Genomic DNA, 72,089 nt, shown 5'->3' on the forward strand with positions numbered 1-72,089 from the left:
TGCAAAAGATAGCGGACAACGCTTGGATGGTGGCAGATGACGTCGTGGAAGACATCCGGACAACAAAAGGGAAAGTACTGAAAGAATCGACCACAACCAACCATCGAGCATTCCAGAATGGACCAGCAAAATCTATGTGCAAGCGTTGCCAAGGGGAAGTGGCTTTTGGCCATGCAAAGAAGTTCCGCGGCGGTGCGGATTGTTGTTCGGCACACGCCATGCAAGAAGAGCACATATTCGTAATCGCAGCATCGATTCCGAACCAAGTACAGTGCTAACGAGCAAGTTGTTTCGTTCGCACTATACCCCAATGTCCTTGGTGGAGAAGCCGTAAGACAGAGGACTGCAACGAACGTGGGACCACGACTCTGGACTGATGATTATCAGAACGCAACAACAAAACACCACATCGTACAAAAAGTCTCTCCTTGTGAGCAAAAAATCGGCGAACCAATGGATCCTCGATCCGTGACTTTGACAAGGGCCATTGCGTAGCAACAAAACGCAAAACGGTAGCAAGGACAGGGTCAGCAGCTGTGGCTGTAGCGACACGACGAAAATCAGTCGGAAACGATTCGACCACGTCATCGGTTTCCGAATCAATGAACATGCAAGCTAGTTCGGAGAAATCGAATGCTCTATCCTCGGCAACAGGCAAACGGGACAACGCATCGGCTTTTCGTGCTTAGCAGTGGACCGATACAAGATATCGTAGCGGTACTGCGAGAGGAATATAGACCAGCGAATGAATTTCTGCGCTGTACGTGGAGGTACAGGCTTGTTCGGGTGAAAAAGCGACGTCATAGGTTTGTGGTCTGTGATGATGGTAAAGTGACGACCATACAAGAAATCATGGAACTTAGTAACACCAAATACGAGAGCCAAAGCTTCTTTCTCCGTCTGTGAATAATTTCTTTGCGCTGACGAGAGCAATTTGGATGCAAAGGCAATAGGGCGATCGTGTGAACCATCTTTGTGCGCAAGCACAGCACCGATCCCGAAATCCGATGCATCTACCATCAACAAAAGGGGTTTCCGGGGATCGAATGGCGTAAGGCAAGTATGAGAAAGCAATGCCGATTTCAACTGCCGAAAGGCGCGTTCGCATTCCGTCGTCCAGACGAACGGAATACCTGTACGGCGTAAGCGATGAAGCGGAGCTGAAATAGAAGAGGCATTGCGCACATTCAATCACACCTTGTGATTCCAAATCGTGTAATGTTTTTGCGACCTCATCACGCAATGCGCGGGGAACATTGCGCGCTCTGAAAAATGTCGGTTGTGCGTTTACTTTCAGTTCCAAATGTGCTTTATAGTTCTGAGCGCAACCAAGGCCCGGTGCAAAAATGTCTGCAAATTCTTCACATAGACTAGAAACACTGGCTGAAGGCACAGTGTGGTTCACTGAGAGGACCTGATTTACTATAGACAAGTTAAACAACTGAAATAAATCTAAACCAAACAAGTTCACTGCAGAAGAAGAACGAAGAACGTAAAATGACACAAGTTTTGTTTGTCCCTTGTATGTTGCAAGAAGGCTGCACTGTACTAACACAGGGATATTCTGACCTGAATATGGATTTAACATTTGCGGCACGCAACGGAGGTGTGCCCAGTTGTTTGTACGTGTCTTTATTGAGCAATGAAACTGCAGCTCCGGTATCGAGCTGGAATGGTATGACCTTGCCATTAAAGTCCAAATCTACAAAAAGTTTATTGTCCTGCTGACAACAAGGGCGACTGTTTTGTGCAATGTGAACAGACACTGGTACAGAATCACTCGCGACTTGACGTGATTTCCGTCGATGTCGACGCACACTTTTTGTGGGACGAACACAGTCACTGTTAGAGAGAGTGGCACTGGGCGGAGTGGAATTAACTACATGAATTTCCATGGGCGAAGGTCCACGAGCCTGAGTATTCTTGGTTCGATTCCGGCGCGAAGCAAAGGGCCTGGAATGGTTTTTAGTGTCCGATCTGAGCTTTTTCTGGCAAACACTCTGAACATGTCCTTTTTTATTACAGAAAAAGCAAATAGCTTGGCGTGACGGGCAATTCTCACGCGAATGTCTAGTAGCACACCGCGGGCATGATTTCATTGCATTTGCATGCTGGCGCGGGACACGTGGTTGCGCGGACGTGCGTGAGGGCTGTTTACAGTTCCGTGCAGCTCGCCCGGCGGGCCGGTTAATGTGACACACAGCTGGCGAAGTTTCAAACGATTCCTGAGCAAAGTCAAGTGTGTCTTGCCTATCCAATATGTCTATCACTTGTTGAAGGGAGGGATTGACTAGTTTCAAAATCTGTTCCCGTATACGAACATCAGAAACGTTCTGTGCAATTGCATCACGCACCATAGTATCCGAATAAGGGAGTCCACATTCACACTCAAAAGCACAATCCCTAGTAAGGCCTTGCAAAGTTGCAACCCACTCCCTATTAGTTTGACCGGCCGTACGTTTTGTATGAAAGAACGTATACCGTTTTGCAACTACATTAACTGATTCCTTGAAATAGGCATCTAAAGCAGACAAAATTTCTTCGTCGCGTCGGGGAAACAATTTCACTATCACACGGTACGTTTGCACCCCTACACACGCCAATAAATGAGGCTGCCGCTCGTTACCTTGAATTCTATAGGCGGCGAGATGGAATCCAAATTGGCGTGACCACTCCGTCCAGGTTTCCATCGCCGCATCGAAGTGTCGAAACGGTGGTGCAACTGCATGTTGTGGGTGCGGTAGCGGTTGAGCGGCGGCTGCCGCATCGTTTTGCAGTGCACGTTGACCCTGGACGAGCTGTCCAAGGGCATCCAATAACGCCTGCGTCTGCTGATTCTGCAAGCGATAAAATTCGGACAGTACATCTGGAGATTGTGGCGAAGCCATGACACAAGTAAATGAGAGCAATACGAACGCGAAATCCTCTTTTAAGCCTCGTCGCCACTTGTTATATTGCTAGAGAAGGCCGAAATGCACGCTATAAGCTCACGCAGGATGGCCTGAGGTCTGAAACAGGATACGTAATGAATGCTATAAAGAAAAGTACGTAGCTTCTGGAATACTTAACTTTAATCCATCATTTGTATACATCGTTCTTGATGAGACATGCTTCATACGATAACTATCAATTGCTATGGCGCCTTGCTAGGTCGTAGCCATTGACTTAGCTGAAGGCTATTCTAACTATCTTCTCTGCAAATAAACGAGGCTTCGTCAGTGTTGCATCGCTAGCTAAGTCGTCCGTAGAACTGAGGCGAGTGCTAGTAAGTATCTCGAGACCTGCCGTGTGGTGGCGCTCGGTCTGCGATCACTGACAGTGGTGACACGCGGGTCCGACATGTACTAATGGACCGCGGCCGATTTAAAGCTACCACCTAGCAAGTGTGGTGTCTGGCGGTGACACCACATAGTCATTCTTACTAGTTCTGACGAACAATCATTTCTTGCTTCTGTAACAACAAACTGTATAATACAATAACACGTTTCATTCTGACCATACTGTGTACAACTTTTGAACTGCTGTAGACAGATCTGAATGTAAGTGTAACTTTAATTAATATTGATGGCACCACTCTCTTTAAAGGTGGATGCTCCTACAAATTTCATCTAAGGAAAAAAAAAAGACGCACCACGAAGGAATTAACCGGATGGATTCGAAATCGGTAGATGCTTGGCAGCCTGGAGTCTCACTGAATGGAGAAGAGTCCCGCTTGGAACTGAGCTCCGACTAGCAGCGAATTCCTGGCTGGAGACGCCCCGGGCAGCAGGGGCATGCCACACTGACTGTCGCCCGCCGCACGGCTCAAAAACCACTTGTGAAGGCCTGCGGTGCATTTCTTTTCATACGACGACACTTTTGGTCGTCATCCGCGGAGCCGTTACAGCACAGCGATACGTCGACGATATTCTACACCCCGTTTTGTTGCCCTTCATGAAAATCCATCCTGGAGCTACATTTCAGCAAGATAATGCCTGCCCGCACACGGTGATGGTTTGTACTGCTTGTCTTTCGTGCTTACCAAATCTTACCGTGGCCAGCAATTGAGAACGTTTGGAGCATTATGGGCAGGGCCCTACATCCAGCTTGGGATTTTGACGGTCTAACGTGCCAGTTGGACATAATCTGACACGGCATCTCTCAGGGGGACATTCAACAACCCTATTAATCAATGGTAAACCAAATAAATACTTCAATTAGGGGAAGAGAGGAAGAACGCGTTACTGACTTGCATAATTTCTGAAGATCTTTCTCTTAAACGAATCATTCAGTTTTTAATGAACATGTAATCTCTCTCTCTCTTTCTCTCTCTCTATCCCACTCCTGAACACACACACACACACACACACACACACACACACACACACACACACACACACACACACACAAACAAACAAACCAAACACCACAGATGCCAAATACACTTCAAACTCGCGCGCCTCACCCAGCCAAACGCGCTACGAAACAAATGAACACCACACAGCCACAACAACACGTAATGGCGGCGAAAACTATGCCTATGTTTTGAAAAAATCGGTGAAAGTGCAGTGTGAAGCGACCATAGGCCACGAAATCTGCCTATTCACATCGCCAGCGACATATAAGAAAGCACCACAATATCAGAACCGTAAGTTACATGCGAAAAACGTGATATATATTCATTTCCGATTGAAAGTGCATAATAAACAGAAAAATAAAAATTAAGTTTTGCTGTTCTGCAGATGAGAAATTGTAACTTGCATAGCAGAATAGCTACCAAAATAAGTGTCCAACAGTATCATGTAAGGTATGTAAACTAATGCATACGTCCACTCTTTTGCCAATTAGCTATAAACAGAACTTTGACATAATGTTATAAACAACACATAGTGCATCAGGTCGTTAATAAATCTCAACTGTGAACTATGAACAAATGGTGTATAATATTTTACAACAATTATTGATTCACAATTGTAAATATTATGTACCAAAAGTTTCGCTAAATGTTAATTTTTAACAACAATTTTACAGTTAAAAAATAAAAAAAGAACCCACGGAAGATAGCACAAAATGTGCTAAAACATTTCTGGGTGAAAAAAAAACAAAAAAAGAGAAAAAAGGTGTCTTGCATAAGGCGGAATTCCTCTTCCCAAAGCACAAAAAGTTCGATAGTATGGTCGCTAGTCACTGGGGATGTAATCCCTAAGCCGATTGAATTCATCGATATTGTAGTGGCGACTGGTATGTAGGATCTTTTATCCTTGGTACTGCAGACTGTGACTAAACGATGCAAACTTTTATTCTAATTGCTATTGTAGGGACAGGGAAGGCACAAATGTTGATCCTCGTCACCATTGTGTTGTGGGTCAAGGAGGAATCAAAGGTTGGTCTTCATTGTAGTCTTGGACAAGGAGGGAGCAAATAGTGATCCTCATGAGTCCTGTTGTCGGTGAGGAGGGAGCAAACGTTGACATTGCAGTGTGGGACTGGGAGGGAGCAAATGGTGTTCCTCTTCACCATTGCAGAGGTTAGGGAGGGGGCAAACAGTGGTCCTCATAGCCACTGTAATGTTCATGGCTGAGGGAACAACAATTCATGTGCGCAGGTAGCCCATAACAATCGAACTTTTTTGTGTTTAATGAACGTAGTACAATAACTGTTTTTTGGAATGTTAGTCTGCGATTCTTGTCTTAGTACGATAGTTAATCACAGAGTCACTAGAGTGTCCCAGTAAGTAATCACTGACGTTGTGCTGGAATGTCCTAGCAGGTAACTACTGAGGTTTCAAGGCGATGTTCGTCTGTAGAGGAAGTACATGGCGATAGTTTTCTGTGAGACAATGAGCCTGGGAGACGAGTCACAGACAAAGGTCGTGTAGCTGTGAGCTGCGCTGACTGCGACCGGTGGACCACTAGACGCGTCTGGCGTAGAGCACGGAATGTAGAGGGCACTCTGTGGAAACAAAGAGTGACGGACCGCCAGGTTCTGCCGGTGTAGAGCACAGAGCGTAGAGAGCGCGCGACGATAGGACTCCAGTTAAGGAAGCGCTAAGGTGCAGTTGTGCACACTGAGGTATGAAATGGCTATCGAGTGTCGGGCGACAACCTAAATACGGGTGAATGCACGAGACTCGTGGGAGAGTGGTAGGTACGCCGCGGTGTGGCTGATATCTGTCTGTGGTGGCAGCGCTGGACCGTGCCGGCTGCTGGAGGTTCCGGCGTAAACAACCTGGCGTATTTACTGTGTGTTGCTGCGAACTGTTTTCGTCTGAGCTCCAGAGCATGTGTCGTTAGCGGACCGGGGCTGCGTCAGCACTTGGTACAGAACTACACGGTTGGTGGCTGTGTCGTTATAGGATGCAGCACTTGAAAACCTTTAGTATGAGGGTGCCAGCACGGTAGCTCAGCGTGTTCGGTCAGAGGGTTAGCTACTGTCTGTAACCAAAAAACTGAGTGAATGGATCAACGTAGAACGTAAACGAGTGTCATCGGACGGCCGCCCCGAACAAATTCAACGAACAATATACACTCCTGGAAATTGAAATAAGAACACCGTGAATTCATTGTCCCAGGAAGGGGAAACTTTATTGACACATTCCTGGCGTCAGCTACATCACATGATCACACTGACAGAACCACAGGCACATAGACACAGGCAACAGAGCATGCACAATGTCGGCACTAGTACAGTGTATATCCACCTTTCGCAGCAATGCAGGCTGCTATTCTCCCATGGAGACGATCGTAGAGATGATGGATGTAGTCCTGTGGAACGGCTTGCCATGCCATTTCCACCTGGCGCCTCAGTTGGACCAGCGTTCGTGCTGGACGTGCAGACCGCGTGAGACGACGCTTCATCCAGTCCCAAACATGCTCAATGAGGGACAGATCCGGAGATCTTGCTGGCCAGGGTAGTTGACCTACACCTTCTAGAGCACGTTGGGTGGCACGGGATACATGCGGACGTGCATTGTCCTGTTGGAACAGCAAGTTCCCTTGCCGGTCTAGGAATGGTAGAACGATGGGTTCGATGACGGTTTGGATGTACCGTGCACTATTCAGTGTCCCCTCGACGATCACCAGTGGTGTACGGCCAGTGTAGGAGATCGCTCCCCACTCCATGATGCCGGGTGTTGGCCCTGTGTGCCTTGGTCGTATGCAGTCCTGATTGTGGCGCTCACCTGCACGGCGCCAAACACGCATACGACCATCATTGGCACCAAGGTAGAAGCGACTCCCATCGCTGAAGACGACACGTCTCCATTCGTCCCTCCATTCACGCCTGTCTGGACACCACTGGAGGCGGGCTGCACGATGTTGGGGCGTGAGCGGAAGACGGCCTAACGGTGTGCGGGACCGTAGCCCAGCTTCATGGAGACGGTTGCGAATGGTCCTCGCCGATACCCCAGGAGCAACAGTGTCCCTAATTTGCTGGGAAGTGGCGGTGCGGTCCCCTACGGCACTGCGTAGGATGCTACGGACTTGGCGTGCATCCGTGCGTCGCTGCGGTCCGGTCCCAGGTCGACGGGCACGTGCACCTTCCGCCGACCACTGGCGACAACATCGATGTACTGTGGAGACCTCACGCCCCACGTGTTGAGCAATTCGGCGGTACGTCCACCCGGCCTCCCGCATGCCCACTATACGCCCTCGCTCAAAGTCCGTCAACTGCACATACGGTTCACGTCCACACTGTCGCGGCATGCTACCAGTGTTAAAGACTGCGATGGAGCTCCGTATGCCACGGCAAACTGGCTGACAGTGACGGCGGCGGTGCACAAATGCTGCGCAGCTAGCGCCATTCGACGGCCAACACCGCGGTTCCTGGTGTGTCCGCTGTGCCGTGCGTGTGATCATTGCTTGTACAGCCCTCTCGCAGTGTCCGGAGCAAGTATGGTGGGTCTGACACACCGGTGTCAATGTGTTCTTTTTTCCATTTCCAGGAGTGTAGATGAAGAAAATGAGATTAAAGAAAAGGGGGTAGCGTCTTTGTTACACAATCAAACCGTCTTCGGTCCCGGGTTCGAATCCTGCAGCTGTTTAAATTTTGATAAATGATCAGCATTGGCGGCCGAAGAAAAAAAAAAAATGGTTCAAATGGCTGTGAGCACTATGGGACTTAACTTCTGAGGTCATCAGTCCCCTAGAACTTAGAACTACTTAAACCTAACTAACCTAAGGACATCACACACATCCATGCCCGAGGCAGGATTCGAACCAGTGACCGTAGCGGACGCGCGGTTCCAGACTATAGCGCCTAGAACCGCTCGGCCACTCCGGCCGGCGCGGCCGAAGACTTCCGGCATAACAAGTCACCTCTATTCTACCAAAGGTCTTGACAAAGAGGGCGGAGGCAGCGGACGGAGGTTCAGGGCACTCTCTAGCCCTAGGGGTGGGCTGTCCCTAAAGGCGGAAGAATCAGCAATGATCAACCGCATGAGGATGCAGAAGGCAATAGAAACCACTGCATTAAAGACACGTCACGTGTATCCACAGGACATGTGGCCTGTAATTGAAGAAGTGTCATGATGATGTCTCCATTGGCAAAAAGATTCCGGAGTAGTCCCCCATTCGGATCCCGTGAGGTTACCATGAGAAAAAGACTGAATAATCAACGGAAGGATAACGCTCTACGAGTCGGAGAGTGGAATGTCAGAAGCTTGAACGTGGTTGGGAAACTAGAAAATCTGAAAGGGGAAGTGCAAAGTCTCAATCTAGTAGGAGTCAGTGAAGTGAAGTGGAAAGAAGACAATGATTTCTGGTCAGATGAATATAGGGTAATATCAACAACAGCAGAAAATGGTATATCAGGAGTAAGATTCGTTCTGAACAGGAAGGTAGGACAGAGAATGTGTTACTGTGAACAGTTGTAAGTAGGCTGTTTAGGTTTTTATATTGGTAACGCCACGTAGCGCTCTGTATGAAAATCACTGGCTGTGCTGTGTGCAGTCTGTGGCTGGTTTGCAGTGTTGTAATATTCGCTATTGTAGTCTTGGGCAGTTGGATGTGAACAGCGCGTAGCGTTGCGCTTGTTGGAGGTGAGCCGCCAGAAGTGGTGGATGTGGGGAGAGAGATGGCGGAGTTTTGAGAGCGGATGATCTGGACGTGTGCCCATCACAGACAGTACATTCGTAAGACTGGATGTCATGAACTTATATATATACACTCTTGGAAATGGAAAAAAGAACACATTGACACCGGTGTGTCAGACCCACCATACTTGCTCCGGACATTGCGAGAGAGCTGTACAAGCAATGATCACACGCACGGCACAGCGGACACACCAGGAGCCGCGGTGTTGGCCGTCGAATGGCGCTAGCTGCGCAGCATTTGTGCACCGCCGCCGTCAGTGTCAGCCAGTTTGCCGTGGCATACGGAGCTCCATCGCAGTCTTTAACACTGGTAGCATGCCGCGACAGCGTGGACGTGAACCGTATGTGCAGTTGACGGACTTTGAGCGAGGGCGTATAGTGGGCATGCGGGAGGCCGGGTGGACGTACCGCCGAATTGCTCAACACGTGGGGCGTGAGGTCTCCACAGTACATCGATGTTGTCGCCAGTGGTCGGCGGAAGGTGCACGTGCCCGTCGACCTGGGACCGGACCGCAGCGACGCACGGATGCACGCCAAGACCGTAGGATCCTACGCAGTGCCGTAGGGGACCGCACCGCCACTTCCCAGCAAATTAGGGACACTGTTGCTCCTGGGGTATCGGCGAGGACCATTCGCAACCGTCTCCATGAAGCTGGGCTACGGTCCCACACACCGTTAGGCCGTCTTCCGCTCGCGCCCCAACATCGTGCAGCCCGCCTCCAGTGGTGTCGCGACAGGCGCGAATGGAGGGACGAATGGAGACGTGTCGTCTTCAGCGATGAGAGTCGCTTCTGCCTTGGTGCCAATGATGGTCGTATGCGTGTTTTGCGCCGTGCAGGTGAGCGCCACAATCAGGACTGCATACGACCGAGGCACACAGGGCCAACACCCGGCATCATGGTGTGGGGAGCGATCTCCTACACTGGCCGTACACCACTGGTGATCGTCGAGGGGACACTGAATAGTGCACGGTACATCCAAACCGTCATCGAACCCATCGTTCTACCATTCCAAGACCGGCAAGGGAACTTGCTGTTCCAACAGGACAATTTACGTCCGCATGTATCCCGTGCCACCCAACGTGCTCTAGAAGGTGTGAGTCAACTACCCTGGCCAGCAAGATCTCCGGATCTGTCCCCCATTGAGCATGTTTGGGACTGGATGAAGCGTCGTCTCACGCGGTCTGCACGTCCAGCACGAACGCTGGTCCAACTGAGGCGCCAGGTGGAAATGGCATGGCAAGCCGTTCCACAGGACTACATCCAGCATCTCTACGATCGTCTCCATGGGAGAATAGCAGCCTGCATTGCTGCGAAAGGTGGATATACACTGTACTAGTGCCGACATTGTGCATGCTCTGTTGCCTGTGTCTATGTGCCTGTGGTTCTGTCAGTGTGATCATGTGATGTATCTGACCCCAGGAATGTGTCAATATATATATATATATATATATATATATATATATATATATAATGACTTTTGAACACTATTAAGGTAAATACATTGTTTGTTCTCTACCAAAATCTTTCATTTGTTAACTATGCCTATCAGTAGTTAGTGGCTTCAGTAGTTAGAATCTTTTATTTAGCTGGCAGTATTGGCGCTCGCTGTATTGCAGTAGTTCGACTAACGAAGATTTTTGTGAGGTAAGTGATTCATGAAAGGTACAGGCTATTGTCAGTAAGGCCCATTCTTTTCTAGGGATTGTTGAAAGTCAGACTGCGTTGCGCTAAAAATATTGTGCGTCAGTTTAGTGTTGATCAGAATAAGTAAAGAGCGAAATGTCTGAGTACGTTCAGTTCTGCTCAGCTGTTTGAAAATAAAATAACGTAAGGGGTTTATCAGCACAATCATTCATCAATTAGCCGATGATACCTCACTGGAATCTTCTGATTTTTTCTTGTAGTTAGTGTAATTAGTGAAGCTTTTGTTTATTGCTAGCGCGTAATTGTAGAGAGAATCTCCTTTGTAGTAGTAGTCTTTCATTGTTGTACAGTAAAACAGTTGTAGCATGCATGTAGATTTGCACCAAGTACTTCGCAGCTACGCTTGCGATTAACTAGGTATTATTTTCAGTGCTATGTTAATGTTTCTTATTTTTGCTCTTCAAATTGTGTTTTTCTTGTTATCGTTTGAAATACGTGATAATTATGGCGTGTGAAAAACGTAACACTAGGCTCCAAAGTAAATTGAGAAATGATAGTGACGACGAGCGTAGCTTATCAGCACCACCGTGTAATGAATTAACAGACGTTCAAAGTAATAATTTGGTAATTGTCCATAGGGAAATGGACCAGGCGGCAAATAATGGTGTAGACAGTGAAACAATTAGTGAACAGGGAAACATTGTCGATCGATCGGTCGGCAACAGCTCGCCTCAGGAATCCGAAATGAGAGGACAAAATTTTGCAAATACTGCGTATTCAGGTTTTGCGTCATTACCCATTTCTCAATCAAGTCAAGACACATTTTCTGCCTTTCAAAATGCGAATGTTGCCTGTTATGCACTGCCGATATGCACAAAGGAACAAGTTCTAGACACTAATACATTGTTATTGCAATTCATGCAACGAATGGAACAAAATCAGGAACGAACACAGCAACAGCTACACAAGTTAGACACAATGGAACAAAATCTTCAAAAGTTAAACACAATTGACCAATCGCTTGAACAAACTCGTAAAGATTTAATTGCTGAGTTACTAAAAATTGAATCGAAAAGTCAAAAAGTCTGTAATGACGTAAAAACACAAATTTGTGAGCATTTTCAACCTATTTTTTCGCGTCATGAAAATGCATTACAGAATCGCGAAGCTGCCATAAAAGAACTGCAAACTATTGTTCATGAAAATCACGACATCTTGCAAGCTAAAATTGACTCAGTTGCATCTACCGATTCGGTTACGCAGCTTGCAAAAACTCAACGTAACTTAAAGGACATAGTAGATACGTTATCAACACAAACAGACACTCAGAAACTTGGTTCAGAAAACACTGAGGAAATCAGTTCATTATCGGAGAAAGTAGCCGAACTTTCGGGTCAGTTCACTAACTTATCTACAAAGGTAGATGATGATCTGAATGACACAAGACCCGTAGCCTTCACTGACACAGAAGAGTATGAACAAATTATGAAATCCAAACAAAATCAGAATCAAATTAATACGCAACACAAAAGAGAAATCCGGGAAGTGCAAGAGCAGTTGGCACAAGTAATGCAAGAATTACATATTTCAGAGGAGGCTCGCGCTCCAACACGGGAAGAGGGACTTAGAAATACGGAAAAGCCACAAAATAATAACACAGGGCATTTCGGAAATTATGAAAGAAATTGGCAAGGTGCACCGAATTTAGAGATGGAACCGCCGACACGACGTAACAATGACCGACATGCGATTCGCTGACATGATGATTTTGACTATAAGCTGTTTATTACTACACGTAAATTCAAAACATTTAAGAAATCCAGCAACGACATTCATCCACAAGCGTGGCTTCATCAATTCTCTCATTGTTTTCCTCCCAACTGGTCATTAGAACAGAGATTAGAATTTATGTATGGCTATTTAGAGAATGAACCAGCTGTAAGAATGCGATCGGTCATTCACGATTGCCACAGTGAAGGAGAATTTTATCATGCCTTCCTCTCAGCATATTGGTCTCAAGCTACACAAGACCGAGTAAAACATAGCATCATAATGATGAAACATTTCGAACAATCTGAATTTTCCAGTCTTGTGAAATATTTTGAAGACATGTTGCACAAGAATCAGTACCTGTCAAACCCATACAGCCCCTCAGAACTCATCCGCATTTGCTTAATCAAATTGCCTGAACATTTACGACATATTATTTTGGCAGGACGTTGCAAAGACGACATTGAAGCATTTCAGGGACTCTTACAAGAATTGGAAATCGACACTGACAATCGTGGGACGCGAAAAAGGGAATACAACAATTACAGGTCACATCCGTCACAATTCCGCGATGACAGAAATAATAACTGGACACGACAAGGGTATTCTTACAACGTATATCGTGACCAAAACAGACGCCAACCGTATGACAACCGTTGGGAGAGTAGTAATAATTACAGAGAAAGATCACCTCTCCATGGTAATGACTATCACAGAGACAATCAGAGAAACAGACAATATGGGAACCAAAATAATTATTATCAATGGAGACAGAACAATTTCAAACACAACGGTCCACCGCGCAGTTACGATTTCGGGAGAAATTCTCCACCACATGACAGACAAAAAAGGAACCATGGAAATTACTGACATAACGACAGACCTGAATTTCATTAGAACTGGCGGGATTCAAACAGGGCAGGGCCCTCTCGACAAGGTGAATTTGTAGAAGTTAGATCTCCAAATCCCAATAACGACTCGCGCCAACAAAGAGACAATAGGCAATGACTCACACCTCTGGCAGCCACAAAACGTTCTCATGAAGCTTACGACGTAGCTGCGGTGGCTAGTAATTACGTAAAAGTGGAAGACATTAGGGACATCTTACTCCAGGAACACGACGTAAAACATAACAATATTGCATATCCTGTAATTCACATTACAGTAAATGACGTAAATTTTACGGCAGTACTTGACTCTGGCAGTCCCATTTCAGTAATTAGTGAAACAGCCTTTAGCAAATGCATCAAATCGAACGATTGCCCCACACTTCCGTTACGTAAGATTAAATTACAAGGTGCAATCGTTGGAGAAAGTGTAGATGTGCGCCAACCAGCCACAGACTGTACACAGCACAGCCAGTGATTTTCATACAGAGAGCTACGTGGCGTTGCCAATATATTAACCTAAACAGCCTACTTACATAGAACAATGTATTTAACTTAATAGTGTTCAAAAGTCATAATATATAGGCCTATATCAGTTCATGACATCCAGTCTTACAAACTTACCGTATCTTATGGACACAGGTCCAGATCATCCGTTCTCAAAACTCCGCCATCTCTCTCCCCACATCCACCACTTCTGGCGGCTCACCTCCAACTGCGCAATGCTACACGCTGTTCACATCCAACTGCCCAACACTACAATAGCGAATATTACAACAATGCCAACCAGGCACAGACTGCACACAGCACAGCCAGTGATTTTCATACAGAGCGCTACGTGTCGTTACCAATATAAAAACCTAAACAGCCTACAGCCTACTTACACAGTTCAGTGACAGGGCTGTTCTTATCAGAATAGACAGCAAACCAACACTGACAACGATAGTTCAGGTGTACGTGCCGACATCACAACTCAAGATGAAGAGTTAGAGAAAGTGTATGAAGATATTGAATGGGTAATGAGGTGGAGATGAAAATCTAATAGTCATGGGGGACTGGAATGCCGTTGTAGGGAGAAGAGCAGAGGAAATGGTGACAGGAGAATGTGGGCTTGGGACAAGGAATGAGAGAGAAGAAAGACTAACTGAGTTCTGTAACAAGTTTCAGCTAATAATAGCGAATACCCTGTTCAAGAATCACAAGAGGAGGAGGTATACTAGGAAATGACCGGGAGGTACGGGAAGATTTCAGTTAGATTACATCATGGTCAGACAGAGATTCCGAAATCATATGCTGGATTGTAAGGCGTACCCAGGAGCAGATATAGCCTCAGATCGCAAAATAGCAGTGATGAAGAGCAGGTTGAAATTTAAGACATTAGTCAGGAAGAATTAATACACAAAGAACTGGGATACGGAAGTACTAAGGAATGACGAGATACGCTTGAAGTTGTCTAAGGTTGTAGATACAGCAATAAGAAAGAGCTCAGTAAGCAGTACAGTTTAAGAGGAAAGGACTTCTCCAAAAAGGGCCATCACAGAAGTTGGGAAGGAAACATAGGTACAAAGAAGGTAATGGCGAAGAAACCATGGGTAACAGAAGAAATACTTCAATTGATCGGTGAAAGGAGGAAGTTCAAAAATGTTCCTGGAAACTCAGGAATACAGAAATACAAGCCGCTGAGGAATTAAACAAACAGGATGTGCAGGGAAGCTAAGACGAAATGGCTGCAGGAAAAATGTGAAGACATCGAAAAAGAAATGATTGTCGGAAGGACAGACTCAGCATACAGGAAAGTTGAAACAACCTTCGGTGACATTAAAAGGAAGGGTGGTAACATTAAGTGTGCAAAGGGAATTCCATTGTTAAATGCAGAGGAGAGAGCAGGTGGGTGGAAAGAATACATTGAAAGCCTCTATGAGGGGTAAGATTTGTCTGATGTGATAGAAGAAGAAACAGGAGTCGATTTAGAAGAGATAGGGGATGCAGTATTTGAATCAGAATTCAAAAGAGCTATGGAGGACCTAAGGTCAAATAAGGCAGAAGGGATACATAATATTCTATCAGAATTTCTAAAATCATGGGAGGAAGTGGCAACAAAACGACTATTCACGTTGGTGTGTAGAATATCTGAGGCTGGTGACATACCATCTGACTTTCGGAAAAGCATCATCCACACAATTCCGAAGACGGCAAGAGCTGACAAGTGCGAGAATTATCGCACAATCAGCTTAACAGCTCATGCATCTAAGTTGCTTACAAGAATAATATACAGAATAATGGAAAAGAAAATTGAGGATGCGCTAGACGGCGATCAGTGTGGCTTTAGGAAAAGTAAAGACACGAGAGAGGTAATTCTGACGTTGCGGTTAATAATGAGAGCAAGACTAAAGAAAAATCAAGACACGTTCATAAGATTAGTCGACCTGGAAAAAGCGTTCGACAATACAAAATGGTGCAAGATGTTCGAAATTCTGAAAAAAGTAGGGGTAAGCTATAGGGAGAGTCGGATCATATACATTATGTACAACAACCAAGACAGAATAATAAGAGTGGACGATCAAGAACGAATTACTCGTATTAAAAAAGGTGTAAGACAAGGATGTAGCCTTTCGCCCCTACTGTTCAGTCTGTACATAGAGGAAGCAATGATGGAAATAAAAGAAAGGATCAGGAGTGGAATAAAAATTCAAGGTGAAAGGATATCAGTGATACGATTCGCTGATGACATTGCTATCCTGAATGAAAGTGAAGAAGAAACGCATGATCTGCTGAACGGAATGGACAGTATAATGAGTACACAGTATGGATTGAGAGTAAATCGAAGAAAGACGAAGGTAATGAGAAGTAGTAGAAATGAGAACAGCGAGACACTTAACATCAGGACTGATGGTCACGAAGTCGACGAAGTTAAGGAATTCTGCAGTAAAAAACCAATGACGGATAGAGAAGGTTCTACGCAGAATTGGAGAGGAAAGAAATACGTGGAAAACATTGATAAGGAGAAGGGACAGGATGATAGGACATCTGTTAAGACATGAGGGAATGGCTTCCATGGTACTAGAGGGAGCTGTAGAGGGCAAAGACGGTAGAGGAAGACAGAGGTTGGAATACATCCGGAAAATAATGGAGGATGTAGGTTGCAAGTGCTGCTCTGAGATGAAGAGGTTGGCACAGGAGAGGAATTCGTGGCGGGCCGCATCGAACCAGTCAGAAGACTGATGACAAGAGAGAGAGAGAGAGAGAGAGAGAGAGAGAGAAATGAGAGAACCGAATTTGATTGTTTCTTGGCTTCAGTGCGTGATCTGCTACTGCCGCGTCATTCGTGTTCCCCAGACAACAATTGTTCCTGTGTTCTTTAAGCAGGGTGTTGATGCTATTTTTGCTACCTAGTGGTAGTGAAAGTACGCTTGACAGTGTGTGCTATCAATAAACTGTTTGGCAGTTGCAGCTAGTTTAACAAGTTTGCCTTTGAAAATTAACCAACTACGTTTTTATAGCCCTTTAGAATGTCCCCTGCAACAAGGGACGAAACTTGAGGCACAGGAACCTGCCTCAAACCGCGGCCTAAGGCCCATAAAGACAATTTCGCCCTGGTTATAAAAATCGGGCGTGGAAGCCTGCAGCGTGTGACCTCTGCGAGTAACGGGCTGTCGCTTGGCATCAGCTGGCAGACAGAGAATCATCGCATGTTTACAAACAAAATGAAAGGATTCTTGTACGATTTGTCACAATATTTGGACTCCGGGATGTGAATTCCACTTTAACGTTAAACGTGCTATCTTGCCAGTATTCAAATAGCGGAGAGCGGCTTGTGAATGTTACGTAAGTGAACTGCTTGTTACATAAATGAAATATTAAATAAAAGTAACTGTCGAGTAATGTAAGACGAGGAGCACTAGCTACTTTCAAAGTAGCTGTTTTCTCGTAATAAGCGCACATAAAGTAAGTAGAGTTAGTTCTGGCCGGCCACGAGCTCCACAGTTTAGGAAGCTCGAGAACGTGGCAGGTAATCGCTCTACCTGATTTCAGGTATATTTCAACCATAATCTGCGTAAATCCGTCGAACAAAAAACTCTGCCCATTGGTTGGAAGAAAGCACATGTCTCACCCGTCCACGAGAAGTGCAGCAGAAAGTATCTAGATAATTACCGTCCAATATCTTCGACTCCCCTCTGCTGAAGGTTCTTAGAGCATATTATTTGCCCAAGCGCAATGAAATATCTCGAAAAATACCCCCTCCATAGTAGTTGGCACGGATTATTATATCATCTGTGTGCTTTAATAGTTTAGTTTCTTGAGTTTCTGCGTGTTAATTCAATATTAATAGCTACAGTTCTCGTCTCGCCTTTTTGTTTGCGTCGGAAAGTAAACCGATTTTGACATATTACAAGTTCCTAATAAGGGGGGTATTATTTGGTTTCACTGTAGTGCTTCGGTAGTTAAGTTTTTGAATCTCTGTGTATTAATCTAATGTATTAGATACAGTTCCTGCGTTTTCGTCAGTGTCTACAGTAGAGTTGCACAGCATGTGCCGATAGTCCATTTATCTGAATATTTAGTTTTCAACGGTCTTTAGTATGGATAGGGACTGTGACTGTTGTGTTTGTATGGGACCCGAGTTGATGACACTTCGCCCTCTGCTCCAGGCTGTTATGACCACGGTTACACAGCCTGAGGCTGCAGTGGATGGACACCACTGTAGTTGGCCGGCCGTAGGGTTCCAACGGACGTCCAGCACGTCCGAGTCCTCCGATCGGTCCTCACCAGTGGACAGCCCAGTTACTGCTCGCAGTCAGGTTGACCCCTCACCTGTGGTCGAGTGGGAGGTCGCTGCGGGGCGTAGTAGGAGTCGAAAGACTTCCCAGACGGCCACAGGTAAGGCCTCCTCGGGTTGTCTGACAAACAGGTTCCAGGTGCTGTCTGTGGCATACATTGTCGCTGAGCCAGATGCTATCGCCTGTCCTGTTTCAGAGGAATCCTCTCAGCCTGCAAGATCTGGACAATCACAGACTGGGATTATTGGTAGTTGAGAGCTCCAACGTCAGGTGCGTTATGGGGCCCCTTAGGGACATGGCTGCCAAGAAGGGTAAGAAAACCAATGTGCACTCCATGTGCACACCAGACGTGAAACAGGTCCTCCCGGATGCCATGAAGAGCACAAGGTGCAGCCAACTGCAGCTGGTGGTTCACGTCGGTACCAAATATGTGTGACACTTTGGATCAGAAGAGATTCTCTCTGGATTCGAGCGGCTAACAGAAGTGGTAAAGCCTACCAGTCTTGCTTGCAAGATGAAATCAGATCTGGCCATTTTCAGCATAGTCGACAGGACTGATTGCGGACCTCTGGTACAGAGCCGAGTGGAGGGTCTGAATCAGAGGCTCAGACGGTTCTGTGACCGGGTAGGCTGCAGATTCCTCGACTTGCGCCAAAGGGTGGTTGGGTTTCGGGTACCGCTGAATAGGTCAGTTGTCCACTATACGCAGGAGGCGGCTACACGGGTAGCAGGGGCTGTGTGGCGTGGACTGGGAGGTTTTTTTTAGGTAATAGGGTCTCGGGAAAACACAAGAAGGGCTTGTCACAAAGGGTGTAGGCCGAACACAGTAAGAAAGTAGATACAGGAACCATCGGTAAACAGTTGTAAATTGTCGTAGCTGTGTTGGTAAAGTATCAGGGCTCCAAGCGCTAATAGAAAGCACTGATGCTCAAATCGTTATAGGCACTGAAAGCTGGCTAAAGCCGGAGATAAGCTCAGCCAAAATTTTTGCGAAGAACCTAACGGTGTTCCGAAAGGATAGGCTAAACACGGTTGGCGGTGGCGTGATTGTTGCTGTTAGAAGAAGTTGAAAAAGAAGTTCCTGTGAGCTAGTATGGGAAGAGGTCATTGTTGGCAATCAAAATAAAACAATAATTGGATCCTTTTACCGACTGTTGCTGAAAGGTTCAAAGAAAACTTGAGTTTGATTTCAAACACGTACCTGACTCGTACGATTATAGTTGTTAGTGACTAATTTACACTCGATATGTTGGCGAAAATAGGTGATTAATTCCGGAAGCACGCATAAAAAATCATCCGAAATTGTGCTAAACGCGTTCTCTGAAAATTATTTCGAGCAGCTAGTTCATGAGCCCAAGCGAATAGTAAGCAGTTGTGGAAACACACTTGGCCTCTTAACAACAAACAATCCTGAGTTAATAACAAGCATCAAAACGGATACAGGGATTAGTGAACACAGGATTGTCGTAGCGAGACTGAATATTGTAACCCCCAAATCCTCCAAAAATAAACGAAAAATATACCTATTCAAAAATCAGATAAAAATTCACTTGACGCCTTCCTGAGAGACTATCTGCACTTCTTCCAAAGTGTAGACCAGAAATGGCTTGAATTCAAAGAAATAGTATCGGCAGCAATTGAGAGATTTATACCAAATAAATTAACAAACAACGGAGCTGATCCTCCTTGGTACACAAAACGGGTTAGAACACTGTTGCAGAAACAACGAATCAAAAATGTCAACTTTAAACAGACGAGAAACCCTCAAGAGTGGCGATCTTTTACAGAAGCTCGAAATTTAGCGCGGACTTCAATGCGAGATGCTTATGATACTTTCCATAACAAAACTTTGTCTCGAAACCTGGCAGAAAACCCAAAGAGATTATGGTCGTGTGTGAAGTATCTTAGCGGCAAGAAACAATCAATGTCTTCTTTGCGCGATAGCAATGGAGATACTATCTAAGACAGAGCTGCCAAAGCAGAGTTACTAAACACAGCCTTCAGAAATGCCTTCACAAAAGAAGACGAAGCAAACATCCAGAATTCGAGTCAAGAACAGCTGCCATCATGAGTAACGTAGAAGTAAATATCCTCGGAGTAGTGAAGCAACTTAAATTACTTAATAAAAGCAAGTCTTCTGGTCCAGACCGTATACCAATTAGATTCCTTTCACAGTGTGCAGATGCATTTGTTCCATACTTGACAATCATATACAACCGTTCGCTCGACGAAAGATCGGTACCCAAAGACTGGGTAGTTGCACAGGTCGCACCAATTTTCAAGAAAGGTAGAAGGAGCAACCCACTAAATTACAGGCCGATATCATTAACATCGTTATGTAGCAGGATTTTGGAATATATATTGTGTTCTAACATTTTGAATTAACCCGAAGAAAACGGTCTATTGACATGCAGTCAATATGGATGTAGAAAACATCGTTCTTGCGAAACACAACTAACTCTTTATTCGTATGAAGTGCTGAGTGCTATTGATAAGGGATTTCAGATTGATTCCGTATTTCTGGACTTCTGGATTTCCTGGGAGCTTTTGACACTGTACCACACAAGCGGCTTGTACTGAAATTGTGTGCCTATGGACTATCGCCTTAGTTATGTGACTGAATTTGTGATTTCCTGTCTGAGAGGTCATGGTTCGTAGTAATTGACGGAAAGTCATCGAGTACAACAGAAGTGATTTCGGGCGTTCCCCAAGATAGTGTTATAGGCCCTTTGCTGTTCCTTATCTATACAAACGATTTGGGAGACTATTTGAGCAGCCGTCTTAGGTTGCGTGAAAATGACGCTGTCGTTTATTGACTAATAAAGTCATCAGAAGATCAAAACAAATTGCAAAACGATTTAGAAAAGATATCTGGATGCTGCGAAAATTGGCAGTTGACCCCAAATAACGAAAAATATGAGGTCATCCACATCAGTGCTAAAAGGAATCCGTTAAACTTCGGTTACATGATAAATCAGTCAACTCTAACGGCCGTAAATTCAATTAAATACCTAGGAATTACAATAACAACAACTTAAATTGTAAGGAACACATATAATATGTTGTAGGGAAGGCTAACCAAAGACTGCTTTTTGTTGGCAGGACACTTAGAAAATGTAACAGATCTACAAAGGAGACTGCTTACACTACGCTTGTCCGTCCTCATTTTAGAATATTGCTGCGCGGTATGGGATCCTTACCAGATAGGATTGAAGGAGGACATCGAAAAAGGTCAAAGAAGGGGCAAGTTTTGTACTATCGCGAAATATGGGGAGAGGGTCACAGAAATGATACAGGATCTGGGCTGGACATCATTAAACGAAAGGCGTTTTTCCTTGCGACGGAATCTTCTCACGAAATTCCAGTCACCAACTTTCTTCTTCGAATGCGAAAGTATTCATTTTGACACCGAACTAAATAGGGAGAAACGATCACCACTATAAAATAAGGGAAATCAGAGCTTGTACGGAAAGATGTAGATGTTCGTTCTTTCCGAGCGCTATACGAGATTGGAATAATAGAGAATTGTGAAGGTGGTGCCAAGCAGGTAAATGTTATTTGCAGAGTATCCATGTAGATGTAGATGCAGATTCCGGAAATGTAGATGATGTGAACCCACCACGCTCTTCACTTCCGTCACCTGACATCCTGAAAGCCGTGGGTCAAGGCAATCAGGCGAATGCAGCATTTATAGAGTTTGAAAAGTATTTGACTCGATACCATACCACGTTTATTAACAGAAGCCCAGTCATAAGGATATCAAACAAAATTTGGGACTGGACTGAGGATTTGTTAATAGGAAGAACGCAACATATTATCTTGGATAGAGAGTCATCGACTGATGTAGAAATGACTCCAGGCGTGTCGGCGGGAAATGAATTGGGCCTCTTGTTGTTCATCTTTTATATTAATGACCTGGGACCGTATTAACAGGAGCCTCCGAAATTTTGTGGATGATGTCGTTGTCTGTATTGTAACGCTTTCCGAAGGAAACTGCGCAAATATCCAGTCAGATCTTGATAGGATTTCAAATTGGAGCAAAGACTGGCACATTGCCTGAAATGTACAGAAATGTAACATGGTGCACTTGACAAAAAGCAAAAACCTGCACTGCTGGCGTTTAAATCTGCAACACAAGGAAGGACGACAAGCAACGAAATTTTACATACTGTGCGTCTACGGTACAGCAAGCCTACAGTACATGTGGTTAAATTTTCAGATGGCTTGAGGATGTGCACGGCAAGACATTTTCGTTTCCAGTTGACACCGAGCTCAACCAGGCCTGCAAGATGGATACAGGTGCACTATTCACCACAGTGTATTTCAACCTGACGGAATGGATTGCGGGCACACTTACAAAGATATCTTTCTGAAATGTAGCCAAATTATTCCTCCGGCGTGTCCGCAAGGAGTAATAGGATAATTCTCTTATTTTAATTTATTCATTAGTTATTGCAAAAAACGTGACCCAAAACACACGACAAAACTACGTCTTTATTCCAAACGTCCGACATTTTATTATTTTGTCAGATTTCAAAAACTGTGCTATTTCACCGTGCGCAATGTCGTATAGATTAAGAGAGTTGTCTGTTTCTTATGGTTCGTGCCCCAGGCTGTAAAAACGGAAGCCTTACAGGATCGCTTTTTTGTGGGTCTGTATGACTGACTGTTAAAAACTCAGGAACCGGTAGACGTATGAAGTTGAAATTTATGTCACATACTAAGGTCGATGGTCCCTTAGTGGCGTAAAAATTGTAAGTTTCTAAGTCAATACAATCAGAAGATACGGCCTTTTATGTCACATATTTCGATACTCGAAAGCTCATTCATCGAAACGTAAAAATTGTAAGCTTCTAAGTCAATACAATCAAAAGATACGGCCTTTTATGTCACATATTTCGATACTCGAAAGCTCATTCATCAAAACGTATAGGGTACTTCCCGTTGACCTAGAATCATGAAATTTGGCAAGAGGCAAGGTTTCACAGTATAAGTAGAGCAAAAAAATCTGAAAATCGTTAATTTGTAATTATATCACATAAAAATATCTTTTTGCCACTGTATTCATCATCCGTCAGAAGCATAATAGGCGAACATTACTGAGTACAAACATAAAATTTAAGTTGTAGTCATGTTTCAGTAACTAAATAAAAGGACATCGTATTAAATCTCCTGTATATACATATATAAACAAACTGAAGTCCACTGCTCGCTTCTTTTTGCATGTCCGGGCTACTCTGAGGAACTACTGTAGGGATTCTGATACGACCTTGGAATTCCCGGGACAAGAACCTTACCAGTCTCAATATCGAAAACAGGCAAAAATCTTTGAGATTTTCGTTTCCCAGGATGGGTGAACTACATACATATATATATATATGTGATTAAGTTTGCACTGAACCCGCAGTGGGCGAATGCTACTCGCACGCCGACAAATTTTGATTTCAGACAAGATTCGCAGAGTGGAGTATTTCCGTCATGGTCACACACTTCATTTTGGACAGAGCAACTTTAATTCCTCGGATGGGGAGAGGGCTTAATGGCGATTGAATTTCTGTAAAAAACAAGAAAATTTTGTCCGAGAATCAGTAATGATGATGATGATGATGAGGTCCCATATGCCACGACAGAGCGTAGGGGACGATGCGGGAGACCCGCACCGCCGTACTAGGTAAGATGCTAGCGGAGGTGGTTTGCCATTGCCTTCCTCCGACCTAAGGGGGATAAATGGTGATGGTAAAGACGATACAACAAGACTCAGTCATCTCGAGGCAGGTGAAAAGCCCTGACCCCGCCGGGAATCGAACCCGAGGTCCCGTGCTCGGGAGCTGCGGACTGAATTACTAAACAATGCGCAAAAAGAGTTACGTCGACTGATTCATTTATTTTTTTCCAAAAAAAAATATTAAAATTCTTTTGTTTTATAGACTGACTGAGGAGAATGGACCTTTAAAACATCTAAAGTCAGCACTCCGTCTCCACCACAGTCCACCTGTTAGGTTTACCTTTAGCAGACGAAGAGGAACAACAGATCTTGGAGACACTTTGTAGATCTTCCATGGTTTGATGCGAGAAACCGAATTACTGTTGGATGCTAAGGAAACCTGGCAAGGTAAGCAATAAGAGCACACATTCTTACTTTTATAACTTTTTTTGGACTCATCAGTCTTCTGACCGGTTTGACGCAGCCCGCTCATCTGCTAGTAGCACTTGCACCCTATGTCCTCAATCAGTTGTTGGTTGTTCTCCAATCTCTGTCTTCGTCTGCAGTTTTTACTCTCTGAAGCTCCTTCTAGTACCGCGTAGGTTATTCCCTGATGTTTTAACACATGTCCTGCTATCCTTTCCCTACTTCTTGCCAATGCCATACGTATGTTTCTTTATACACCGACTCTGTGGAGACATTACTCATTTCTTACCTTATCAGTACACCTAATTTTCAACATTCATCTACAGCACCACGTCACAAACGGTTCGATTGTCTACTGTTCCGGTTTTCCCACACTCCACGATTGACTACTATACGAATCTGTGCTTCAAACGTACACTCTCAGAAATTTCTTCCTCAAATTGAAGCCTAAGGCCTATGTTTGATACCAGTAGACTTCTTTGGGCCAGGAATGTCCTCTTTGTCCGTGATAGTCTGCTTTTCACGTCTTGAATTATTGTGTTTCCAAAGTAGCAGAATTTCTTAACTTCCTCTACTTCGTGATCACCAATTCTGATTTTTATTACTTATCATTAGTATCCTCTTTCATCTGTTTAATCTTAGTCCGTATTCTGTACCTATTAGACTGATCAGTCCATTGAATAGATTTTGTAATTTTTATTTCACCCCACTATGGATAGCAGTGTCATCAGCGAATCTTTACATTGATACCCTTTCACCGTGGATTCTGATCCCACTCTTGAACTTTTCTTTTATTTCCGTCATTGCTTCTTCTATGTATAGTGTGGACAGTTGGGGCGAAAGGCTGCATCCTTGTCTTAAACGCTTTTTAATCCGAGCACTTCGTTCTTAGTCTTGCAGGCTTATTGTTCCCTCTTGGTTCTTGTATATTACCCGTCTCTCCCTATAGCTTACCCCTGTTTTTCTCAGAATTTCGAACATCTTGTACCATTGACAGTGTCGAACGCTTTTCCAGGTCGACAAATCCTGTGAACGTCTCTCGATTTTTCTTCAGTCTTGCCTCCATTATCAAACACAACATCAGGACTGCCTTTCTAGCGCCTCCCCCTTTCCTAAAGCCAAACAGATCGTCGTCTAACAGTTGCTCGGTTTTCTTTTCTTCCCTTCTTCTTACACGAGTCATTATATGATCTTCTCACTGACGAGCATTCAAATGCGATTTCTGAACGAGACACGCACTGCATAATCTCTCCTTATAGCAGAATGTAGGCGGCGTTACTCGATCCACTTTGAGCGGTTGCGCTGAAATGCTCAACGTTTGCGTATCCAGTTTGACGTTTGGTACATGCCTCCTCCACGGTTTTGCAAGTTTAAAGTTGAGCAATGTACAGCACATTCTGTGCGTTTCAATAAAAAGGAGAGTAATGTTGTCTGGGTACCTCAGAGATATCAGACTGAAACGTGAAATGAAAATGATCAAACGATAGCTATATCTTTATGAATGCAGAGTCTCGCGACGATAACATTGAATAAAATGTTCTCGGGTTTCCAACCGCGTCAATTGCTTAAAACTCAACGAGCTTTCGGCCAAGCACTCCTTGGCCATTGTCAAGTGGTTTGACTGCACGTGGACTGTTGGTGCGCTCTTATCGGCGTTCGGCGTTCGATGTGCCCTCTTCAACCGCGCGATCGCTGGATCCCACACAGCTCTGAGCTGCAAGACACCGTCTCTATTCAGGGTGTTTGCGGTAATTCTTATTTCAATAGATTCCTTTATTAAACTGCAGAATTTATCAGCTGAATCAACCGTCTGCGCCTTAGTGATGATGATATTATGGTCCGTTTTGATGTAGTGGCGCTGTTTACGAATGTGCCTATCAAAGACGCTTCGGACCTAATTTCCGAGTACTTTGTAAATGACGTGGTCGAGCTATTTAGGCACACTCTTACGTCATCCTATTTCGTGTAGAACGGCCAGTATTACGATCAGACAGACGGCATAGCAATGGGTAGCCCGTTGGCTCCAGCTATTGCAAACCTCTTCATGGAAAATTTTGAGGATGTTGCCATAGATACTGCGCCATTGAAGCCGAAGTGTTTCTTTCGATACGTTGACGATACGTTCGTCATCTGGCCACACGGACGCGAGAAACTAGACGAGTTTTTGGAATACGTCAATAGCATCAACAGTAACATCCAGTCACCATGGGGGTGAAAAAAGATAATCCATTGCACTTCCTCGACGTCCTTGTCCACCGTAAACGAAATGGGTGCCTTGGCCACAGCGTCTACAGAAAACCCACCCACACAGACCTGTACCTGCACGCCACCAGCCATCATCATCCAGCACAGAAGCGAATAGTATTACAAACATTGGTGCATCGTGCAAGAGTAATATCAGACGACGATAACCTGCCCCATGAACTGAGACACCTACGCAAGGTTTTCAGGAATAACGACTACAGCGCCCATCAAGTGAAAGAAGTGATTTCTGGGAAATATCAGAATAAGACCATCGACGAAGAGCAGGAAAAGAAACTTGCTTTGCTGCCATTCTGTGGCTCTGTGTCGGGCAAGATAAGCCTCCTGTTGAAAAGACGCAAGATCAAATCAATCTTCAGGCCTCCAACGAAAATTACTGAGACCAGTTAAAGACGCAGTAGGTCTCAGAACACCTGGAGTCTATGAAATACCTTGTGACTGAGGCCAGAAGTACATCGGACAAACAGAGCGCACTGTGGAACAACGCAGGAAAGAACATGAGAGGTATTATCGCCTACGCTATCCAGAGAAATCTGCGTTAGCTGAGCATGCGTTAGAAAACGGTCACTACATAAAATTTGACGATACCTCTGTCGTGGCTCGCACTAACAGCTTCTGGGACAGTTAATAAAGGAAGCTACTGAAATAAAAATTACCGCAAACACCCTGAATAGAGACGATGGCTTGCAGCTCAGCGCTGCGTGGGCTCCAGCGATCGCGCGGTTGAAGAGGGCACATCGAACGCCGACTCAAAACATGCCCATATATGACAATGTCACGGGCACCAGTGAAGTCACAGCCGGCAGCTAGCGTATGTAAGGGCGCACCAACATTCCACTGGCAGTCATACCACTTGACAATGGCCAAGGAGTGCTTGTCCGAAAGCTAGTGTAGTTTTAAGCAATTGACGCGGTTGGAAACCCGAGAACATTTTCTGCGGTATCTGTATTTACTTGTGCCGTTGCTCTGTTAAACGTGTCGTCGTTGAGAGTAGTCCTCAGAGGCGATGGTTAAACGCGTAACAGTTGAAAACGCAGCCGCAGGGAAGACACGCATCTGCTCAGAGGACAGAGCGGCGGGCAGTGCACCGACTGTCTACTCGTACAACCAACACCGACTCAAAGGAAGCCCTCGGCGCTTGTTGATGACGTCACGTCAGCTAGACAAGGCGAACGCCAGTTCTGTTGCAGGCAGAAACGCCTGGGCGTGCTTATCACTATAAATCTCTTATTTTTGGACAAAATGTTTGGTATTGTTTTGGATTCTGCAGTTTTATTTAGATGAAAGATTTTCTTACTATCGTAAAGCTGCAAATGAAGATCATAGTTCTATATGAATGAATCCTGTCGAAACAAACGTAGATCAATATGAGGAGATGCTTTGCCCCATTGCAAGCTTCGGAAATTTTACATTCAAGAAACTATATTTACTTGTTCCATTTTGTTATCGAAACTTACCCCAATCCCCTTACAATGAACTCGTTTCTTTTATTTATTTATTTATTTTCGTTTGACATCGTCACTGGAAATGTGAACTAATTTACATGTGTAAATGTCCAACTGTTGCCAGTCATTAGATTACAGTCGTTTTCAACGAAAGGAATTCCAAACAGGAAACAAAATAGTTTCATACATCGAAAATACTGCAGAGCTTAAACTTTTTTAAACATGCACATTAGAAAAGATAAATATTCCCCTCTTGCAACTGAAAGGAGAAACTTCATAAGATAAAAAAAAATTATTTGATAGAACAAGTGTCTCTCTTTTGCCTCTTCTTCTGTCCCCCACCCCCTCCCCCAACGTGTACAATCGCAAGATATTTCATTAACATTCAGTGCGCCTCACCCCATAGTCAACCAAGATACCTAAAGAAGAGCACCAATATGTTCACAGTTTCTTGTAAAAGCAACCCAGTACAAACGTAACTTCCTCAGATTTACAAATAAGGTAAAGAAGCACGAATTCTGTTGCTGCTGGACCATGAAGTTGTTTTTGTATGTCAATCCTTAAAACAGGTGGAAATTTAAGTTCAGGAATACACAGTTTGTTAAGAAGTGTAATGAATTGCACAATTAATTGATTGCACAAATCTCTCAGAATAATGTGTGTTGGTCAATTACCGCCAATAGTTTCACATTTTCCTGTGTCAGAGAGGGAGACACCACCATTATGAGTATGCCTGCAACAGACCTGGCGTTCGCCGTGCCTAGCTGACGTGACGTCACGAACAAGCGCCGAGGCCTTCCTCTGAGTCGGTGCTGCTACAACGCCTCTGAGGACGTGCGCCGTGTTCGCAAACTGGCAGTGTTTGGCGGTCGCTTAACCGCAGTCCGTGGTACGCTCTTCGTACAAACCTGCAGATATCGTAGTGTGAAAACGTGGCAAAATAATCGTGGCATTTCGCCGACTAATCGTTGTGGGTAAGTGGCGTTCGCGTTTGCATTGCGCTGCTCTGCACGACGTGCGACCTCTGAGTTAGGAACGTTTCCATAAACAGCTGCACGGTCGGCAAGGCATTACTGCAGCTCGGGCGGGCGCCTTGCGCAACAGCCAACGGTGAGAGCGAACCGAGTATTCCGGGAGCTTCATTCACAAACTTCGCGCGAACCGCGTGTGACGTCACGCCTGGGCCGCCGCCGTTAGCTGGCAGCGGGCGTGCTGAGGCGGACGAGCCGCGGCTGCTTCACTGTGTGGCGAAATCGCAACTCAGTTGCGGCGTCGATAACGGGACGTTCGTGCACATCTGTACTCTCCGTACCAGTGTACAGTGGCTGGCAAGGGCATTTTTTTTTATTTTATCACAAGTTTCTTCCTGTTGTACTCACAAATGAAACTTTTATTTACTTATTAGGGCACGGAATTTCCGTCATATCACATACTCATACGAGGGTAATCACAAAAGTAAGGTCTCCTATTTTCTTATAAGTACATAGACCTGTTTATTTCTACAATGCCGGCCAAGGTGGCCGAGCGGTTCTAGGCGCTTCAGTCGGGAACTGCGCGACTGCTACGGTCGCAGGTTCGAATCCTGCCTCGGGCATGGATGTTGTGATGTCCTTAGGTTAGTTAGGGGACTGATGACCTCAGATGTTAAGTCCCTCAGTGCTCAGAGCCATTTATTTCTACAATGGTTTACATCAGTTTACAGCTTGAACATTTAGCTATTCTTCGACATAATCACCATTCCTGCCGATGCATTTTTGTAGACGCTGTGGCAGTTTATGTATGCTCATGTCATACCAGCTCACCGCCAGCTGCGCGGCTTTGTCGAAGAAGGATGCCGCCACTGACGTGACTGTAGCTTGGTGTCAGGTGTAAAGTGGTATGCCCAGGTTTCGTCACCCGTGACAATTGAGTCCATAAAGTTGTCCTGTTCGGCTGCAAGGCGGTGAAGAAATGCGCGGGAAGCATCGACTCGTTGCCGCATGTGGTCCTCAGTCAGAATGCGTGGCACCCATCTTGCGCACACCTTCCGGTAGTTCAATGTTTCCGTTAAAATTCTGTGAGCGGTGGTTCGGGAAACCTCAGGAACCAACGTGCAGAGATCATCCAGGGTGATCCGCCGATCTTCACGCATGCTTTGCTCAACCTTCAACATTGTCCCCTCAGAAACTGACGGTCTCCGCTCCTTTGTTCGTCGTGAATTTCGGTCCGACCAGCTGCAAACTCTCTACACCACTTACGAACATTTTTGGCATCCATGCACGACTCACCATACACTTCCGTCAATTGGCGATGGATTTCTTTCAGCGCAGTGCCCTTTGCGTTAAAAAACCCAATAACTGCGCGCAATTCGCACTTGGCGGTAACATGCAACGGGAGCTCCATTCTCAACGGCTGCCAAACCAATACTGAGTGCCTCAGTGTGGCGTGCACATGTTTACACACAGCGAGTGAAGCACTCTTCATAACAGTGTGACCAACTGCCACACAGAGTTCTGTATTTATAAAAATATAGGAGACCGTACTTTTGGGATTACCCTCGTACTGTGATCCAAGATAGTGGTTCAAATGGCTCTGAGCACTATGGGACTCAACTGCTGTGGTCATAAGTCCCCTAGAACTTAGAACTACTTAAACCTAACTAACCTAAGGACAGCACACAACACCCAGCCATCACGAGGCAGAGAAAATCCCTGACCCCGCCGGGAATCGAACCCGGGAACCCGGGCGTCGGAAGCGAGAACGCTACCGCACGACCACGAGATCCAAGATAGTCAAGTAGATGAAGCATTTCTGGATTCCCGAAAAGCGTTAGACTCACCCATGATTATTATCAAAAGTACTGTAGTATGGGGTATCAAGGACAGGATTTTTTGTTAGAGAGGGCTCAAGTATTTATCTTGGATGAAGAGTCAACGACAGAAGTAACTTGGGTCGTTCAGCAAGTAAGAGTGTTCGTATTCTTACTGTTCCTACAGTATATTGATCACCTCACAGACAATATTAATGGAAATGGAAATGTAGTGTGGCTAGGGCCTCCCGTCGGGTAGACCGTTCGCCTGGTGCAGGTCTTTCGATTTGACGCCACTTCGGCGACCTGCGCGTCGATGGGAATGAAATGATGATGATTAGGATAACACAACACCCAGTCCCTGAGCGGAGAAAATCTCCGACCCAGCCGGGAATCGAACCCGGGCCCTTAGGATTGGCAGTCTGTCACGCTGACCACTCAGCTACCGGGGCGGACACAATATTAATAGTAACCTCAGACTTTTCGTTGATGATGCAGTTAGCAATAGTGAAATACTGTCTGCAAGAAGGAGCAGTTGATAAGATATCAACGTGGTGAAAAGATTATATAACTTTAAATTTCAGAAATGTTAGACTGTGCATTTCACAAAACGAAATCGTAGAGCCCTATAAATACTAATATCAGTCAGTAACAGTTGGAAACGTCAACTAATACAAATATCTGGTTGTAACAAACTGCAGGGATATGAACTGGAACGGTCAAATAGTCTCAGTCATAGGTACAGCTGCTCGCACACAGTGGTTCACTGGTAGAATACTAGGCAAATGTATTCAATGTACAAAGAAGAGTGCATACAAAACACTGGTGCAACCCATCCTAGAATATTCCTCAAGTGTGTAGGACCCATACGAAATAGCATTAAAAGACGATATTGAACGTATGCAGAGAAGGCCAGAACGCACGGTCAAAGGTTTGTCTGATCCATGAGAGAGTGTCACGAAAATGCTGAAAGAGCTGAACTGACTCACGCTTTGATATAGACAGGCACTGTCCCATGAAAACCTACTTAGAAAGATTTCAGAATTAACTTTAAGTGATGAGTCAAGGAATATATTACAGCTCCCTTATGTACCGTTCCCCTAGGAGACACGAAGGGAAGATCAAACTAATTTTAAGAAACCGTTCTTCCAGTGTTCCATAGATGATTGGAACGGCAAAAAGCACTGCTAATCTATACGACAGGATTGCAGACTCTGCCACGCATTTCACAACTGTGAGCAGGGTGCGGGTGTAGATGTAGATGCCGCGTTGCTTCCGTAGCAGAGATCAGTGACGCACGTTTGCGCACTGGCGATCGTCTCGGGAGTTGCCAGTTCGCAACCTGACGGCAGAAGAAATTTTCAACACTGGTATTGGCCAGCAAGAGGAGGAGAGGTTCACGATAACTAGACTTTGCAGCCATATTCTAGACAAAATCCCAAGCATTTCTGTAGTGTCTAATGGAACGAGACCTCATGGTCTTGTTGACTTCCATGTTAGTCGGCTGGGGATGCTGAATTAGACGGCTACCTGAGGCAAGTGACCTATGGACTGACACTGGGATTAACCTCTCCCTCCATTAAATCGATAGACACAAATACAGGACAACACACGACTGTACATTACTCATCACCGTCAGCCACACGACCCATATACACTTCTCTTGCAGTGCAAGTAATTAACTGGGTGCAGCTGGGTAGGGCTAATGCAAGGGGCTAGATAAACAGGTCAGACCAGTGCTGACCGGATGTTATTGCATTGGGGATTGCTGCTGATAGAAGAGGAACTGCGCCATTAGGACAGGCAGTTACTATATCGCACATTGCAGCAGGAGTGGAAATATCACTGATATAGTGGGAAGGCAGAGATGATAGCCCGGTTACTTCACGTCCGAGGCACAGACATGTTGTGGCCTGCTTGATACAAACTGACATTGTAGCAAAACAAGAATGGAGCTGAGACGACATAAACACTCGTCATTTTTAATCAAAGGTATCACAGTCTGCCAGCCCCCAATCCTGAGGAGGGACGTACATCAGTCCACAGTTCTACAAGTCTATAAGTCTGTGCGGCTGAGCCTGTCTCCCTCGCCATACTTTGCTCCTGCCAGCTGCAGTGCTGGAGCCAATGACATTGACTTAGCAGCCTCTAACTGGCAGGCCAGTCTGGGGACCCACTTTGCCTGCTGCCTGTCTCTACCCTGGATGTCTCTTGGCTCTAGTCCGAGGCTGTGAGGCAGCTCATGTGCCGTCTCTTGGGCAGGCAAACTCCTGTCTGGCAGCCTGTGCAGATACCGCTTTGGGGAGCTGCCCCTCCTACACTGCAGTCTGGTTCACCGCTGCGTGTCTCGTCAGGAATGGGCTGCTGTGCCGCCTGCAGGCAGAGCGGCTGCCACTGAAGTGAGGCTACACCTCACTGGCGTCCAACACCTGCTGGTATGCTGGAAAGAATTGCCTTGGCTCGCTGTTGGCATCATCGCTTCCTCACCTACAGGACACCATGGAGCCGCGTGCTGACCACAGCACCTTCCCCACTGGCTGTGCACAGCTTACATCCCATAGACACCGGCCTCTCTGTTCATCAGCAAGACTATTGTAGCACTGAGTAATAAATTTGTGCTCTGTCGGTGCTGTTTCCTTGATGAAACATCTGGCGTGTACCATGTATCCACTCACCGCCTCACTGCTGCCCTGCCCTGCCCTGCCCAGATGGTGGACTACCGGCAACCCGAACTGCGACTACTGCATCCAGTCACCCAGAGTGGCGGCCGACCATTCCGGTCGCTGTACTTCGTGCGAAGTCGCAGGAAAGCAACGTCAAACCGTCTCCAGTAGGACCTCGCCCGAGACTGTGATGAGCAATGCAGAAGTGACACATCTGCCTCAAACGCTCATTTCTTGAATATGGGGCAGACTTTTACTTGATTAGGGCATGGAGAAAATTTCTCGGTGTGCTACAAAGTTGATATTGAGGTCAATAAAATTTTGTTTTTATTTATTGGTTCTCGAATCATTTTTCTCACTTACGGCTTCTTATTATTGTTGATCAGAAACGAAACAATCATCTTCAGTTCCTAAAAAAGACCAAACCAACCAATCACGAACGTCGCTATTAAACAAACCAAGCCTACATTGTATGATTAAAACAATTTGGATTACACAAGAGAGACTGACGAGAAAACATATCTATATTGTCCTGACGTGTCGCAGGACATGTACAAATCACGACATAATAAACAAACTCGATTCGTTTAGCATTTTAGGATCGCATTTTTTAGTTCCTTACCTTTTAATCAGATGTGTTTCTTCATTTGATATTATTGAATTTGTCAGTCTAAAAGAAAAACACAGGTTTATTTATTATTTCGTACGAAGACTGTATTTGGCTGTTATACATTAGATTAGTGTTAACTGTGCGTGCTTCTGTACCATTTGGTGACCAGACATTTGCACTTTTTAACCGTAGCGCAGAGGGAGGAGCACTTATCCTAAATCTGTACATTGCTGATGGCGTGGTACTATGGTTGTTTAATCTAAATTTAATCCAAATCTAACAAGGACTGTCTCTGTTTGAGGTTTTTGTGTGTATTTTTTGGAAATCTATAGATGATTGTTACCAACTGAAATCGGTCATCCGTGTTACTACGGAAATGCGGCATTGCGTGACAGGAAAAACACTGATATTGTGTTCATATATAGACTATAGGCCATTGATAAGATTTCAGTTTTTATGACGCTCATCAACTGATGCCGGTGACAGCTACATTTTAGGTAACATAGTACAACTTGTGATAACATCTTTCATGCCTTACTTTTAAACAACTTGGGTAATAGATAATAACTAGCTCTTTGTTCTTTCTTGTATTTGTAGATTTAAAGGCGGCTTAGTGCAGTCAAGACCGATTGTATCATTGAAGTATGTAGCGTAGTGTGTGCTTTGTTTAGACAATCAGGATTATTCTTATTTTTGCGATGAAAGATTTGAGTTAGTATACTCGTTTTATTGGTTTCGTCAGCTAAAGAAAACCTGATTCTGGACAGCCGGACGTGCGAACTCCCCGCACATGAATCAAGCCCAGTATCTCTCTCTCCGCACCATGTACCTCAATCAAATGCCTTAGCTTCGGCAAGTTAATGTTTCTTCTACCTGTGGATCGGATAGCAACAAACATAATGACCGAGAACAATGAGGAAGTGTGTCGGGTACTGGCACAAAATGGACGACTGTATTTTTGACTGAAATCGAAGGCACTGTGGAGTAGTCACTAAGACTTGTTTAGATTTAATTTCAACTAACTGAACCTGTCGCTTACACAGTATTTATATTTACAACAGATCTGAAGATGGCGGTAAGCCGGAACCGGTCGTAAAGTGTAAAGACATCTATGTGATTAAGAAGGAGTTGTGAAAATAAAATGAACTTTTAGTTAAACTATGCTTCCAGCATATGCTGTTGGGAACACTGCCACGCTTAAAGTAATAATCTTATGGTCAGAATAACTCTCTTCTTCACCACGGGTTCATTGGCTTAGCATCGACAGTAGAGAAGTCGTGGGCCTAGTTAAATTAATATTGGTCTGTCCTTTATTATATTCAAAAGTTGGTTCGTGATTTTCCTCACTCAGTAAGTACAGATTAGCGGAAGCCAGAAGTTCTTCCATCTCCTTTCGTCTGGAGTTTGTTACTGTATGCTAGATCTTGCATTGCTATCCATAGCAATTTCTAAACCAACTCCTTTATTGTAGGTTATCATGCCATCTATTTTTCTCAGGTCATCTTTGACGGGTTTTGTGATATCTACGTACATGGTAGGTATGAAAAATCGCAAATTTTCTCTTACGGTTTCTACAAATACTGCAACTTCGTCGGACAAGCGTCTAATCATTGCGGAAGCAATATCTTTGTTGGTTATCGCTGTTGCTGAGTTATTCCTTGCGTCACCTTAGCCTTTGTTGATGACAATACTGTTCTTGTATTAAAGCGATGTGAATCTGATATTGTCAATAAGCTGCATTAGGTTACCTTTTGCAGTTCTGGAGCGCTGTAGATGTATTTGTATGCCCTTGATTTGTTTTTGTAGAGACCAAGTTGTTTGGCTTGTGTTTGGTATTGCCATTAGTGATAATCAATGTGTAAGATGTCATGGTCTCCTGACCTTCATTGCTTACATATTCCGCCCTCACAATCATATTCCGCACATCAAGACGCTTCATTCGAACCCAAACTCGATATGATAAAGTCAATGTTGTATGAATTCATGTAAACGATATGCAAATAACAAATAAATCGCTAGTGCGCACTGAGATTGAAATACCCGAGGCTGGGGTGCACACACACATTCAAGACACGATGGTCACAAAAGCTTTTAATTTGGGAGAGGCAAACCACACGCCAGGAGGCCGGTCCCTTCAGAGGACGAGTCAACCTATCTACGTCGGCTGGCGGTCACCCGTAGAGCAGACAGCGTTTGCCTGAGTGAAAGGGAGAGCGACCCCGTGTTCAGCTTAAAAGCAAATTCTGCTACATTGTGTGGGAGCGCCCAGCCTACGCATTCTTTACAAACATAGCACGCAGTTTCAGAGCTTTTCATAGGGATACAACAAACGCCAAACGCCGATGCTACAGATTTCCGGATTGGTCGCCTTAAACGAAACGTCATTCTTCCGTTTTAGAAGAGCAATACTGATTGGCAGACGATATTCCTGACGCCTTGAGCTGAAGGAGTAATGGAAGAGACTGAAAGATATACCCCTGCACGTCTGGCGTGGAGAGGGGCCGTTCTGTTGTCGCTCTTGGAGCGAAAGAACACGTAACGAGAGCGTGTGCGTTCGTATGTGTACTCAAAGAGCAAGGAACAAGTCTTTCCTCAGTACTTCACTGGGAGAGCACCTCTGTGGAGAGCGAATCGGAGTGCGACTCTACATTGAGTTCTTGCAATTAAGCGCTGTTCACTGTGTTGACCACCACACTTATTGTGCAGTGTGGACGGACAGAGTTATAGTTAAACGCCTGCGAGCGAATTTTTGAGTGGCATCGCGGTGGACTGGTTATTTGACCGGTGTACCATGCCAATAGTTAGACTAGGGGCGAATAGGAGTCCTTGACTTCATCGAGGCTTAGGGAGAGTTTGATTGGCGAAGGTCAATCCAGATAGAACGAGAGTTATCTCATTTGTCAGCAGCGAGCGGCGCAGACAGCAGTCATCGCAGCTTACGGTATTGTGCGCTACAGCTCTTGCGAGCCCCATATTTCCTCCACAACAGTAAACTTCACTGCATTTCACACGCGACAGCCTCGACCGTACCTAGCAACATTCTAACGGATAATTATTCAAGTTGAATAGGCGCGGCTCTCAGCCATTCTGCCGAGCCAATAACAATCTTAAACTTTGTATAGAAATTTCTTTAGCGAATCCTATCCTTAAGAGGTAACTTCACATTCCGAAAAGAACCCGGAAATAACTTGTTCAGTTCATAACTAAAAGTGCCATTGTGATTTCTCAGAATTTTTGCAAAAAAATAATAATTGTCGTTAGTTTCATGTTTTTCTTACACTAACTAGCACTACTCCAGTACCCAAGTATCCCACTAGTTACGTAAGAAATTTTGTGAATTTTTGTGTCATTTCCTTACAGTGGGCATTCCAGATGATATTTATTGCTGAAAGTTTTTCAGGCATTTCTCTTTAGAACGTTAGGAGCGTCTGTCTGACTTCTGTAGTAGTGCGGGGGTGGAAATTGCATCTTGCAGGAGCCACATGGTAAAGGGTACATCTCAGATTAATCCGTTGCGCAGGATGACAGAATAGCACCCAAACGTTCACAGAAGTGTTCTGTTTGGGTTATGTACTATTTATTTCGGACGTATCCAAGCTACTGCATTGTTCTTGCTAGAGCACAGAGATGACAAACGCATATCTCATTTAGAGGCCGTTTCTTTTTTAATGGAACTTAACAATCGCTGTGCGTGGCGACGTTCGTCGATTGCTTTTTTTTAACTTGTTTATCAATTAATTGTTGCAAAGCTACAAAATATTTAGTGTACTTTTTTGTAATCGGAAATATTATTTTATGATTTCTTGCCGCTTTCAAAAAGGTTCTGAATTCTTTTGAAGACATGAGGTAATCTTTATGGATATCTTCCGCCAGTGGCTCAGGTGGAGTGTGATCCTGACGAACCTCATTCGGATTCCGTATCTGTCACGTCGTCCTTTAGTTGTGTAGCACCAGATGCAGGTAGCGTGTCAGTAGTAGCTGCTAGTTGCTGCCCCTCGCGCAGTGTGATCTTTAGCATTAGATTCACCAGTCTCGCTAAATTTACACATGTCCTTACTTTCCATGAAAAAGACACCGACAGTTTCATTTGAGAGATTTTTAATATGGTGTTCATTGGAAGAGATATTGTTAATGACGACTGGACTGTTGACAATATCCTTATTAAAATCGAAATCAGATTGACGTCTTTTAGTGGGTGTAAGTGATATTTCTAGAACTGTCACGCCAGAGTCAGATGTATGTTGCTCTTTTCCAGACGGTGTCGGAGAAAGAGGAGTTTTAGGAACTACTACTTGTACCGATGGTGATATTTTCTAGTACTGTAGTAGAAGAGACAGATGTACGATACTCTTTTCCACACTGTGTGGATGGCTGAGGAATCTTTGAAGCTACTTCTTGTACCAGTGGGACACACTGTTGTATAGCAGCATTGTGTACGACATTAGGAAATTAGCTTACGTCATCTGGAGTAGTCAGCAACTGCGAGCAGTCATTTTTGAAACGACCAACACCTTTGCAATGAAGTGATACAACGTCGTACATGGTGAGACATACACACACACACACACACACACACACACACCCACACACACACACACACACACCCACACCCACACCCACACACACACACACACACACACACACACACACACACACACACACACACATTCATATTTCTTTACGTACTACACGAATATGTAATAAAAAATGGGGGTTCCTATTTTAAAAAATGCAGTTGATATCCGTTTGACCTATAGCAGCGCCATCTAGCGGGTCAACCATAGTGCCATCTGGTTTCCCCCTTCAAGCTAGACATGTTTCGTTCTTTGTAGTTTTTTCGTTTGACGCTTATTTCGTGAGATATTTGGCCCGGTCACGATCAATGAACCACCCTGTATACTGGCGGGTCTGGCTGTCATGATATCTTTAATCGATTCCACGGTACTTTTGACCAGAAACTGTACAATAGCGATATCGGAAAGCATCATCGTGTTAGAATTTCACTATTTCGTTTACTACAAGATTTACACAGTAGCAATTACTAAATTGTTTAAAATGTGTATCTTTCATTGGGAACATTTGTATGATACTCTCAGTGCATCTAAAGACCAAGTGGGGAACCTTACGTACGTGATACTATTCAGGTTAAGTACTGATTAGCAAAAGTTCAGCTATTTGGTATATTAACACAGAATAAGAGTCACTGATCCTGTCCTTTCACGACTGATGAAGTCACAGCAGTGTTGGCTACGATGGTGTGTGGCAGACACTTTCCGACGCCGAGGTGTATTTGTAGTGTCTGCCACTAGTTCACACACAGATGTTGGTGACGTCAACGATGTTTTGTAGTAGCAACGTCCTTCCAAACACGGTGTGTCTGTGGAGCTTAGATACTGAGCCATTCGATCAGCCTCGTCACGAAATGCCTCGTGCGCTCGGCAGCGCCGTACATATGCGCTCAGTTGGCGCGCTGCCGCCCGACTCGTTCTTCGCAACCCGCCTGTTCGCCGCGCCTCGCCGACTTCTCCCGAGGTACTTGCTTTCCCGTCTGTCTGCTCTGCAGGGGTCGGACAAAAATGTGGGAACACGCCAAGAAATGCACGCTCGAACAAGAATGCAGGTGCTGGCCACGCCTTCAGGTTGCGCTGTTGTATTGTAAGGTGGCAACGGCTTTGCACCTTAGGTGAGTCCATTTAACGTGGCACTTTAGGTTTTGTTGGAGTAATACTCTAAATTACGGTGTAGGAAATCTATGTGGAAACGCATCGGCACTCGAGAATTCCGTGATTTTGTAATTATAAGATTTTGCGGAAAGGCAGTATGCGAAACAGAGCTCGGCCACGTCCACACCTAGCCGCCGAATGCCACAGCCTGACGGTATGAATGGTGAACTGGGGAAGTTCTCTAATCCGTTTAGAGAGGCCACAGCGGCCGCCGACCTCTGAGGGACGCGCAGCTGCGGGTGTTCAAGTGTTTACCAAAACAGAGCAGTGGATAGCCGGACGGGCTTTCCTTTGCGTGCTCTCGCCTGTGTCCCACTAATTTTACGCCTTCGAGTAACTCAAGTGGGGCAGGCTAGGAGTTCCGAATAACAAAACTTTCAGTGCAAGAGTCTGTGTTCGCTACGACGGGGAATCTTGCCGGGAAAATGTCGAGTGGTCTCTTGGGAGAAAACTCCCAGTAAACGTGTTATTGCCCATAGCTGTGGTTCTTTCCAGCCAGTGTGGGCGGAGTTTGCTTGTGAAATTTTGTAGAAATAAAAGAATTGTGGAAAAGAGTTCTATTCCCAGGCCGTGCATTGGTCGGCACTGGCAAACTGGGTATTTTGAGAGCCAGTGAGGTGATTCGCTCGGTAAAAGTTGAGGTGGGAAAACAGAGGTGAAGAGTGATCTTGCTCGACTCTCGGTAGAGGTCTTCAATTCTGGGCTCTCGTACTGGGAGGATGTTAGCCAAGTCGCCTCCCCTCTTCGTCTTTCATTCTGAGAGGACATTAGCCGCGCCAGCTCATTGCTGACGGAAACATTGTCGCAATTATAGAAGTTTACGGACAGCAGTCTGGTGTTCGAATACTTGTACTTTCCGAGACAGCACACGCCGACCGCACGGCCGCGCCGTCGCCGTAGGAGACCGCCGCTACAACAGGAATATTACGGTGAGATCGCTCCCGCTTCAGCTTGTGTTAGGAGTAACGTTAAATAGTTGGATCACGTGCAATTGCTGTTTCCACAGAGGTTTCACGATACTGTGGGGTGTAGTGGTTCTTCATATATAAGTTATAAGAGATCGCGTTTTGGCCGGCCGGAGTGGCCGAGCGGTTCTAGGCGCTACAGTCCGGAACTGCACAACCGCTACGGTCGCAGGTTCGAATCCTGCCTCGGGCATGGATGTGTGTGATTTCCTTAGGTTAGTTAAGTTTAAGTAGTTCTACGTTCTAGGGACTGATGACCACAGCAGTTAAGTCCCATAGTGCTCAGAGCCATTTGAACCAGATCGCGTTGTGGACCGATTTTAACACAGTTACTGCCAATGCCAGTTAGGAGGATAAATTGTAAATTGTTCATTGTGTTTTATTCAGCATTGATCTGAAGGTTATAATAAAATTATTGTGATTCAGTAGAGCCTTTACTTTCAGTGGTTGATCCTGAATTCACCCTTTTGCTTTATTTTATTTTTGTGTATGTGTTTGATGCCATTGAACACCCTAAATGTTCATGATCATTCATGTTTGGAAGTAAAAATAGGCGTGATTTATCGTCAACACTACCACCGCAGATGAATTAGGGGTGACAGGGCTACATTTAAATCTAGCGTTATCCATTTTTGCGTACAGTTCCACTCCCAATTTCTCTGTAAGTTGTTTGTCAGGGGCGAACACACGCAAAAATCGGACAAGCAACAGGTGGGGTGTTACAGTATCTGGCCACAAACGGCGCCGGTGCAGTGTACACGATACGCTCCAAGCGCCAGTCGTGGTCAGAACAATGTTCTGTATAGCTGTGAGTGCAGAGCACCGCAGCTGTGTGAATCCGAACACGGGCAAATGTTTGGTGGTCGTATTGTAACAAAGCATTATGTAGAAGGGTTGGGGGTGAGGAGGTAGGCGTAATACGACAGTTCTAAGCACAATTTTATTGTAACTAACCATCCGGTAGAATCGACTGATACTCTTAAAACCAAACTTTTAAAAACACGAAAAAATTTATTCAAAACAATATGTCAAAAAACTTTACAATTAAACGTTTACTTTAATTTAATGTGGAACCTTAGCCAAGAAAAACTTTGCAACCAGAAGTGAATATAACACATGCGCTCATCATATCAAAATTACTGCAGTTCCTCAATCGTCTGTCTTTGCTCAATGCAAACAGTTACAACACAACTATCAGAATTTGTCTCTGGAAGGGACACGGAAATAACCATCTGAATACAGTACACATGAGTAGCTTGATAAGTTTTCGGACTCCCCCTCCCGCAGAGTTCTCTTAGCTAAATATACACCACAGCTGAGCCACATAAAACACGCCCGGTATTCAGATCCCTGGGCGACGACTGTTCCAATCACCACAGCTGACCATAACTCAAAAAGGTTAATGATCGGTACTATCCACAATGTCACCGATACCGACAAAGGTATCTTCTGTCCGGAACCCGTCGTGTAGCAGGTTGACGCAGTCCGGGGCTCCGCTCTTCCATCTCGCTCCCTGGTTGCAAACGTTCTCTCTGTAGCTGGCTCCTGCCGTCCCTCATGGCAGTCGGCAGAGGGCGACACCTGAGTGCCGCTGGTCGCGCCACACTGTAGAACCGGTTGGCATTCAAAGGCGTCGCGATGATACCATTGGCACAGTACGGTGTATGCTTCCGTAACCAAGGTAGCCCAAGTGTTCGGTGTTTCAGGACGCACCTATTTAAGATTTACACCGCATTCAGGGAAGGCGGGGAGTCATCATCCGCTAAGTCACAACGCGGGCGAAAGTGTGTGTCGAGTTGTCGCGAGGGACGGTCATTGAAGAGAACAGTGACGAAGAATAAGATGACGACAGCTGAAAAATTCGCTGCAGAACTGAATGTCGAACTCGCGAACCCTGTCAGCACCAAAGGAGCTACACAAGCTGAGAATTGTAGGGCCAGCTGGAATTCCGAAATCACTCATCAGACACTGATTTTGCAGATGCGGGCATCAGAAAACCCTGTGCCGCAGCCATAAACATGGACTTGTGGAGCTGCAGAAGAAACTCATTTGGTCAGATGAGTCTTATTTCATACTGTTTCCTACTTTTGGCCGAGTTTACATCTCAACAGTAAAGCTAGGTAGCGCTACCGTGGCATTCTAGGGGCCCCGTGGTTACCCTGCAAGGTCACATTATTGTCAAGGATTATGCAACCCTTGTGGATGATTATATCCATACCATGGTACAATGTTCGTTCCACAATGATGATGCTGTGTTCCAAGACGATGGGTCCCTGCTCACACAGCTCGCATCCTCCTGGATTGACTTTGTGAGCACGAAGATGTATTGCCACATCTTCAGTGATGACCAGTTACGAGTGTAAATAGGCTGTTTAGGATTTTACATTGGTAATGCCACGTAGCGCTCTCTATGAAAATCACTGACAGTGCTGTGTGCAGTCTGTGGCTGGTTTGCATTGTTGGAATATTTGCTATTGTAGTGTTGGGCAGTTGGATGTAAACAGCGCGTAGCGTTGTGCACTTGGAGGTGAACCGCCAGCAGTGGTGGATGTGGAGAGAGATATGGCAGAATTTTGAGAGCGGACGATCTGGACGTGTGTCCATCAGAAAGAGTAAATTTGTGATACTGGATATCATGAACTGATATATATGACTTTTGAACATTATTAAGGTAAATACATTGTTTGTTCTCTATCAAAATCTTTCATTTGCTAACTATGCCTATCTGTAGTTAGTCCCTTCAGTAGTTGGACTCGTTTATTTAGCTGGCAGTATTGGCACTCGCTGTATTGCAGTAGTTCGAGTAACGAAGATTTTTGTGAGGTAAGTGATTCATGAAAGGTATAGGTTATTGTTAGTCGGGGCCATTCTTTTGTAGGGATTATTGAAAATCAGATTGCGTTGCGCTAAAAATATTGTTTGTCAGTTTAGTGATGATCAGAATGAGCAAAGAGAGAAATGTCTGAGTACGTTGAGTTTTACTCAGGTGTTTCAGTATCAATACCGTAGAAGTCTACTAGCACAGTCATTCATAATTTTTCTAAGGGGACGTTACACCAGGTCTCAGTATTTTTGAACCCTTGTCATCTACTTTGGAGAGAAGGCAGTGTGATCTCTGTACACCTCTATCACCGTCTCCCAAACTTGCCACTATTGCGCGGGAAGAATGGTATACGATTCCCTTTACGATTCCCTTGGAAACCCTACAGGACCTATATTTATTCATACCGAGACGACTGGATGCTGTTTTGAGTGCCAACGGTTTTCGTACACCGTATTAATGATGGTAGTGTGTTGTGTTTCTCGTGTTCCCATATTTTTGTCCACTCCCTGTATACAGCAGTTTCAGATTCAGACAATGCATTTGACAATGCCGACTCAAGCATTCTCTTTGAAATTATGGAGGTAACAGCAATTAAGTACTGGTAGCGAAAAGTCATGTAAAATCAATTATTTTCGCTTTTATGTAAGCGAAACGAGTATAGTATAAAAATACTGTTTAAATGCAGTAAGCTTAAGACGGGAAAACCAATGACACCTGATTATAACAGCTGCTTCGGTCGAAGGCCATGCAAAGATACATGAATATATACAGCTTGTACAGAAACCAACCTGCAGTTACAGATCCTGAAAGATACAAAAGGGAAGCAGTTGTTGAGAAGGGAGTGAGAACGGGTTGCAGCCTAACGCTACCGCTGTTCGATAGGTTCAGTGAGCAATCAGTAAAGGCAAACAAGGAGAAATTGGGAAAGGGAATTAAAGTTCACGGAGGAGAAATAAAAACTTTCAGTTTTGACGATGATATTGTAATTCTGTCAGAGACTGGATACGTCTTTGAGGATCAGTTGAAAGGAATGGATGTCTTCAGAAGAGGTTATTTAAGATGAATATAAACAAAAGTAAAACGAGGGTAATAGAATGCAAACAGGTGATGCTGATGGAATTGGAGTAGAAAACGAGGTACCTAAAACAGTAGATAGGTTTTGCTATTTGGGCAGGAAAATAAATGACGATTGCCAAACTGGAGAGGATATAAAATTCTCACTGGCAATAGCAACAAATCTGTTTATGACAAACAGAGATTTCAAAACTGGTTCAAATGGCTCTGAGCACTATGGGACTTAACATCTGAGGTCATCAGTCCCCTAGAACTTATAACTACTTAAATCTAACTAACCTAAAGACATCACACACATCCATGCCCGAGGCAGGATTCGAACCTGCGACCGTAGCAGTCGCGCGGTTCCGGACTGAAACGCCCAGAAACGCTCGGCCACCGGGACCGGCTAAAGAGAGATTTTGGAACATAAATTTTTGTATGTCTTTTCTTGAGGTATTTGTCTGGACTGTAGCTCTGTACGCAGTGAAACTTGGACGACAAGCAGTTCCGACAAGTAGAAAAATGAAGCTTTTGAAATGGTTGTTTGGTTGACTGCGGTGAGGGAACCAGACAGCGAGGTGATCGGTCCCATGGGGGTTAGGGAAGGATGGGAAAGGAAGTCGGCCGTGCCGTTTCAAAGGAACCATCCCGGCATTTACCTGAAGCGATTTAGGGAAATCACGGAGAACCTAAATCAGGATGACAGGACGCAGGATTGAACCGTCGCCCTCCCGATTGCGAGTCCAGTGTGCTAACCACTGCGGCACCTCGCACGGTGCTTTTGAAATGCCATAGAAGAACGCTGAATTGTAGATGAAGTGATCGATCAATTATTGAGGAGGCACTGAAGCGGAAAAAAAAAGACTGATGGCAAAGCATGACTAACAGAAGGGATCAGTTGATACTCAGCATACTGAGGCAACAAGAAATAGTTTGGTAATGGAAGGAAGTGGGGAGGGGGGGGGAGGGCAAAAATGGTAGAGGGAGACGCAGGTTCGACTCCAGTCACCAGTTCGAATGGATGTAGGCTGCTGTAGCTTTGGAGATATGGAGGGGCTTGAACGGGATAGATTAACGTAGAGCTGGATCAAAGCAGTGTTTGGACTGAAGACCGCAGCACATTTACGATACAAGTCTTAAATGTTGTGTTCAATTTAAGGGCTTTCGGGACGCGCCCATTCAGCCACCTCAATAGTGGAATGTCGATTATGACGTTACGGACGTAAGGACAACACAACACCCAGCTGGCCGGGAATCGAACCCGGACCCCTCCGCTGTGCAAGCGCCGCGCTAACGGCGCAGTTACCGAGACGGACACCTTAGATGCTGATGCCGACATCGTAGTGATACGCGAACATCTCCTGATATATACTTCAGTCATCTGTCGTGTTTGTTGCATGCGGAGACTGTGGGCGTTTGCTTGTATTTGAAACCAAATGTGACACCGTTCATATCTTCTTCGCCCTGCCCGAAAGAAGGCGGTAGCGGTGCACAAAATCTGGGACACCTTGTGGTGTGCAGCTGCCGACTACAATCTTGTGTGTGTGTGTGTGTGTGTGTGTGTGTGTGTGTGTGTGTGTAACTTCCGGCACGTGCTCGGCGTGCGGTGTAGGAAAGAGGGCGGAATAAAAAATGAGGCGACGAAAAGTGTCAGGCTGCGGAATCCGTGAGTCAGACGAGCCCCGGTTAATCATTCGGTGAGCTGGCACATCCGTGGCCCGCGGCTTTCCCGCCGATTCGGGTTGGGCAACCGCGGAGGGTGTGTCACGCGTCGCGGCTTTTGAAACGAGCCGCGCCGCGGGACCTGTGCTGTGGCACCAGAGGCTCCGCTACGGCCCAAATGAAACAGCCTCGCGGCGACCGGCGCTCTGCAGCCGCGGGAGCTGGTTGGCCACGCTTGGCGGGGCTGAGCACGCGCACGCTTCCAGAAGAGGCAACCCACAGGGCAGGGGGCGCTCGACAAACAATTATGATTGGCTGGCGGTAGAGCCCTACCACTCGACTCGCTGAAAAGTCAATCAAAAAGTTATTTTAATCGAAGTATTGCGAGACAGCGCACCCCTATTCGAGACGATGGGAGATTCGTCTCCCCGGCTGGAATGAATGGAAGGTAGTTTGGAATAGTACTGGACAGAATAGAGAAATTCAACACGGTGAGAACTCTGTTCTCGGGGCCTTCTTCTTCTTCTTGGTTGGCTCTACAGCCCTTGAAGAACCTCTTCTCTGTCCATCGCCTTCCATCCATATCGTCCAGCCACCTTTTCCTGGGTCCACCTCTTCTCCTTCTCCCGTCAGGTTTTTACCATGAAAACTTTCTTGACACTCCGAGTTTCTGGTATTCTCTGTACATGTCCTGCCCATCTTATTCTTCCCTGCTTAATTTTAACAAACTACCAGGTGATCAAAAAGTCAGTATAAATTTGAAAACTGAATAAATCACGGAATAATGTAGATAGAGAGGTACGAATTGACACACATGCTTGGAATGACATGGGGTTTTATTAGAACCAAAAAAATACAAATGTTTAAAAAATGTCCGACAGATGGTGCTTCATCTGATCAGAATAGCAGTAATTAGCATAACAAAGTAAGACAAAGCAAAGACGATGTTCTTTACAGGAAATGCTCAATATGTCCACCATCATTCCTCAACAATAGCTGTAGTCGAGGAATAATGTTGTGAACAGCACTGTAAAGCATGCCCGGAGTTATGGTGAGGCATTGGCGTCGAATGTTGTCTTTCAGCATCTCTAGAGATGTCGGTCGATCACGAGACACTTGCGACTTCAAGTAACCCCAAAGCCAATAATCGCATGGACTGAGGACTGGGACCTGGGAGGCCAAGCATGACGAAAGTGGCGGCTGAGCACACGAGCTTCACCAAACGACGCGCGCAAGAGATCTTTCACGCGCCTAGTAATACTTTGTTTTAATTTTGGTTCTAATAAAACCCCATGTCATTCCAAACATGTGTGACAATTTTTACCTCTATCTACATTATTTCGTGGTTTACTAAGTTTTCAAATTTATACTGACTTTTTGATCACCCGGTATATCCACCTGTCCGAAAAGTGTTTGTAGTTCTACATTTGTCCCTACTCTCCAGCCATCTTCCTCTCACTGCTCCAAAAATCCTTCTCGGTATCTTTCTTTCCCATCTCAATAACCAGTTCTCCTCCTTTAATATTAAAGCCCAGCCTTCTGAGTCATATATTACCATCGGTCTTAATATGGTCGTGTAAATTTTGATTTTTGTATTCCCACTAACATTTCTGGAATTAAATGCATTCTGCAAGGCAAAATAGCAACGATTTCCACTCGCTATCCTTTTTTTTAAATTTCTACTGCTACTTTATTGTCCTCCGTTACTACAGAGCCTAAATATTTAAATGTTTTCACTCTTTCATATTCTTTCCCATTCATTACTATTGAATTCTTTTGTCGGTTTATATTGGGCTTCCCCACCACCATATACTTCGTTTTGTTTGTGTTTACTTCTAAACCTACTTCTCTTGCTGCTTCCTCTAACGCATCGTAGTTGCCCTTTAGTGCACTTATATTCCTTGCCATTAATGCTACGTCATCGGCATATGCTACCACTTGAACTTGCCGATTAAGTATTGTTCCTAAATTAAATAGCATTGTAGAGATCACATCTCATTGTCGTAGCCCCATCCGTACTTCGAATTCATCAAACAGTTCTTGCTCTATTCTTACTTTACACACTGTTGCTTTCATTTTCATTTCTGTTAAATTGACCAGTTTTAGAGGGATTCTAAATTCTTTCATGATCTGTATAATTTTTTTCCTATGTAGGCTGTCGTACGCTTGTTTAAAATCAATGTACAACTAATTTAGTTGCTTGTCATACTCATAAAACGTCTCTAGCACTTGTCTTAATAAAACTATCTGATCCATCGTGGATCTGTTCCTCCTAAATCCAGCCTGATAGTCCCCCAATATCATCCCTTCAAGTCTGGAGGCTAAAATTTTACTAAATATCTTATACGTTACGTCCAAGAAAGTGATTCCACGATTATTGCTACATTCTGACTTGTCGCCTTTTTTATGTAACGGGCAGATAATTCCCATGTTCCAATCCTTAGGCATTACCTTCTTTATCCATATTTCCTTTATCAATTCATGGACTGCCTCCTCCATTTTCTTTCCCTCATATTTTAATAATTCGGCCTCTATGCCGTCTTCTCCTGCTGCTTTATTATTTTTAAGGCTCTTGATACCATTCTTCACTTCTTCTAGCTCTGGTACTACTTCCTCTTCCTGATCCTCTACATCTAAATCTGATTCCGAATCTGAGTCTTGTTCCCTTTCACTCTCAATCACAGTTACTTCTTCTTCATCCCCTTCTTTCCCGTCAAGCACTTCGGTAAAATACTTTTGCCACCTTTCTAGGACTTTACTTTTATCTCCAATTAGATGTCCGTCCTTATAGAAAACTGCTCGCAGTTGGAAACATTTCTTCAAATCTCTTGTTCTTTCATAAACCCTCTGATCTCTTTATTGTCTCTCATTTCGTCTAGCTGCTCTATCCTCCTTTCATGCTGTCTTTTCTTTATCCTACAAAGCTTACGCGCTCTTTTCCTCTTTTCTCTGTATTCTTCTGCTGCTAACCTCGTGCTCCTTTGCAACATTCTTCGTCTCGCTTCAATTCTGTCGTATATTACCGTTAAGCATTCCTCGTCAAACTGCTTAACACACCCTTTTGCTTTCTTCTCGGGGCCTAATGGAATAAAATTAACAGCCGGAAACTGAGGACTTTCACTAGTACAGCCTAGAAGAGACTCGTAAACTGACTCGGGTGTGTGCATCTCACAGCAAACAAAATGTAGATGAAGAATACGGTGACCAATATTAACATACGCCAAGATAGGTTAGGTGACAGAACATATGAGCCTTGTGCAGAGATTTTGATAGCATAAGACACTTGTAGTAGGAGGAGTAGGAAACAGTCTGGCTAACAACTTAGAGTATAACATCAAAAGCGACCTGGAAGAAACAGGAGCAGCGGCAACTGTGCACACTGCTGTGGGATTTGTGAAGATTTTGCAGAGACATGACCAGCCCTGGGTTAACATAGCTGTTAGTCGATTGAACAGAGCTGAGCGAACTGCTTCTGACAGAAACAAAGTCTCATATCTGCGCTGTGCCTGTTTCTGCAACACGGAGATAGGAATACACAAATCATGACCTGCACCTGAGTAGGAACGGGAATGAAAGTTTAGCTGAGTATCTTGCAGAATGTGTAATAGGGGCCACAAGCACACAAGACAAAATCGCTGTGATTACTCGAGTCAAAGGCGCACAGTTTTTAAGTTAGATTACTGACAGACAGTATTGAAAGAAATTAGAGCAGTGCAAGGCTATAATACAATTAATTTCTTTCATCAGCACATTAAAGGGTTCAAAAACAAGATATATGATCGTCTAGTGTGCCTAGAAGATGTGGAAAATTTCATGTAGAGTTAAGACGGAAAATGGGGGAGTCGGACACAAAATCAGAAATATTGAAACAAATAGGTTTTTTGTTGATCAGAACATAGAAGCATATGCTTGTGAGTTGTTAGTCATGAATACTTCCGTAGTAATCAAAACAGTCTCTGGTCCCTCTAGGAAACATTCAGCCACGTATGAGAAATCTAGATGCATTATTGAACTACCTGTCAGACAAGAAAAACAGAAACTTCGGAGATTTCAGTGATCTCTTAAAAGATACGGACAGCAAAAATGAACTAGAATCATTATTTGGGTGTTTCAATCTAAATTCAGTAGTTCATTTTCCAAGATGTTTCCAGAAAGATACTAGTAGATCACTGATTGGTAATATATTTATGGACAATACTCGGACTGAAACAATGTGTACGCAACTTTTAATGGACTATCAGCTCATGATACACAACCAACGAAAATAAATAATATGCCACCTTAAAGCCTTTAGGCAAGTTCACACAAAGCCGTGGGCCTTGTTAATGAGAACAGGACACAATCTTTTATGAATAAGTGTAAAGAGGTGGTATGGGATGCGGTGTATATACTCATACAAAGTGATGATAACGTCAGATTCAATTTATTCCATAGTAAATTCGTCAGTAGTTGAAAGTTGCTTTCCTAAAAAGTTATCCAGAAGATGCATAAAAAATAAGCCGGGGATAACTAAGGGAATTAATATCTCATGTAAGAAGAACAGGGAATTTTATATAAAGGTCAGAGTAAGTGAAGATATAGCATTACTTGCGTACTACAAAAAATACAGTGATACTTTAAGGAAAGTAATTAAATTTTCGGATGTATACGCGTCTCCAGAGAAAAATAAATAATGCAGACAATAAGATTAAAATCATGTGGTATATTGTCAAATGAGAGAGAGGGCAGCCAGACAGTGTACAACATACCATACAATTACACTAAATGACACTGTTAACATTGATAATTCACAAGCTGTGAGTACTTTTACCAATAACTTTCTAAATGTAGCAGTAAAAATAGGATTAAATGGTTCAGTTGAAGAAGCAAGAGAATATATTAAAAATGTCATTCCACAAAACATTAAGCAGCTAGAAGTATCACCAACTTTCTTCACTGAAATTAATAGAATTCTAAAAATTTCGAGAAACAAAAGCTCATGTGATGTTGGTGGAATTTCAAGCAGTATTCTCAAATGTTATTCAAGCTTAATATGTCATGTCCTTAGAGACATATGTAATGCATCACTGGCATGGGGAATTTTTCCAGACAGGTTAAATAGGCAATTGTTAAATCTCTTCATAAGAAATATGAGAGTACAGAAATATGAGATTGCATACTGACATCTTTTTTCCAAAATAAATGAAAATGTAATGAACTACAGAGTAGTCTTACACTTGAAACAATTTACTTAACGTGTTGAAGTATGGATTCCAGAAGGGGTGCTCGACTGAGACTGCTATTAATACTTTCACTCATCAAATAGTATGAGCCTCAAATAATAAAATATCACCAATTGATGTTTTTATGCGCCTTACAAGGCATTTTTCTGTGTAGATCACATTACTCAAGTTTTATAGAGCTGTTAGCTTTACACACAGCTGGCTTGGATCATGCATAACAAACAGCATTCAAAGGATTGTGCTGAATAATTCAAACAATGTTGGAAGGGTAGAAAATTTTAGTGACTGGGGAGAAATCACAAAGGAAGACCCACAGGGTTCAATTTTGGGTTCACTCCTATTCTTTGTATATGTGAATGACCTTCCACTTGACATTCAGCAAGCAAATTGGTAGTTCTCTCAGATAGTACCAGTGTTATAATATATCCCTTTAGATAGAAAGTAAGAAAAGAAATAGTATATGATATATTCCACAGAATTATAAAGTTGTTATCTGAAAACGGCTTCTCCCTAATTTTTGAAAACACACACTGTATTCACCTCTGTACAACAAATAGTTCCATACTAATAATCGATGTGGCACAAGAGGAAGCGTCAGTAAATAGGGTAGACTGCTCCAAATTTTTGGATGTATGTACTGATGAAAACCTGAACTGGAACAAGCATATTACTGAGATTCTCAGACAATTGAGTTCACCTACTTTTATTCTTCGTGTAATTGCTAGTCTTGGAAACAAAAGAATGAACCTCTTGACATGTTTTGCACATTACCACTCAACAATGTCTTATGGAATAATTTTCTGTGGTAACTCATCACATGGAAAGAAAGTATTGGTTGCACAAAAGCGAGCAGTAGAAATATTGTGTGGTGTTCACCCATAGATGTCATATGGGTACTATAAGGGATTCTCGGTCCTTACTCAAAGATAAGTATGTTTTACTCGCACATGTCGAGGATAGACCAGCAACCGACAGTCAAGTGCCGAGCGTGTCCAGGAACTGCTATTGCTGTGAGAGTCACTGGGCAGCGGATATAATGGCGTAGCAGGAGGAGGGGTGCCGTACCAGCTGAGCGAGGGTGTGTGTCATCCTTGTCGTAGGATGACCTCCAGCAGCAAACCCGATTTCACTGAGTACTAACAAAGTGTTTTTATAAAGGTGATTGCAAAAGCTCATTTCTCGGCTACTGTGATGGCTAGTGGGGTTGGAGTGAAGGATGCCGTGTGCCGAATTTTAGAGCAGCATGTCATGATACTTCAATGCATTAGAGCTGTGCTGGGATTAAACATGAATAAAAATCTACGACGATGGTAATGACTGTCTCCACGTGTGCTTAAGAGAGTGTACAGCTTTACGTAGTGCAAACTTCCGTGATCTTGATTAACGCAAAAACCCCCATTCCTTGAATACAGCATTACTGAGCAGCCAAAATCCGATTGAAACAACTCTCACAGTGCTCAAAACCGTTTAGCACTTTTACGTTAGATTATAGTCATTTAAATAAACAAGTCAGGCTGCTACATTGTTAGACAGTCAATAATACCATAAAATTTAATAAGAGCTGTTTCATCTTGGCAATGCATAAAATGACAAGTGCTCTTTGACGATCAATAGTAATTCAGTACACAATGCCATTCGTCGTTGTGACAGGGACAGTACCGTTCCAGTGCGTCATATCAAGGAGGTAGGCATTTGAGCTGCGCCGTCACAATATATATATATATATATATTCCCTAAAGAAACTCGTCAAACAAAATTCGTCACAGTTTGAGAAAAACAGTGATGTCCATACCTACAGTATTAGAGGGAAAGGTGTCCTTTATTACCCATTATTAAAGCTGTCATTGTCTCAAAAAATATCCGGCAACACAAATTTTTGATCATTTGCCCAATAACATAAAATGTCTGGCTTTAAACCTCACTTAAAACCACTTGTCCTGGACAAATCCTTCTATTCCACTGACGAATTTCTACTTACAAACTGGTAGCTAATTAAAAAATACTTTGTCTCTAAGTGTAGTTGCATGTGTAGGAGTAAAATAGTAGCGTGTTCATTAATGTTAACTCTAATCATGTGAACGTATCCCGTACACTGATTCATTTCACATCGTTTCAATCAAAGATTGGTCCAAATGGTCTACGGAACATGTAATTAACTAATTGAAAAATGTTGCTATTGCAGGAATGGTATGTGAATGTGGTAACATGAGTACTAGTAAACAAAACTGTGTGATGTATAATGAAGACAAGCAAACAGTTAATGAAATACATTTTTATTTGTATATATAACGACATGGCTGCTAGTAATCTTAATTTTTTAATTTATGTGGATGTTACCAAGCACATGTTTATCATCAGTAGTCCTAGAGAAGATACATGAAAATAATACATAATAAATACTATAGGTTCCATGCTATGGGAGTTGTGTTAATAATTATGTGTACTTTGTGTTGAACTGTTCAGTACTTAATTATATTTTACATTTAAGCCTTCACTGATTCTTTTCAGGTGTGCTATTAATTTTATATAGTTTCTAGCACAGTCTCATATGATTATAAATGAAGCAAATCGTACTTTAAACGAAACACAACAGGCCTTATACTATTAATATTTACATTCTCTCTCTCTCTCTCTCTCTCTCTCTCTCTCTCTCTCTCTCTCTCTCTATATATATATATATATATATATATATATATATATATAGCAAAAGGTGACAGAAACATACAGGTTGCACACATTACCAAAACAAAAGAAAAAATGCATAAGAAGCGTTATCTTTCAAATCTTTGGCACCTTTGGCAAGAAAATATGCCCATGGTTCTTGAGTACCTTGTTAACTAAGTCGCCTACGAAACTGGACCTTCTGTCAAGACGTATGTTCAAGGGAATTCCAGTTCTGCTGCTAAAAATAAAGAAAGCGACAGGAATGTAGATATAATCCGGAATAACCCACTAACCATGATAGTCAGTGGCCAAACAGCCACAGTAACCAATGGAATCGCGGTATAGGAAACAATAGGCAATCGAATATAAATTGTACTTGGCAAAATCACAATCAAATGCAGAACAGCCATACCGATCAGAATTGCGGCGTCAGAACCCGGAAGTCAGTGTGGTTTAGATGGCCGGAGACCACACAGAAACCGGTAAACTAACAGTGACCTCATTTTGCCTTCGAATGTAATGGAATGGCGTGAGGGCAATAATAACAGTTATGTACACCAACTGCACTATAATGATGGGTAGACATAAGAGATGAGCTACGCTCAGATTTTAATAATATGATAAACAGTGGGATACTATACCATAGGTTGCTGCGAATGGTATAGTTGGCAATATTTCAACTAACTCACTCTCCCAGTACAAAATTCTAAGATCCTGGGAGCTATAGGCACCAGGTCACGGAATGTAAATATACAAACCTGACTTCACATTATGCTAGGGAATGTAACCATGCAACGCATTTTCTTAGTTTTCGGCAGTCTCACAGTGGATTGTATGTTAGGCTCTGAATTCCTAAGGGAGAGGGACACTTCACGTAAACGCCACTTGCATATTAATTGAATGGATATTTCTGTAGACTTGTTAGAAACTGAGCTTAGCCTTGTCAAATACTGTGAAGGTGTGAATATCAAACTGGTTAGGAGTGAAATTCAGCGTATAAGCAGTCATCACCCTGGTAATATACATATATTCCTTGCACTGATGAGTGCATTAACAACAAGATATCAGAATCTAAATATTTGACAGCTGAACATCAAACTGAACAGTAGTCAATCTACTGCTAAAATATCCAGAGGTTTTTGAAGAGAAGCCCCAGCTGCTATCGGTGGTTATGAATACCGCGTGGTTATCATTCCCCATAAAATCTATTGCAGTACGTCGTACTCCATTCCGTGGGCCAAACGACCAACTGTAACCAAGGATATGTGCAAGATATTTTCACGAAAAATTACTGAACCATCATTGTCACTTCTGGCTGTAGCTAAGTCAGGGCTTAATGTTCAACTCGTTCTCGATGTTAGTGCTCTCAAGCAGATTATTGTTCTGGTTCGAAACAGACCCGAAAACGTAAATAAACAGAAACGGAACTTCAATGGAGTTAAGTTTATACTAGCCTCCTACTGGTAGATACCACATTCATCTACGCTGGTAGCAGTTAACAATTTAGAGTCCTTTCCTTCAGTCTGACCGTTGGTTTTCGCAACAGTAGACTCCGTATTCGGGGCTTGATTAGGCGACTTCACAATTCTGACGACCTACCCATTGGTATACAGATATGGGAAGAGCATATGGATTTGGTCAAGAGAGAGTGAAAGAAATTTTTGGATGCTGGGGTTACCACCAAGCTCCTGAAGTCAAAGTTTGGTAAATGTCAAATCAAATTCCTTGGGATCAATATAAAACCCTGAAGAATCTTGCCGGATAGATACAAAATTGGCGGCATAGAGAACTTTCCCGCTCCTCGGACGAGCAAGCATTTCACGGCAGTCCTATGTTTAACCTCGTTTTATAGATGATTCGTTCCAAATCAGTTGCTGAATAGTGAGCCCTTATTGAAATGATTAAGAAAGCAAGTGCAAAGGTATTGATATAGTGACCGCCAGTGGCGTCTGATGCTAGGAGGCAAGCAATGGTGAGCGCAAAACTACCCCATCATCCAAACATGTCAACCGACTTCTATTTAGATAATGTTAAAACTAGGGCAGCCACAGCTAAAGTAATTATACATAATGGATTGACCAATTCATACAGTATAACAGATGTTTATAGACAGCTCTTAAAACTATTAAATATAAAATTCACTGGAAAGTCCAATAGTTCCCAGTAAATGTTTTTATTGAAGTCGATTAGAGGCTCACACAACCGATTTCTTCCAGTTTATCACCGGTAAGGCAGCACAATAACAAGAACTACCACCGCATCCCTTTTTACGGCCCCTTTTCGGACTGAATCCGTCAACATTTAAAAAAGAATAACATAAATCCTGCGTTTTTTATCCCGCAAAATGTATGTGCCAAATACAGGCACAGCGAACAGTCGCTCAGCGACCCATTTCAGTTTCATGTAAGGTTGTTTCAACGTTTTTTGAAATTTAATCATATGGGAGTGAAATAGTGAGTGAAGCCTTTTTTTTTGAAACTATATCGTCTTTAAAGAACTACCAAAGTATTTTTAAAGCTAAGTCTACATCTACATATACGTGGATACTCTGAAGATCACACTTAAGTGCCTGGCAGAGGGCTCATTGAACCACCTTCACAATAATTCTCTATTATTCCAATCTCGAACTGCGTGTGGAAACTGGAACACCTATATCTTCCCGTGGGAGCTCTGATTTCCCTTATTTTATTACGAAGATCGTTTTTCTCTATGTTGGTCAGCGTCAACAAAATACTTTAGCATTCGGAGGAGAAACTTGGTGATTTGAATTTCGTGAGAAGATTGCGCCGCAAAGAAACACGCCTTTTTTTTTTTTTTAATGATATTCACTCCGAATCCTGTATCATTTCAGTGAAACCCTCTCCCCTATTTCGCGATAATACAAAATGTGCTGCCCTTCTTTGAACTTTTTCGATGTACACCGTCAATTCTGTCTGGTAAGGATTCCACACCGCGCCGCAGTACTCTAAAGGAGATGGACAAGCGTAGTATAGGCAGTCTTTTTAGTAGATCGGTTACATTTTCTGAGTGTTCTGCCAATAAAACGCAATCTTTGGTTAGCCCTTGCCTCAACATTTTCTATGTGTTCGTCCCAATTTAAGTTTTTCGTAATTCTGATTTCTAGGTATTTAGTTGATTTTACGGCCTTTAGATTTGACTGATTTATCGTGTAACCAAAGTTTAACGGATTACTTTTTGCACTCATGTGGATGCCCTCACACTTTTCGTTATTTAGGGTCAACTGACAATTTTTTCTACCATACAGATATCTTTTCTAAATCGTTTTGCAATTTGTTTTGATCTGCTGATGACTTTACCAGTCGATAAACGACAGCATCAACCGCAAGTAACCTAAGACGGCGAATCAGATTGTCTGCAAATCATTTATATAGATAAGAAACAACAAAGGACCTATAGCACTACCTTGGGGAACGACAAAAATAAATCCTGTTTTACTCGACGACTTTCCACCAGTTACTACGAACTGTGACCTCTCGACGATATTTCATAAGCAAGCAATTTCACTACAAGCCACTTATGTGGTACAGTCTCGAAAGCCTTCCGGAAATCCAGAAATACGGAATCAATTTGAAGTTCCTTGTCAATAGCAATCAACACTTCAAGTGAATAAATAGTTAATTGTGTTTCACAAGAACGATGTTTTCTAAAACCAAGATGACTGTGTGTCAACAGACCGTTTTCTTCGAGGTAGTGCATAATGTTCGAACAGAATATATGTTCCAAAATCCTGCTGAATATCGATGTTAATGATATGGCCTGTAGTTTAGTGGATTACTCCTACTACCTTTCTTGGATATTGGTGTGAAACGTGCAACTTTCCAGTATTTGGGTACGGATCTTTCGTCGAGCGAACGGTTGTAGTGGCCAGCGGTTCTAGGCGCTTCAGTGCGGAACCGCGCTGCTGCTACGGTCGCAGGTTCGAATCCTGCCTCGGGCATGGATGTGTGTGATGTACTTAGATTAGTTAGGTTTAAGTAGTCCTAAGTCTAGGGGACTGATGAGGCCAGATGTTAAGTCCCATAGTGCTTAGACCCATTTTGAACGGTTGTATGTTATGTTTAAGTACGGAGCAATTGTATCAGCATACTCTGAAAGGATCCTAATTGGTATACAGTCTCGATCGGAAGACTTTCTTTTGTTAAGTGATTTAAGTTGCTTCACTACTCCGAGGTTATCTACTTTTATGTTGCTCATGTTGGCAGCTTTTCTTGATTCAAATTCTGGAATATTTACTTCGCTTTCTTTGGCGAAGGAGTTTCGGAAGGCTGTGTTTAGCAACTCTGCTTTGGCAGCACTGTCGTCGATAGTATTTCCGTTACTATCGCGCAGAAAAGGCATTGATTGTGTCTTGTCGCTAGCGTATTTCACATACGACCAGAATCTCTTTGGATTTTCTGTCAGGTTTCGAAACAATGTTTCGTTGAGGAAACTGCACGGCCTCGTCACAATACGCCAGTTACTACTCTTGATGACCTGTGGTATCGTGTTGAAGCTACATGGGCAGCGTTACCTGTACACGCCATCCAAGCTCTGTTTGACTCAATGCCCAGGCGTATCAAGACCGTTATTATGGCCAGAGGTGGTTGTTCTGGATACTGATTTCTCAGGATCTATGCACCCAAATTGCGTGAAAATGTAATCAAATGGTTCAAATGGCTCTGAGCACTATGGCACCTAACATCTGAGGTCATCAGTCCCCTAGAACTTAGAACTACTTAAACCTAACTAACCTAAGGACATCACACACACCCATGCCCGAGGCAGGATTCGAACCTGCGACCGTAGCAGTCGCGCGTTTGCCGACTGAAGAGCCTAGAACCGATCGGTCACCGCGGCCGGCGAAAATGTAATCACATGTGAGTTCTAGTATAATATATCTGTCCAATGAATACCTGTTTATCATCTGCATTTCTTCTTGGTGTAGCAATTTTAATGGCCAGTAGTGTATTATAAGCATCTCGAATTGAAGTTCGAGCTAAATTTCGAGCTTCTGTAAAAGATCGCCAATCTTTGAGATTTTGCGTACGATGACATATTCTAAGGAGGATCAGCTCCGTCGTTGGTTAATTTATTTGGTATAAATCTCTCAAATTGCTGCCGACACTATTTCTTTGAATTCAAGTCACATCTGGTCTACACTTTCAGTGTTAATTTGAAAGGATTGGAGATAGTCTCTCAGGAAGGCATCAAGTGAACTTTTATCTGCTTTTTTTGAATGGGTTTATTTTTCGTTTATTTTTGGAGGATTTGGGGATTACAGTATTCAGTTTCGCTGCGACAACCCTGCGTTCACTAATCGCTGTATTCGTTTTGATGCTTGTTATTACTTCAGGATTATTTGTTGCTAAGAGATCAACTCCTTATTAAATAAACATAAACAAACTAGGATAATGCGAGAAGTCACTCATGCTGACGGTGTTCTTAAATGTGAACATGGAGAAATCTTGGGTTTGGCACTACTTCAGGAATTAATCAGGAAACTATTTATAACACACTGTTTATTTGCTCAGCAATAATAAAGGCGTCCCTATCCAACTGTGTATTAAACGCAATGGTCGCATGTCCATACCATCTGTTATTAATTTCATAAAGAGTTTTCAGTGTAAATGTTAAAACCTTTGTTAATAATTACGTTAGATACAATAATCTCCTTATTGTGATTTAGAAATCGTCTTTATATTTTTTGTACCATTTCGGGAACTAGTTTTCGTGTTTTTAGTGAATATCTGAAGTTTCAGTTTTAGCACAGTCGGAACTTCGTCGTTTTTCCTTGCGTCCACTAGCTCGCGGCCACACAGTTTACTCCAACCGCCACGGAATTTCCAAGTAGCGAGGGCACAGCAACTTGCCAGCCACTTGTCACTCAACCAGACTATGAATAGTGGACAAACTGCTCATAACGTCTGAGCTTTATCCACGATGTCGCAGTCAGACGCCCTCTATTACAACATCAGATGTGGGTCATGACCTTTGTGTTGTCAAATAATATCATGAGGTCACACCCGGTCACGCCTCTCAAGTTTAGATGGCTACTGGGTGCTGTACCTTGTACGCCACACGCGTGCCAACGTACGCAAAGGACAGAATCCACACTATGCAGTTTGGTGCCTCCTGTGTTATGTGACTTGGAACTAGAGGTTTGCACTTGAGGGACAGCACCCAGTAGAATCTAAATTTAGGAGGTGTAACCGAGAATGACATGATGATATTATTTGAGAACTTGGATGATCTATTTACTAACATCGGCAATATAAATACACCGAAAGTGGCATGCTTTGTAGCCAGAAAAATTCAAATGTGTTTACACTTATTGCAGAACCGTTTTGTGGCGTAATTGTGGTTGTTAAAACCTCTGAGTAAGTGGACTTCCAATAAAAATTAGAAAAGGGACAGTATACTTGGAGAATTCCAGAAGTTCATCTCTGCAAGACACGGTGTGAAGGCAAAACTACCGTTCTTCCTACACGGGAATAGTAATGCAAAAGCAAGACGAATATTCGAAACAGTCGGGAACAGTAATGCAAAAGCAAGAAGAATATCCGGAACAGTCAGCAAGGTAACACTGGAAACCATTTCAAGAAAATAGAAAAATCGTCTGACTGTATCATACTAACTGAAATTTTCTAATGATAAAACGGCTGTAGTAATGGATGAGCTTTCTGAGATATTGCCACAGCTTCGTCTAGATGACTATTGCTTTATGGAGCTGGACTTTGCTGGCACTTTTAACAGAATGGAGATGTGTGATTTCCTAACATTGAACTATGGCTTTTGGGTGAATAAGATCACCGAGGGAACAGCAGTATGACAGTGAACATTGATAAGACAGTTGGAATAGACAGTTTAATGCGGGTGAACTCCACTTGTAGTATAACGATATATACAAAATTTACAATGTGTTAAACCACACTGAACTCTCGTTTGGGAGGAAGATCGTTCAAATGTCCGTCCAGCCATCCAGATATGTTTTCCAAGATTTCCCTAAACTGCTCCAGGCAAAAGCCTGGATGGTTTCTTTGAAAGGTCATGGCCAATTTCCTTCCTCATCCTCAATCATAATGGTAGACCACAGGGTAGGTGGCTTGAGGACGATAGGCGTAGATTTAGGTGCAAATGGAGATCTATAATGGCGGCTGATAACCTAGTGACTCTTACGGAAGTGTGTACTATATACCACGTGTTCAGAAGTCTTGGCTATCCAAATTACCAATAAACCCGAGAATTGTGACGGCGGAACTTGTTGCGGCACTAGAAGCACCACTTTCCTGCTCTGGATGACAGCACCTCTAGATTTCCAACTCAGTGACTCACTATCTGCTCAAATAGTACTTTATAGTTTTGTACCTGTTTGACGGAAAAAATCACATCGTATATAGGACTGTCGGTGTGATGGAATTGATGCATCAAGAAGGCCACACCGTTAACTTCGCTTGGGTAGAATCTCCCTGCGGGATATCTGGTGACGCAGCTATTCGCTGCTTAGCCAAAGCAGCCGCTGCGTCAGGGCCCGCTGACACGACTGCAGAAACAAGGGTGAATTACACATGAGGTTGATGGAAGACTGGCTACGGCAGCGCTGGAAACAGCTGGACACAAAGGCAGCAAGCACACGATCACTCATCGGTATCCTATTCCACGAAATTCCCTATACATACAATGTCTAGGCATCTCACTTCTCGAATAGCCAGACTCGAATTTATCACCGGATGCTTCCGTATACATCTTCACAAGCTGCACATCGCACAGAAAACTTTCTGCTGACGTGAAGAGCAAGAGGACGCAGATCATCTTTGCTTTTAAAGCACCGGACAACCAGCAAGTACTGTAATCCTTTTGCAAGAACTGGTGAGGCTTGCTCATCCGTTGCCAACTTTGACTGTTCTGTTAGCAACACAGAATCACACTTTGCTGCCCGATGTGCAGAGTCACTGTGGCCGCACGTATCCGCTTCTAACGCTAACATATTGCAAACAATGGACTGTACAGTACTGTTCTGTAGCATTGTTTTTAGAATGGCGGTTTTACAGAGCACGTTAAATCAATACGTCAATTCTTGTTTTCTTTCTTCTTCTTCCTTTCTGCCCACATTAATTTCATGCTTTCTGATCTGACCGGATTTTCTCCCGACAACCCATGTCCCTGTCTGACTCCTGTGTTTATTTCAAAACTTTTGGAGAATCCTCCACAGAAACTGATTTTAGATGAGATGTTTGTCAGTCATTTTTGAATCGGTGTAGAATTCTTTTATAATACTGATAAGGGATTCTCAATCAATGGAGTCACATGCTTTCAAGAAATCTACAAACGCAAATGTTGTGCCGGCCGGTGTGGCCGTGCGGTTCTAGGCGCTACAGTCTGGAACCGCGTGACCGCTACGGTCGCAGGTTCGAATCCTGCCTCGGGCGTGGATGTGTGTGATGTCCTTAGGTTAGTTAGGTTTAAGTAGTTCTAAGTTCTAGGGGACTGATGACCACAGATGTTAAATCCCATAGTGCTCAGAGCCATTTTTGAACTGTTGTGTCTTGGTTTCTCAGTTTTTTCATTTCAGGGATCGTTTTGAGACTCCAGATCTGTACAATGCATGACCTATTTTTTTGAAATCCACTTTGGTATTCCCCTATTTGTGGGTATAGTTGATGTTCCTCCAGACACAGTAGTGCTTTAGATACGATTTTATATGTTACTGACAGAATGATATTCCCCTATAATTAGTGGGATCTGTTTTAGGGCCTTTCCTGTGCAGACGGTCTATGATGGCCGTTTTCCAGCCTTCTGGAATTTCATCTTTCTCCCAGATTTTATCTATCATATTTTTAAGTTTAAGAGTGATGTCATTATCTATAGCCTTCCATAGCTCCACCTCGGTCCCATCTTCATCACTGCCTTATTATTTTTTTAAAGCGAATATAACTTTAAGTTCTTTTAAATCCGGGGCCGTTGAATTGTTATTTTGAGTATAATTTTCAATAAAAGTGAATATGGTTTCAGATTTGTGACAATTCTGTAATCTTATGTAAGACTGATCTTGCTTATAATGGCCCATCTGGTTAGTTTTTGAGCTTATTAGTACTAATGTTGGAGGTATAAATTCGGTTAGTTGTTTCTTAAACAGTTGGTAATAATTTCTCGTCTTATGCCTATTGATTTGATGTAGCTCATTCGTAATGAACAGCTTCCTCTCTCTTAAAAATTCTAGTGCCTTGTCTTCTCTTTTGTAGGAGGTTTTCTCTGTTTTCCTGACTTTTGTTTGTATTTCACTTTTCCCATGATTTCTGTGTTTCTTGTTCAGCCTTGCCACATTGATCGCCCCACCATGTCTCTTTTTTTACGTTTGGTAGGTGGTGCCGTTCTGATTGCTGCTTCGATGATGCCGTTTCTAAGATCAGCCCATGCTTGAAAGTCCGGGTGATGAAGTTCTGCGTTTAATTTTCTCGGTTGCAGTTAATCATGGTGTTATTTTGAAATCTTAGTTTGTCTCTTGTGTTTCCTGCGTACTTCGGGCTTAATCCTAAACTTAGTTACATTTTTATTTACACTCCTGGAAATTGAAATAAGAACACCGTGAATTCATTGTCCCAGGAAGGGGAAACTTTATTGACACATTCCTGGGGTCAGATACATCACATGATCACACTGACAGAACCACAGGCACATAGACACAGGCAACAGAGCATGCACAATGTCGGCACTAGTACAGTGTATATCCACCTTTCGCAGCAATGCAGGCTGCTATTCTCCCATGGAGACGATCGTAGAGATGCTGGATGTAGTCCTGTGGAACGGCTTGCCATGCCATTTCCACCTGGCGCCTCAGTTGGACCAGCGTTCGTGCTGGACGTGCAGACCGCGTGAGACGACGCTTCATCCAGTCCCAAACATGCTCAATGGGGGACAGATCCGGAGATCTTGCTGGCCAGGGTAGTTGACTTACACCTTCTAGAGCACGTTGGGTGGCACGGGATACATGCGGACGTGCATTGTCCTGTTGGAACAGCAAGTTCCCTTGCCGGTCTAGGAATGGTAGAACGATGGGTTAGATGACGGTTTGGATGTACCGTGCACTATTCAGTGTCCCCTCGACGATCACCAGTGGTGTACGGCCAGTGTAGGAGATCGCTCCCCACACCATGATGCCGGGTGTTGGCCCTGTGTGCCTCAGTCGTATGCAGTCCTGATTGTGGCGCTCACCTCCACGGCGCCAAACACGCGTACGACCATCATTGGCACCAAGGCAGAAGCGACTCTCATCGCTGAAGATAACACGTCTCCATTCGTCCCTCCATTCACGCCTGTCGCGACACCACTGGAGGCGGGCTGCACGATGTTGGGGCGTGAGCGGAAGACGGCCTAACGGTGTGCGGGACCGTAGCCCAGCTTCATGGAGACGGTTGCGAATGGTCCTCGCCGATACCCCAGGAGCAACAGTGTCCCTAATTTGCTGGGAAGTGGCGGTGCGGTCCCCTACGGCACTGCGTAGGATCCCACGTTCTTGGCGTGCATCCGTGCGTCGCTGCGGTCCGGTCCCAGGTCGACGGGCACGTGCACCTTCCGCCGACCACTGGCGACAACATCGATGTACTGTGGAGACCTCACGCCCCACGTGTTGAGCAATTCGGCGGTACGTCCACCCGGCCTCCCGCATGCCCACTATACGCCCTCGCTCAAAGTCCGTCAACTGCACATACGGTTCACGTCCACGCTGTCGCGGCATGCTACCAGTGTTAAAGACTGCGATGGAGCTCCGTATGCCACGGCAAACTGGCTGACACTGACGGCGGCGGAGCACAAATGCTGCGCAGCTAGCGCCATTCGACGGCCAACACCGCGGTTCCTGGTGTGTCCTCTGTGCCGTGCATGTGATCATTGCTTGTACAGCCCTCTCGCAGTGTCCGGAGCAAGTATGGTGGGTCTGACACACCGGTGTCAATGTGTTCTTTTTTCCATTTCCAGGAGTGTATAATGGTTATACTTTATTGGTCTATCTATAACTGTATATTTCGTGTAAGAATAAGCTGGTTGCTGATAAAAATATCTAGTGCTTGCCAACCGTCGTCTGTCTAAGAAAATGCAGAAGAAGTAGGAATCTCAAGTGGTTCGCTTTATTTTAACCGAAAAAAAATACCTGAACGTGCATCGAGCTGCAGATGGGTTGTTCCTCATTTGACGACTGAGCAGCTGGTGAAACATTGAGTGAAAGTTTGCAAAACCTCTTTGAAGGAGATGAGGCGAGGACTAAACATTCATATCAAGGATCACCGCAGAAGACGGGTGCTGGATTTACTGCTATAACGTTGAGACAAAAGTCATCGTCACAGTAGATTTATTAAAAGATCTTCAGGCAAACGGAAACAAAAAGGAGAGAAAATGCACAATAGTCTCGATAGAATGCCTAACTGACGCTTTCATTTTTTATGTTAATGGAATTGCCCATCTCAAATACTAGTCCCGAAGTCAGCCAGCCAGTCATCGTTACCACGGAAGCGCTTTCAAGAGCTTGTGAAATGGGACCGCAGAAAGTGCAATACAACTCCTGATTCTTTCAGCATGGCAGAACCACTGCCATACCAACTTCGTCTGTCTGCAATGTTTTGTGCCACAAATCAGCTGACTGCCCCTCCCCGACCACTCTACCCCTACTACTTCGTCCCGAGTTTTCTTTCCCCAAAATTAATGCACATAGGTTAGGATTTATACACCACTGATAACACAAAAAAAAAAAAAAAATACAAAATGGTTCAAATGGCTCTGAGCACTATGGGACTTAACATCTGAGGTCATCTGTCACCTAGACTTAGAACTACTTAAACCTAACTAACCTAAGGACATAACACACATCCATGCCCGAGGCAGGATTCAAAACTGCGACCGTAGCGGTCGCGCGGTTCCAGACTTAAGCGCCTAGAACCGCTCGGCCACAACGGCACAAAAAAAAAATCCAAGAGACTAAATCCTTCTGGTTAAGATGTATGAGTAGGGGACGAGAATGCTTTGAAACAGACATGTATAGCATCTTGCAAAATTGCAGGGTTGCTAAGTCACGTCAGACCCATGCGAGATTTGTTTCTTAACAACAGCACGGCTGATTCTTTATTCTATCGTTGGCCAACTGAAAAAGTTGTCCATTTGAATGTTTCCTTTTGGAAAGTCTAAAAATGCTCCTATGGCTGTTCATATATACGTTCTGCTTCGTCTGCACATTAACATTGCATTACCGTATTAAAAAAATGAAAAAAAAACAAGGTAAAGAAGACAGGACAGGTTGTCTAACTCGATGTTACGATTTATGGTTTTGGATTCAACACGTTACCAGCAATAATTGAGTATGGTCATGATAGATTATAATGCTAAGTTAAAAGTCAGGAGTATCGAACTGACCAAATCTCCTTCCGTTCTCACTCCAATAACAGCTTGCTCTGAAGCGACACTTTGGCAAGTTTCGCTCCTATCGTTTATTTGCAAGGATTCGTCAGAAGGCGAGCAAAGGGAAACTCGTTGAAGCACCTCATCAGACTGAAAACTTTAATCGCCCAGTACTCAAAATGTATCCTTGAGAGTTGTTGAGCATGAATTTTTTAAGCAATTAGTGGAGACAGTAGTCTGGTGTTTTATGCATGTCTATTTGTGGAAGTTTATAATATCTAACATGGCAATTCACAGAGATCATTAAGCGAAATAATCCAATCTGACGTGTCAAAACCTACCCTGAAATTTTTCTTGAAGTAAGAATACACGAAAAACATAGCACTGCCAAAATTTTAGTTGCTAATGCACACCGTACATATTTTTTAAAAATATTGCTACTAATTTTTGTCACATGACAGCGCTGTGTAAGGACCTTCCTGCCCAGAGCGCGACTCGGCGAATAAACATGCGCAGCCGTGACAAGAGGACGTAGCGCCGGGTAGCCCGTAGTCCACAGCACTTACCCCATACCAAAAATGACTCAGATCATTAATTTTTTAAATAGCTTGCTGTTCACATCGACAGGTAAATTGTTCCACATGTGTTACTCAAGTATCTAGCAGAGAATAGAACATCAAGGGAGTGTATGATGTTACATTACAGACGACTTCCATCAATCGGGACTTTAACTTCTTGACATTAAATGTTTTATAACAATTCCTGGAGCACAGTTCTTATGAAAATTTTTCCATAATGCATACATTACCAGCAATGAAACAGTTCCTCATTTCTGATAATAAAGTGGTCCGAGCTATTAAGCCGTTGTCGAATGGATTTCACATTAAAACCCAACTCTGCAAACGGATGGAAGAGGCCTTTCTACTAGAGCGGGTTCAACAGACCCGCCGTCACCAGGCAACGAGAAGGTGTGTGTGAATTCCTAAGAGACCAAACTGCTGAGGTAATCGGTAAACATAAACTAACTTAAAGTTTTTCACCCGTGGCAAGCACAGATCTCTCATCATCAGATGAACAACACACACACTCGAATCTCCGGCGGGAGGGGCCGCGCAATCCGTGACATGGCGCCTTAAATCGCGCGGCTACCCCGCGCGCCAACACCTGGCAAGCACAGATTGTAAGTTAATGTCTCGCCATATTACTATCAGCAATAAATTGTGTAGTGGTGACTGTGATAGAACTGACAGACTATTTCACGATACTATTAGGAAGCTTATGTTGGTAACGCCTAACAGGCAGAAGAAGAAATTTAATAATTGGCAACCTAATTAGACGATTCGCAATTTAGACACTTCCCACACGGTTGTCGAATTATTCAGATATTCCTTATCTGACGATGAGAGATCTGTGCTTGCCACGGGTGGAAATTTTACCATTAGTCAGCGAGTTGTGCCCACTTAAGAAATAATAGCCAGTGCAGAAGCAGGCATTCGTAGTATGGACACGGCTACCGTTGAAGAAATCCGTACAGAGGTGAACGAGTATTGACTCGCGCAAAGCCTCCAAAAAGTGTGGGTGAGAGGAATGTCATAGAACTCCTGTATAAGGACGATACTGTTATCATTCTCTCCGCTGACAAGGGAAATGCAACCGTTATTTTGAATGTGAGCGATTATCATAGAAAGATTAAAGACTAATAGATCCACAAACATATAGGAAACTAGGTAAAGACCCTACTGACAAAGTTCTTAGAACTTGCGCGGTTGGTAAAAATGTCCTCTACGAAACAGAGCGTCCAGAAAAGTCTGTTCAGTTGAGTTGCGCTACCACCAAGACTTTATGAGTTGTAGAAGGTGCACAAAGAACCTGACCCTCTAAGACCTATAGTGAGTGCTATTGATTCGCCCACCTAGGACATATTAGTTAGTTTTGATGTTGTATCGCTATTTTCTATGGTTCCACTTAGTGAGATGTTTCAAAAGCTGAATAGGACTTCCTCCCGATATTGCAGAATTGTCTAAATATATCCTCACAAACACGTTTTTCAAATGAAACGATGAGTTATACGAGCAAACGGATGGCGTAGCTATGGGGAGCCCATTAAACCCAGTTATATCGAATTTCTTTACGGAAAAATTCGAGGAGTAGGCAGTGAAAACTGCTAACAAGAGACTGAGTATTTGGTTCCGGTAGTGGATGATACGTTTCTTTTGTGGAGGCGTCGCAGAGAGAAAGTACGTCATCTTCTCATGTGATTAACTTCTCTTTTAAGAAAGTAGGTCGTTTTCGCGAACATCTCAACGGGTTTCATCCAAAGATTCAGTTTACCATGGAGGAAGAGATAGGTGGAAGATTATATTTTAATATTATACTCGTTTTCGGGAAAACCCATGCACACAGACCGTTACCTACACCGTGATACGAACCACCACCCACAACAAGGCGAAGCATTATAAAAACGTTGGCGGCCAGAGCAAAGAACATCTGCGAACCAGAAGTGCTTGACGCAGAAGCGAAACATATCCCCAATGTAGTGCTCAAGAATGGTTATTCGTCCGCTGAGGTAAAAAGAGCGTTAAGACCACCGTACCAAAATCATAACGATACACAAGCACCTGTGAAATTGAAAGATTTCCTGCCTTTCATTAAGGACATTACTGATCGCATAGGAAAATTCTTGAAAAAACTGTAAAATTGCGGTAATCTGCAAACCCAACCATAAGATATAGGATCACCTAAAATAGGCCAACCACTGAAAAAAGCAGAAACTTATAGGGCTCCGTGTGGTTATGGGGATGTGTACGTGAGTACTACAAAGAGAACGGCCAGTTGTCCTCGTAGAAGTGGGGAGATTGACAGATCGGCTGTTACGGAACGTGCATTGCAGCAAGAAGACAACTACAGTCACTTTGATAGGACTCAACTACTGGTAGACACAAGCGGACACCATGAAAAGAGAGGCCATAGAGATTGTAAAACACCTCAGGAATTTCAATAGGAATGAGGAGGGCGTGAAATTGAATGATATACGGATTCCGGTCTGAAGATGATGTGTACCAGTCTTCCATCATAGCATATAACGGAACTTAATTTTTTCTTATTGATCATTGTATAGATAATTCGACTCTCATTAATGTGAAAAGTATTTAACACTGGCTCTGGAATATTATTATTATTACTTTAATTTTGTATGGAGAATTTAGATGGAGGCGGCGATCTTCACGACGGCGCTGCTCAACAACAGAGGTACGTGAATGTGATCATCTCTTTCCCTTCGTGGCCGCCAAGGACAATTTCAATATTTAGGCCTATTTGCCGCGACATTCAGAACCTGCAATCTTTCTTTTCATTTAATTACGAAGTCCGGTTATTTTCTTTCGGCCGGCCGCGGTGGCCGTGCGGTTCTAGGCGCTCCAGTCCGGAGCCGCACTGCTGCTACGGCCGCAGGTTCGAATCCTGCCTCGGGCATGGATGTGTGTGATGTTCTTAGGTTAGGTAGGTTAAAGTAGTTCTAAGTTCTAGGGGACTGATGACCACAGCAGTTGAGTCCCATAGTGCTCAGAGCCATTTGAACCATTTTATTTTCTTTCACAGATGAATAAATGCATTTTAACCACAATTCTTTTTACCCAGGCCACGGCGAATGATAGTAGTTAGAACGTACGTGCCTCTATCCCGATCGTACATTCGCTTACAATTGAGTGTGTACCAACGTAACTATACTTACGGCCCATTTCCTTTACAGTATTAATTCTTATTTTGAATCAATCACTCGCGAATGTACGTGCCCTCTTATTTTGTGTAGTCAGTCGGGTGTATTCCATGATAACGTTACTTTTAATATTCAGTGGCTTAGTTTCCACAATTGACCTTTGCCTGTGTCGCAATGGCTCTTCACGCGAAATATTTAATACACGACAGTTATACTAACTTTCATTTCAAAATTACATCGGCTGACTAAGCTTTAACAATTTTACCGGGTGGATACAAGCAACAGCGGTCGAAGGCAGTCTACAACGGTCAGTTGCGCTCGGGTATTCGTAACATGTGCCGTCACGCCGCTGCGCGGAAGCACGCGTCAACGGAATTTTGCTGCAGTCAGTAGCGAGCCAGGGTGTGAACCGAACATCAAAGAAGCTACGATCTCCCCTGAAAATGTCTTCCGCAGATGGGGACGGAACGTTGGGTTCTAATGTGAAATCCATTGTTCCTTGTTTGTTCCCTGCAGTCGTCATAAAAATGCGAGGTGTCTGATGGATGACGAAAACAAACATTTTTCTTACATCATACACACCCACTAAAAGAAAAATTAATGCGTCCAGGCACTTTACTGTAACTGTTAGTTGTACTTAAACAGAACTGGGATGCAGTAACAAATAGTCGAGGGTGCTCTGCATATTGTGTTGGATACCAGGCATACTTGATCATATTCGTAAGACGTAGTGGTGCAAACTGACAATGCACAAATGACTGACGTTTAAAAGTACTATCGGAACTTATATTGTCCCACAATTTTTAAAAATGCTTTACACCGTGGAAACATTTCTTTACTCAGAAGCTGAATCAAACTATTAGTTACTAATGGTTCAAATGGCTCTGAGCACTATGGGACTTAACAGCTGAGGTCATCAGTCCCCTAGAACGTAGAACTACTTAAACCTAACTAACCTAAGGACATCACACACATCCATGCCCGAGGCAGGATTCGAACCTGCGACCGTAGTGGTCGCGCGGTTCGACTGAAGCGCCTAGAAGCGCTCGGCCACCCAGGCCGGCGGTTACTAATGGAATTCGAATAATATTAGCAGTCTTTTTGTCATCCTCCTAAACAGAAAGGTCTCGTTACGTCCAGGCCAAAACATCTACATCTACATCCTACTCCACAAGCCACCTAATCGTGTGGCGGAGGGTACTTTCGGTACCACTATCTCATCCCTCTAACCCTGTTCCACTCGCGAACAGTTCGTGGGAAGAATGAAGTTCGGTAAGCCACTGTATTGTTTCTAATTTCTCGAGTTTTCTCCTCGTGGTCAATAGGCGAGATGTACGTGGGGGAAATAATATGTTGTCAGACTCTTCCTGAGAACTGCTGTCCCGAAATTTCAATGCACAACGCCCCTCTTGTAACGTCCGCCAGTGGAGTTTGTTTAGCATCTCCGTAACACTCTCTCGGCAGCTAAACGACCCCGTGACGAAACACGCCGCTCTTCGTTGGATCTTCTCTATCTCCTCTATCAGTCCTACCTGGTAGGGATCCCAGATAGATCAACAATACTCAAGAATCGGGCGAACAAGCACCTTATAAGCCACTTCTTTCGTGGATGAGTAACATTTCCTTAAAATTCTTCCGATGAATCTGAGTCTGGTGTCTGCGTTTCCCACTATCTGTTTTACATTGTCATTCCACTTAAGGTCGCAGTGGATAGATATGCCTAGATATTTTACGGCAGACGCTGTCTCCAGCTGTTTGTCATCAATAGCGTAGCTGTACAGCAGTGGATTTCTTTCCCCATGTATGTGCAACTGCCAGAGTCTGCACC

This window comes from Schistocerca piceifrons, chromosome 6 (assembly GCF_021461385.2).
Source record: "Schistocerca piceifrons isolate TAMUIC-IGC-003096 chromosome 6, iqSchPice1.1, whole genome shotgun sequence".
NCBI lineage: Eukaryota > Metazoa > Arthropoda > Insecta > Orthoptera > Acrididae > Schistocerca > Schistocerca piceifrons.